The sequence below is a fragment of the Oreochromis niloticus genome, linkage group LG13 (assembly GCF_001858045.2).
Source record: "Oreochromis niloticus isolate F11D_XX linkage group LG13, O_niloticus_UMD_NMBU, whole genome shotgun sequence".
Classification (NCBI taxonomy): Eukaryota; Metazoa; Chordata; class Actinopteri; order Cichliformes; family Cichlidae; genus Oreochromis; species Oreochromis niloticus.
In genome coordinates this window covers 3,311,863-3,383,951 of record NC_031978.2, presented here as the reverse complement: position 1 = coordinate 3,383,951, position 72,089 = coordinate 3,311,863, and the positions used below count along the sequence as shown (strand labels likewise).

At 39.6% G+C, this 72,089-nt stretch overlaps 2 protein-coding genes across 4 annotated transcripts; both read right to left on the bottom strand.

Annotated features, from left to right (window-relative positions):
• Nucleotides 1-8,126: 8,126 nt before the first annotated feature.
• On the bottom strand, nucleotides 8,127-11,701 carry LOC109204730 (uncharacterized). Its single transcript, XM_019366292.2, has 3 exons — nucleotides 11,570-11,701; nucleotides 10,276-10,451; nucleotides 8,127-8,892 (listed from the first exon to the last, which is right to left on the bottom strand). Exons 1-3 carry the CDS (start codon nucleotides 11,657-11,659, stop codon nucleotides 8,325-8,327), a joined length of 834 nt encoding a protein of 277 aa, XP_019221837.1. The 5' UTR covers nucleotides 11,660-11,701; the 3' UTR covers nucleotides 8,127-8,324.
• Nucleotides 11,702-40,479: 28,778 nt separating this feature from the next.
• Nucleotides 40,480-47,741, bottom strand: LOC102077865 (uncharacterized). 3 transcript variants are annotated; one of them, XM_025897612.1, is made up of 4 exons: nucleotides 47,466-47,741; nucleotides 46,372-46,531; nucleotides 41,812-41,987; nucleotides 40,480-41,703 (listed from the first exon to the last, which is right to left on the bottom strand). In XM_025897612.1, the coding sequence occupies exons 2-4, from the start codon at nucleotides 46,504-46,506 to the stop codon at nucleotides 41,256-41,258; spliced, it is 759 nt and encodes a 252-aa protein (XP_025753397.1). In that variant the 5' UTR covers nucleotides 46,507-46,531; nucleotides 47,466-47,741; the 3' UTR covers nucleotides 40,480-41,255. The 3 variants fall into 3 exon arrangements, with proteins under 3 accessions (XP_025753397.1, XP_025753398.1, XP_005458280.3); XM_025897613.1 differs by lacking the exon at nucleotides 47,466-47,741 and having other exon boundaries at nucleotides 46,372-46,696; XM_005458223.4 differs by lacking the exons at nucleotides 46,372-46,531; nucleotides 47,466-47,741 and adding an exon at nucleotides 44,433-45,386.
• Between the last annotated feature and the right edge of the window lie 24,348 nt (nucleotides 47,742-72,089).

Sequence of the window (72,089 nt, the reverse complement as noted above, 5' to 3'; positions counted from 1 at the left end):
GTTGACTCCTTTGTCACGTGGTGCGAGCAGAATCATCTGCAGCTCAATGTGGCAAAAAACAAGAAATTGATTGTGGATTTTAGGAAGACCAGGAAACCCTTGACCCCTGTTTCAATCCACAGGGTCAATCTGGACATTGCGGAGGACTATAAATACCTTGGAGTACACATAGACAATAAACTGGACTGGGTTAAAGACACTACTGCACTTTACAGGAAGGGCCAGCCATATCTATTTTCTGAGGCGGCTGAGGTCCCTCAGCATCTGTCGGATGACCATTATGCAGATCTGGATTAGATTGGAGACCTGGAGCAGCAGGTTGAGGGTCGCAGATGCCAACAGACTAACTCCCTTAAGGTGGTGTCAGACCGGGGAATGATGTCGAAGATAAAGACAATGTTGGACAATACCTCCCCATCCACTCCAGGACATACTGGCTAGCCACAGGAGCACGTTCAGTGAGAGACTGAGATTACCAAAAAGCACCACTGAATGACACAGGAAATCATTCCTGCCTGTGGCCATCTCCCTGTACAACTCCTCTATCTGATATACTGATAACACTGCAATACCGTAACTGACATAATTTCCCTAGGGATTAATAAAGTATGCTGATTCTGATTCTTTGGGACATGGCCTCTACCTTGTGTTGTGATACCTGCTAGGGAGTCCGTTTTGCTGTCCATTCACACAAGGTATTTAGTGTCATAGTCAATACCTGGACTTACCTGCAATTTCCCTGTCTCAGTGGGTGGAATTGCAATCCACTGCAAAACTAGTGGGGAATTCCACATCAACAGGATATCATCCAAATCAGTGATGAAGGAACCCACAGTCCCAAAAGTGACCTGTGCAGCCCCACCAGATTCCTTAAATGTAACATCGTGGATGTGGGAATAGCTTGCAACACAAGACTATAGAGCAAGTGACTGAGAAGCGGCTAGACATCATTGGGTATGAGTCAGTCTCCTCAACATCACTGGCAAGTACTCTAACAAGGGACGAGTTGTTGGTTTTGAACCAGTGGGAGCTAAAGTTAACCCTGTCTCCGGGTGCACCTGAACCATCTCCAGTGATTTAGGCAGAAAAAGATCTTGATCCTTAAAACCGAGAGAGACGGAGATCTGTTTGTGTGTGTTATATTAAAACATTCAGAAGTGGAAGGAACTTAATTCAAATTTTAGAGGTGAAAGACCCACTGCCAAATAAATAAGAACTTTTTTGTTAGGGGCAGTGCTGATGACAACAGTGTCTTTCTTAAGGTAACAGCTTTAAAAAAAGCATATGTATAAGCTCAATAAAGAAGATCTGTAGTCGCAGATCTATCTGCTTCCCAGTTGTTGGCAGCTAATCTAGGCTTTGTGTCACTTCCACTATCCCATGCTATCAAGCTGATTGCAAGCCTGCAAGCCTACAGCAGGCCATCGCCGAAGTAAACATCGTGGTGGCAGGGAGTTGGAGCGAGAGCTAACCTTAGCTGTGCTTTTCTTTAAGACCCACCACCGTTTCCAATTGGATTAGGCTGTGTTTGGCCGTTAAGTGAACGTTTGGGGCGGGGCAGCACAGATAGCCATCTAGCTGGGAGCTAACGAGTCTCTGGGAGGGCATTAGCGACCTCACTTAATGTTGCCCGTTGCTGGCCTGAGTTTGGGCGCATTCTACAGACCCGACATCGAGAACAAAGTGAGTCAGCGGTAAATGGGTTACCCTGCCATCCAGACGATGTCCTGGTTGTTCATCCTGAATTTTCGGCAGTATGAGAAAGCGTCGCCTTTTCGTAGCCCGGTGCTTTTCCCACGCACTGTCTCCCAGAGACAACGATACGGTTTCTATTTTCTTTGCTTTTGTGAACCCAAGACTTGATTGTCCAATCTCCCTGCTGTACCTTTGATCAGCTTAACGGACTGGGACCCTGCAGTCATCTCCTGTTCCGTACAGTTACACCTTCAAAGAAGCAACTGTATGTGGTTTCATATCCAAAGGACATTTTTTTGGGACTGATTAATAGAAACTGGGACTATTTCCTTGTGAACATTGTAAATTGTGTTATGTTTCTGATACAGTGTTAATTGTTCTAGAGAGGAGAGTGAATTGATGTAATCTGGAGACCCTTGGACAGTAAAAGACAGTTTCATAAAGTTCTGTCGTCATTCTGTAAGCGCTCTGAGGAGAGTTTCTTCGTATTATTTCTATTATTTTGTTTGTGTTGTGATTTTTGGACCCCTTCTGTGGCTAGTGTAAACCAAGGGTTTTACAACAGTGGGGTCACCATTGCCGGTTTCATTTATTCAACTTGTCATTTAACCTGAACCTGACCTTTTTTTATTTCTTTTGTATTTTTGTTTCTTACCATCCATGATTTTCAGGGCCCATCGTAACTAATGGATGGTTAAGGTTTAAAGGGGCCGTCTGAACAAATTAAAGTTTCACGTTGTTTTAGAAGAGGCTAGTCTGTGTTATTGTCTGACAATATAGTGCACTCCAGGCAGTCGTAGTTTTCTCAAGTTTGAATTCTGGAGTCCGTCTTCTGTGCCTGCAGCAGCTAGACAGGTAAAAACTTTGATACGCTTGTAAGTACCAGGGTCAGTTGCACTAGGGAGGAGGTCACAGACCCAGATCCTATCACCTCTCAGTCATTCAGGGCAACTTGTACACTCCCACACCCCTACATAGCGGGGAGTGATAGCCCCTATACTTAGATCCCTGAATTAGTCCTAGACAGGGTACATTCATGTAGATTTTATCGTAATTATATAGTAATTGATTACGGTTAACAGAGCTGCTTTAGACATTGCTTGTAGTCAACAGTTTGACTCTTGTGAGATTGTCTGAGGGGTGAACAGGACATTAGAGGTGTACATTTGACAAGACAGCAAATTCAATTCAATTTCTTTCATTTCACTCCAAATCACACTCACTTCAACTCACTGTACATTATAAGGCATAGACCCTAAAACAACACCAAAGCTGAATAGTTGAAATGAGCTCCAGATCTTTTATTTATTTGTTTTCATCATGGAATAAGGAAATGAACAGGCCTCCCCTGGCCATGAAAATACCACACTGTGTATACACAATGTTGGCAAGGTTACTTGAATGTATACACAGAAGTATAAATGCCCCGTTATAAAGTGAGAAAACTTACTAAACATTATGTAGATGAGATTAACTAAGGCAACTACGAGTAGACTAACAAGTCTACATATTCTCTCAGAGAAAGTAAAACAGTTTCATAGTGAGAGTCTTACTCGTGATGTGGAGAATCTTGGGCATAAAGAGGTTGAAGTGCAATCCTGGCACTCTCCTGATTTCACTCTACACGATTTCTATCATTATGTTATCAACAACCCATCAAATGATCCTGGATGAGATCAGAGGGCTTTTTGTTGACAATACCTGTAATTTTCCATCATTAAGTGTTCCTGTTTTTGTTATTTGCCACAGTTAATAAAACTTTTTTGAAAGTCGATCTAAATGTGGGCAGACTCACACTAAGTAAAACTCTTATGATGTAAAAATGCAAACAAATTTTTGCATTCTAAAACTCTTTAAGTACTTTTCCTCTGATAGAGTCTAATATTAGCTGGCATGATTTTAGCTTATAATGTTATATTATTGTTTAGCTGACTCCAGTCAGCTGTCCAGACATGGCAGGGTCCGATATCTGCTGATGATAACCAGCTGCGACAATATCGAGAATAAATGAACATGTTCCTGTGGGATTTCTTATGTTCGAACACTTCAGGTGAGGAAGAACAGGACGAGATGGAGATGAGGAGAAGAGAGTAGTGGTGGAGGAGAGGAGGCAAGAGAAAACAAAAATACTACTTGAAACAGATATTGATTAAAACTTCATATAACTGATGCTACTGTTTATTTCATGCAGCGATGTGCACATGATATCACATGCAAGACCTCAGCAGATACCCCTGTTTTTTAATTGTCTGGCCGGTTATATTAATAGCACATTGAAAAAACATGCTTCTCATATTTAGATACAAAGCAGAACCATTTATTTCTATTGCCATGGTCCTGGGTGTGACCCAGTGTTTTGTGATATTTGTAATCATTTCCAGTACTTAGTATTCTCTGTGCCTCCCTTATGTTTGGTCTCTGTGCTTCTCAGTTGCTCTGTTTCCCCTGTCAGTTGTATCCCCTAGTCAAGTTCGGATGTCAGTGTTACATTTCCTGTTTTACTTTGAAGGTCTGTGTCCTACGTGAATCTGTTGAGTTTCACTTCCCTTGGGTCTCGTCATGTCTGATTTTTCCCACCTGTGCTCCCCTTCTGTGTCTCATTCCCCTCGTTATTCCCCAGTGTATTTAAGCCCCGCGTTTCTCTGTGTCATTGGCATGTTGTCCCTCCTTCAATTTAATTCAATTCAATTCAATTCAGTGTTATTTTATTTTATTTATATAGCGCCAAATCACAACAACAGTCACCTCAAGGCGCTTTATATTGTACAGTAGATCGTACAATAATAGATTAAGAGAAAACGCAACAATCATATGACCCCCTATGAGCAAGCACTTTGGCGACAGTGGGAAGGAAAAACTCCCTTTAAACAGGAAGAAACCTCCGGCAGAACCAGGCTCAGGGAGGGGCGGGGCCATCTGCTGCGACCGGTTGGGGTGAAAGAAGGAAAACAGGATGAAAGACATGCTGTGGAAGAGAGACAGAGATTAATAACCAGTGTTGGGTAAGTTACTTTAAATTAGTAACTTAGATACATTACTAGTTACTTCTATCAAAACTAACTCAGTTACTTCAAGTTACTCGTTACTTTCAGAGTAACTAGTTACTAGGGAAAGTAACTTTGGTTTTACTCAGACTTCTCTTGTTAATGTGTTGCTTCTGTAACTGGATACCCAGCCAGACTGCCAGTCTTCTAGCTTGCTTGCCTGCCACAAGTGCACTGTGCCACCTACCAATAGAAAGGAAAAAATAATGTGCACATTTCCACGAGAGAAATCCCACGCCTGGACCGTCGTTGACCGCCGCCATGATTCTAGCCTGCTTTTTACATCCAACACAAAAACTGCAGTCGTGGTGCTTTTGATTGTACTCAGAACTTGGAAATTCTGCCTTCTGAATAGGAAGATGTAGGTAACACCAGACTGCAGATGAACTGCATACAGAGCTGGACTGGGACAAAAAAATCGTCCCGGGCATTTTGACTAGAGACCGGCCCGCCATTATAGGAAAAATCATAAAGCCTTTGAATGAAAATAAACACTGTTGTGACAGTGATGTACACTGTTCTGATGGTATATATGTATCAATCTATCAATTGTTTGTTGTAAGACTCAGATAATTATTTTTTTTTAAAGCGAGACATTTTAAATGAGAATAATAAAGAAAAGTATTTCTTTGTGCCCCCCTTTCCCTGTTAATGCCCTACCTGGCCCCCTGGCAACACTTTGCTAGACCCGCCCCTGCACAGTTACCAGCTGTCAGCTACTTAGAAAAGGATCCTGGTGTTATTTGTCTCTCAGAAACAGTTCATAACTTCTCTTCAACTCATTCATGTCACCTAAAAGGTAAACCTGTTTCTCCATCACCTGTTCAGCTCTGATGATTCAGTAAGGACATCTCCTGGTTTCATCTTCATGTTTCCCTCTCACCAGATAACCAAACCGATATCATGACCAGCAGCTTTACAGCTGTGGCTCCAGCAAACATCAGCTGATACTAGAAATTAATATTAAATACATTCTAACAAGCTTAAATCAAGCTTAAATGTGCTGCTGTTGTTTAGCGCGATAAACAAACAAGAGCGAAAAGCCGATCAGCTGATCATTGATCAGTTTCATGACTGAAGTAGAAACAGGAGAGAATGAGAGAAGAAGAGGCAGCTGTGCAGCTTCAGCTTTGTGTCTTTTTCATTGTAGCTGAATTACGGGACAAACTGTGTTCCTTTTCACCTCAATTCGAAACGCGTAATATTTTCTCTGAATACGAGACGATTCTGTTTTTTACAGGACGGTTGGCAACTCTAATAATTAACCGTATGAATAAAATAAAGTTCAACATCAGTAACATAGCACCCACCCAGCTGTATAGAAACCCCGTCATGCTACGAAAAAGTCAGCATAACGAAAATAAACTCCACCTAAACTTGGTTTATATCTGATCCAGATAGACTGCAGGTCATAACTTCAATTCACCTGATACTCGGAGCGGCGGCCGCCTCGGGTCTCTCCTCTTGCCTCCCCTTTGTCTCATCCACCTGCTGGCTTCCACCACTTGCTAATGTTACTGAATCTGTGGAAGCTCCGCGATATCCACCACACGAAGTAACGAATAACGAGCCTATCTAAATCCCAGTAACGAGTAACGTGTTCCTGGTTTTGGCATAATAACTAGTTACCGTGCTCGTTACCACAATAATAACGTAGTTACTGTAACGCATTAGTCCCAACACTGTTAATAACAGATATGATTCGATGCAGAGAGGTCTATTAACACATAGTGAGTGAGAAAGGTGACTGAAAAGGAAAAACTCAATGCATCATGGGAATCCCCGGCAGCCTACATCTATTGCAGCATAACTAAGGGAGGATTCAGGGTCACCTGGTCCAGCCCTAACTATATGCTTTAGCAAACAGGAAAGTTTGAAGCCTAATCTTGAAAGTAGAGATAGTGTCTGTCTCCCGAATCCAAACTGGAAGCTGGTTCCACAGAAGAGGGGCCTGAAAACTGAAGGCTCTGCCTCCCATTCTACTTTTAAATACTCTAGGAACAACAAGTAGGCCTGCAGTGTGAGAGCGAAGTGCTCTAATAGGGTGATATGGTACTACAAGGTCATTAAGATAAGATGGGGCCTGATTATTTAAGACCTTGTATGTGAGGAGCAGGATTTTGAATTCAATTCTGGATTTAACAGGAAGCCAATGAAGGGAAGCCAAAACAGGAGAAATCTGCTCTCTCTTTCTAGTCCCTGTCAGTACTCTTGCTGCAGCATTTTGGATTAACTGAAGGCTTTTCAGCGAGTTTTTAGGACATCCTGATAATAAAGAATTACAGTAGTCCAGCCTGGAAGTAATAAATGCATGAACTAGTTTTTCAGCGTCACTCTGAGACAGGATATTTCTAATTTTAGAGATGTTGTACAAATGGAAGAAAGCAGTCTTACATATTTGTTTAATATGTGCGTTGAAGGACATGTCCTGGTCAAAAATGACTCCAAGGTTTCTCACAGTGTTACTGGAGGCCAAGGTAATGCCATCCAGAGTAAGAATCTGCTTAGATACCATATTTCTAAGATTTTCAGGGCCGAGTACAATGACCTCAGTTTTATCTGAGTTAAGGCTGTGTTTCTTTGTGTGTTTTGTGTTCTATGCCTTTTCCTTTGCCTGCAATAAGGTGGTGGTTTTAGAGTTCATCCCTCGTGTCCGAGAGTCTGCATTTTGGGTCCAACTCCTGCGTGCACACATCTGAATCTTGACATCTATTGATATCTCAACACAATCTGTGTGAAAATACTGTGAATAAAAACATCTTATATTCAGTTCAACATTCTTTAAAAATAATGATAATGGTAATAAAAATAATAGTGAAGATAATAAGAAGAAATTAAATGCTAATTTAAATGCTCATAGAGGATCATAACTTCCAAGGACAATTTTTATTTATTTATTTATTTTTGATATCTCAAAGAAGAGGAGTTTAACAAATGAGGAAAAATATATTTACACATAAAAAACAGCAAACAAGAAAATGTCTTACAACAAAAACATTAATATTACATTACATTGTGTCATAACTCAACAGATCAGAGGAAATTAAAATGTTACTGTGAAAACAAAAATTATCCAGAAAATTAAACAACAGTGTAATTGAGTATAATATTTCGACAAAAAAAAGTCAACTGGATATGATAATTAAAAGACTTAAAAAATAAATATAAATGCAATAACAGAAAACTAAGATGTATCCAGAGCTCCTTCCATGATTAATATTTCAATATAAGAAGCCTTCGGAAGAAATTTCATCAGTCTCTTTTCATCCTCCTTGGAGGAGTTAAAAACAAAGCTAACACAGGAAACCCGTCACACCTACAGGAAGTTTGTTAAACTAACTCTAATGCATGTTTTGGACTGCAGCAATTAAAGTACCCGAGGAGGACGCTCACAGACCCGAGGAGAACATGCAAACTCCAAACAGAAAGGCCCCAGACTGGATATGAACCCGGGTCCTTCTGACTACCTCACCACCACGGGGCCTTTAGAAGAAATTATGAAACAATTTGTACTTTTAAACTGATACACAACTACTCAACAAAACAATTCTCACAGCCCGAGGCTTCAGCTGAAGAAATATTTGCTTATCTCCCATCATGTGACCCTGTTTCCTCTTTCCCTCCATCTCTGACTACATGATCTGACCTGTCTGTGCTAACATCAGTCACATCTCCTGTGTTGTTGCTCTCCATACTGCAGCAGCACAGACGTGCCAGCAGCCTGTCAATGGGCCCTTTACACATGAAGGCAAACAGAATGAAGTCCAACAATGAACTAAACAGAAATAAGATTATAATGATAAAATCAATAAGTGTTTCAGGGAAGTGTGGATATAAGTTCAAAGTTAATAGAATGACTGCAGGAAGGTTTATGAGAAAGTAATTAAGCAGCAACAGAACCAAGGTTCCTACAATTCTTCGTTTTTCTTCATTGGGCACTGAGGTGGCAGCAGGCAGAGCTTTAAGTGTCCCAGCGAGACAGAAGATGAACAGGGGGGCAGGGAGGGCGGCATAAATAATTAAACGTACAAATTCATATAAAAATACAGCAAGAGCACTAACACTACAAAAGACCCAGACCAGAACACAGACCAGTACAGAACCCTCAGTTTGTCTGAGGCAGTCCAACAGTGGGCAGGCGATGAAACAATACCTGCAACACAAACAGACAGATTATCAGAGTACAGACCATAACAATGCTTCAGTATAATGTTCAGATCAATTGGTCTCTGAATGCAATTGACACCCCTTTCTCAACGAGAAGTTTGGGCTTGGGTGAGCCTGAGTGCTGAAGATATCTACCTATTCGAAACCATCTCGGCAGATATCTACCTATTCGGAACCCTGGTAACAGGGTTCTGGCTGATCGGAGTTGGCTTGGCCCTGACTTACCGGAGAACTAAGGAAGCGGAACCGGCTGTTCAAACCCCCACAAGGCTGCCCGCTGGGATTGAAACGATGGGAAGAGGCGTGAGTTTCTCAAAATGGGCTCACTGAGTGCAGCACGGATAAGATCTTAGAAAGGCTTACGGCTACCGTGAATACTCAGAATAAGATCTCTGAGTGCAGACTGGATTACATCTCGGAAGGGCTCGCTCGGCATAACATCTCTGAGCGTAAATTCGATGACATCTCGGGGAGGCACACTGTCGTGAGTTCTCAGAGTCGGCTCTTTGGGCACAAGAATGACAACATCACAGAGCGCAAGTATGGCGAAGCTCGTGGCTCTCCAATGGGAGATTGAGAGACCAGTGTTGGACTGTAGAACTGCTTGGAAATTCATATGAGTTGTTTGCACTAAAGTAAAAAGCACCATCACACATGAGGATACCCCTTCGGCGCCAGCTGCGGTTGCAAGGCTGGAGCTGAACAACAACACCCTGATAATGGACTGTGTTTTGACTGTTCTTCCCTTTCTATCAAGGCCACCTGGGTTGGCTGGAAGACTGTTTACTTAGCCTGGCAGGGCGAAGGACACTGTCTCAGCTGAACTCTGGACACATACACACACACGCACACAGACATATATACACATGCAGACATACACTCATCCCCCCTCCAAAAGCCTTCGACGCTTATTCCCCTCCGATGCTGATGGTGGATCAAGGAGACCAGCGCATAGGCTGCAGGCCCGGATGTACTGTCTAGATCGGCTGTCTCTCACCCTTTACCCACCCCTGTTGCTTGTCATGTGTTTCTTTGGTGTATTAAGAGTTTTTTTCATGTGCTATGTGCAGAGGTGTTTTTTTTCTGTTCTCAAACTGATCTCCCTGTTGGAGCTCAGTCTGGGAGGAGTTATTTTTTTTTCTCCTTATCTTTCCTCATGTGGTGCATTTTCCATTGTTATACCTCTCTGACCTGTCTTCCCCATGTGATGTTTTTGTGTAATGTATGTATGGTCGGAGGGTAAGATGGCGCCGCCTTTGCTTGCAATAGGTCGGCAGCCTTATGAAATTTCCCCTTGTGGGACTAATAAAGGTATATCAAATCATATCATATCAGAGACATGCAAGTACACACACAAACACACTGGTACCTTTCCAAAGCAATGAACAACCTGAAGTAAAGACTGGCCGTCACAGCCAAATAGTAAAAGAAACACACAATGGAGTCATGCACCATCTCCCGCCAAAAGAACATCATGCTGTGATGGATCAGAATGGAGATGATGAGGTTTGTGTAATAGATGACAGGAACCTGATATCTTCGCCCCTGCAGGAAATATTAATTGAAACCATATTAATACAATATTTAAAATGATCGTACCTAAGTGTAAATTAATGTGTATGAATGAATATATTTATTTTACCTCTTATAAAGAGGTAAAATATAAAGCAAGTGAAATATTTTACTTGTATGTCAGAAAACATACAAGTAATTATTTATCTTATAATATATATTTTTTGAATTAATTATTCATACACCTCAAAATAAACACAAATGTCAAACTATTATAGTGAAATGGATTCCCAACAGAAACAAAAACAATATTTGAGCACAGCACCTTCTTGCTTCATCACAATACAACCAACATACAAGACATACACTAAATATTTTTTATTTAACTTCTAACTCAACAAATAAAATTAATTCTGTAATATTTAGAAAAGTCAGTTGCAGAACAGACAAAAAAACCTGTTATGACCCCAAAACACTGTATATAGAATTATATATTACTGTTACTAAGAATATTACAGAGAATTATCACACTTATCTTAAGATATATCTATATTGTTGACTGTTTTGCTGTAGAATAAAAACATAGTCGGGTGCAGAGGTCACTGAATGGTCTAAAAATGAGAGGCTAAAATTTACACACTTTATGGGTTTTTCTTCTTTAGTCAAACTGCAAACATATTGAACGTCTACAGGAGATTTTGTCAAACGATACTCTTACATATTATCAAAGCACCAAAGGACTAATATTAATCCCATTAATGACAGAAATTTAGAGAATAATTTCTGATTAGTAGTGAAGCTGTCAGCACATGATTGGTTTTAATGAGTCTCATATATTCACTCATCTGGGATGAGCTAATTTTATGACATGACTGTATCTGGTTCAGTGAACTTCACATTATTACACTTTACTTTTGCTGCACCAATAAAATACAATATGTTAAGAATTTAATTTTATTCTACTATTCCTACACTGTCGACTATCAACTGACATTCAAGTTTATGTCATCTGTCAACAGTTGGTTATAGTCCAGGCAGGTCGGCAGTCTATTGCTGGGTTAAGTTTTATTTCATTTTATTTTTGCTTTCTGCTGAGTTTTTTAATTGTTCACACACTCACAGAGATAAAAAGATGTTACATACTTACGTACCGCACAACACACACAGCAGAAGAACAGTATGGTCACAGGAAGGAAGAAGCAGATATTGATCCATGTCACGACTACCCACATCACCCACATGACTTTCTGTGTGGTGGAGTTGCTGTAGAAGAATTTTCTACTCTCTTTTAAACTGAAAGAAAAAAATATGTAAAGCAGCAGTTGGTGAAAATGATTTACTGGTTTGCTCTAAATGCTGGAAAAGACACTTAGTTCCTCCAAATGACCAGGTGAAAGGACAGTCTCTCTCAAGTTGAAGAGGATACACACACGCACTCAGAGTAAACCTGCTTTCATCTGTGATGTATAACATATGATTTTTAGCTAAATTTTTTATCAAAGTCATTGCCCAGTTGTGTTTGTCCCATGTTAATTTTTTTTTAAAATATTGTCACTTTTTAACTTTCAGCAACTGTTAAATTTGAAATTCTATTTAACCAAGAACTTAAAACCAGTCTAATTTAAAGTAATCTTCTGGGTGGCAAGTTTAACTTTAGAATTATTTTATTAGAGTAGTAATGTGTACCCAATAAACTGGTTCTTTTGGCTCTCGGCGGTCACACTTTTCTCCTCTGCTCCTTTCCCTTATCTTCCCTGCTTAGCCTCTTGTGTCCTTGTCTAGTCTCATGTTTTTTTGTATTACTTTTCCCTGGAACACTCTCTCACAGTCTGTTCTCTAAAACCTAAAAGAGAATTATGGATTTGATCAACTGGTCTCTGAATGCTATTGACACCCTTTTCTCAACGAGAAGTCTGGGCTTGGGAGAGCCCGAGTGCCCTGGAGGTACTTTCCCTGCCGGATACACGATGGACGGTGTTGAGAATAGATTCCTTGATATAGATCAGAGTTAAAGAGAATATAGTTTGTGATTGCTTGCAACATTATAATATTGCGTTAATGGGTGTAAGAATACAAAATAGAAAAAAAGGCCTGGGATGGGAACAAAGAACTGAGGTACAGGGCAGGAGGACAATCAACCCCCACCCCCAGGACAGTAGCAAGAGTTACTGAGGGTGAGGAGCAGACAAAGGGCAAACGGACACTACCATAAAAGGAGATGGGGGTCAGGGTGTCAGCACCCTTGGCCACTGTACAGGGAGTGCAGAATTATTAGGCAAATGAGTATTTTGTCCACATCGTCCTCTTCATGCATGTTGTCTTACTCCAAGCTGTATAGGCTCGAAAGCCTACTACCAATTAAGCATATTAGGTGATGTGCATCTCTGTAATGAGAAGGGGTGTGGTCTAATGACATCAACACCCTATATCAGGTGTGCATAATTATTAGGCAACTTCCTTTCCTTTGGCAAAATGGGTCAAAAGAAGGACTTGACAGGCTCAGAAAAGTCAAAAATAGTGAGATATCTTGCAGAGGGATGCAGCAGTCTTAAAATTGCAAAGCTTCTGAAGCGTGATCATCGAACAATCAAGCGTTTCATTCAAAATAGTCAACAGGGTCGCAAGAAGCGTGTGGAAAAACCAAGGCGCAAAATAACTGCCCATGAACTGAGAAAAGTCAAGCGTGCAGCTGCCAAGATGCCACTTGCCACCAGTTTGGCCATATTTCAGAGCTGCAACATCACTGGAGTGCCCAAAAGCACAAGGTGTGCAATACTCAGAGACATGGCCAAGGTAAGAAAGGCTGAAAGACGACCACCACTGAACAAGACACACAAGCTGAAACGTCAAGACTGGGCCAAGAAATATCTCAAGACTGATTTTTCTAAGGTTTTATGGACTGATGAAATGAGAGTGAGTCTTGATGGGCCAGATGGATGGGCCCGTGGCTGGATTGGTAAAGGGCAGAGAGCTCCAGTCCGACTCAGACGCCAGCAAGGTGGAGGTGGAGTACTGGTTTGGGCTGGTATCATCAAAGATGAGCTTGTGGGGCCTTTTCGGGTTGAGAATGGAGTCAAGCTCAACTCCCAGTCCTACTGCCAGTTTCTGGAAGACACCTTCTTCAAGCAGTGGTACAGGAAGAAGTCTGCATCCTTCAAGAAAAACATGATTTTCATGCAGGACAATGCTCCATCACACGCGTCCAAGTACTCCACAGCGTGGCTGGCAAGAAAGGGTATAAAAGAAGAAAAACTAATGACATGGCCTCCTTGTTCACCTGATCTGAACCCCATTGAGAACCTGTGGTCCATCATCAAATGTGAGATTTACAAGGAGGGAAAACAGTACACCTCTCTGAACAGTGTCTGGGAGGCTGTGGTTGCTGCTGCACGCAATGTTGATAGTGAACAGATCAAAACACTGACAGAATCCATGGATGGCAGGCTTTTGAGTGTCCTTGCAAAGAAAGGTGGCTATATTGGTCGCTGATTTGTTTTTGTTTTGTTTTTGAATGTCAGAAATGTATATTTGTGAATGTGGAGATGTTATATTGGTTTCACTGGTAAAAATAAATAATTGAAATGGGTATATATTTGTTTTTTGTTAAGTTGCCTAATAATTATGCACAGTAATTGTCACCTGCACACACAGATATCCCCCTAAAATAGCTAAAACTAAACACAAACTAAAAACTACTTCCAAAAACATTCAGCTTTGATATTAATGAGTTTTTTGGGTTCATTGAGAACATGGTTGTTGTTCAATAATAAAATTATTCCTCAAAAATACAACTTGCCTAATAATTCTGCACTCCCTGTACTAGTGTATTTACATTGTGGGGGTGTTTACTGTAGAGGGGAGGAGACCAGAGGTTATAACTGTAACTGTTGTGTGGAGTTCTTTAGATCAGCCTTTAGCATAGGACTAAAAGCTCCAGATGCATCTGTAAGAATAATGGGTAATAAAAGGATTGACCAAAAGAATTGCAGAGACCGGCCTTGTCTCAACAACGGGTGGCAGAAATGGAGGATCGTGTGCCTGGCGGGACTGTCGATCAAGGACGCTGAAGATATCTACCTATTTGGAACCATGATAACAGGGTTCTTGCTGATCGGAGCTGGCTTGGCCCTGGCTTATCGAAGAATTAATAAAAGCAGAACCGGCTGTTCAAACCCCCCCAAGGCTGCCCGCTGGGATTGAAACGATGGGACGAGGCGCGACTTCTCAGAATGGGCTCACTGAGTGCAGCATGGATAAGATCTTGGAGAAGCTCACGGCTGCCGTGAATACTCAGAATAAGACCTCTGAGTGCAAATTGGATCACATCTTGGAGAAGCTCACTGCGGTCGTGAGTTCTCAGAATCGGCTCTTTGAGCACAAGAATGACAACATCACGGAACGCAAGTTTGATAACATCATGGAGAAGCTCACGGCTCTCCAACGGGAGATTGAGAGACCAGTGTCAGAGTGTTAAGAACAGCTTTGAAATTCTCATGAGTTGTTCGCACAAAAGAAAAACCACCATCATAATGGGGCTATCCCTTCGTCGCCAGCTGTGGGCTCAAGGCTGGAGCTGAACAAAACCTCCCTGATAACGACTGTGTTTAGACTGTTCTTCCCATTCTATGCAAAGGGTTGGCTGGAAGACTGTTTACTTAGCCTGGCAGGGCGAAGGACACTGTCTCAGCTGAACTATGGACACGCATACACATGCACTTACATTGATGAACACTCACTCATCCCCCCTCCCCTTCCAACGCCTTCGATGCTTGTTCCCTCCTGGGAAACACGGCGGGTCTGAGCCCGCGCTGGAGAGACGGCGCAGTGGCAGGATGGCTGCTGTGTTGCCTAGGATTACTCCTCACCCCCTACCCAACCCTGTTGCTGGTCACATGCTCCATAATGTTGTACTGTGGACATTTATGTGCTCTCTGTGCAGAGGAGTTTTTTTTGGTTTTGTTTTTGTTTTTTGTCGAGGTCTCTTTTTTTCCTCTTGTACTTTCCCATTGTAGTGTACATTTCAGTGGTTTTCTGTAATGCAACCGTTCTCTGACTTGTATCCCCATGTGATGTCTGTGTTATGTGTGTAAGGTCAGGGGGTTCATTCCACTGCAGGGCAACCTGCATGTGGTGAATAAAATTTGAACTTGAACTTGGTAACTGATCATGTCAGACGCTAAATACAGCAGTTATACTTGCTCTTGGCAAGGGTGATGACTTGCTCTTGGCCAACACCCTTAACGACTTTTACTGCCGTTTTGACGAGCCATCAAGCAGCCTTCACACCTCCAACGGCCCCAACAATAGAGACACTTTGGACACTCATTCCCCCACCTCTCTCCCCTCCATAGAGCCATCACCACCATCAAACACTTCACCTACAATACCTCCCTCTACACCCCACACCAAGGAGGATTTCACATCACCTTCTCCCTCTACAACTCTTCATATTCATGAAGCAGATGTGAGGAAGCAGTTTAAGAGTCTGAATGCTCGAAAAGCTCCTGGCCCAGACGGTGTGTCTCCTGCCACCCTCAGACACTGTGCAAATGAGCTGGCCCCAGTGTTTTCCGGCATTTTCAACTCCTCACTGCAGACATGTCATGTGCCTGCCTGCTTCATGTCCTCTACCATAATCCCTGTCCCCAAGAAACCAAGGATCACTGGACTAAATGACTACAGACCTGTGGCTCTGACATCTGTGGTCATGAAGTCATTTGAGCGCCTGGTTCTCTCCTACCTCAAGACACTCACGGCACCCCTCCTGGACCCCCTGCAGTTTGCATACACAGTCAAAAGGTCTCTAGATGGTGCTATCAACATGGCTCTACACTTCACCCTGCAGCATCTGGACTCCCCAGGAACCTACGCCAGGATCCTGTTTGTGGACTTCAGCTCTGCCTTCAACACCATCCTTCCAGACCATCTCCAAGGCAAGCTTTCCCACATGAATGTGCCTGATCCCATCTGCCGGTGGATCACTGACTTCCTGACGGACAGGAAGCAGCATGTGAGGCTGGGAAAGAATGTCTCTGACTCCCGGACCATCAGCACCGGCTCCCCTCAGGGCTGTGTTCTTTCTCCTCTGCTCTTCTCCCTGTACACTAACTGCTGCACCTCCACCCACCAGTCTGTCAAGTTAATCAAGTTTGCAGATGACACCACTGTTATTGGACTCATTTCGGACGGGGATGAGTCTGCCTACAGGAGGGTGGTTGAACGTCTGGTGTCCTGGTGCAGCCACAACAACCTGGTGCTGAATCCCCAGAAGACAGTGGAGATTATTGTGGACTTCAGGAAGCACACAGCCCCACTCCCCCCCATCATCCTGACTGACACCCCCATCACCTTTGTGGACTCCGCTTCCTGGGTACCACCATCACCCACCATGAAGTGGGAGCCCACCATCACCTCCGTCATAAAGAAAGCCCAGCAGAGGATGTACTTCGTGAGGCAGCTGAAGAAATTCAACCTGCCAACATGGACGATGATGCAATTCTACACCGCAATCATCGAGTCCATCCTCACCTCCTCCATCACCGTGTGGTACGCTGGAGCCACTATCAGGGACAAACAGAGACTGCAGCGTGTTGTGCGCTCTGCTGAGAAGGTGATTGGCTGCAGACTCCCATCTCTGCAGGACCTGTACACCTCCAGGACACTGGGGCGTGCAGCTCGGATCACAGCTGATCCTTCTCACCCTGGACACAGTCTGTTTGACCTGCTCCCCTCAGGCAGGAGGCTCCGGTCCATTCGCACCAGAACCTCTCGCCATAAGAACAGTTTCTTCCCCTCTGCTGTTGGACTCATGAACAATAACAACATGACTGTTCCCACCACTAACACATGACCCTACACTGTGTTCACTGCATCATTCCATGTTTGGCACTGATCACCACCTGCACTCATGTATATATCTATCTACTTAGCACTTTTAATTTTATTTTATGTTTATTTAAGCGTTATATGACAGTATGTTTGCACTAAGTACCGCAGCAATTTCCTAATGTTGTAAACCTGCTCAACATTTGGCAATAAAACGCTTTCTGATTCTGATTCTGATTCTATACTGCATTCAACAGGATCAGACATTATTTATTTATTTTATTTATTTAACATTGTTTGTTGCTCTATAAATGTAAATGTAAATTTCATCTGATTAATACAATGTCTCCTCTTCCCTACAGTGAACATCCCCACAATGGAAATATACTAGTACAGTGGCCAAGGGTGCTGACACCCTGACCCCCATCTCCTTTTAAGGTAGTGTCCGTTTGCCCTTTGTCTGCCCCTCACTCTCAGTAACTCTTGCTTCCTGCCCTGGGGGTGGGGGTTGATTGTCCTCCTGCCCTGCACCCCAGTTCTTTGTTCCCATTCAAGGCCTGTTTTCTATTTTGTATTCTTACACCCATTAACCCTAATATTATAGTGTTGCAAGCAATCACAAACTATATTTTCTTTAACTCTGATGTATATTAAGGAATATATTCTCAACAGTCACAAAATAAACTTTTAACATATTTTCAGGTGAGAAAGAAGCTGTGTAAACTTCAAATACATTCTTGGTTTATCAAGACATCGCATATTTGCAAAAGTGCTCCGACGTTTTCAGAGACGTCTGTTACCCACCCGCTCGATAGCTAGCCGGGGGGTTCAATAGTCACTCGAGCCGGCGAAAGCAGCGGACTCCCGGTTTCATCGTTTTCAGACCCCGCTGTCTTTCGCTACTCAGGTTAAACATGATATATAAGTAACTTGGATAACTTAAAAATGTTATTGTTTGGCTTTTTTCTGTGTTTCATTTGTTCCGGAGTAAATCCTGGCTACGCTAGGATTAACAGATGTGAACCTAATAAGAAATTAATTAGACATAAAACGCAAGAAGCAATTTGCTGCCTTAAGAAAGAGCTCAACAACCAAGGCTGGAGTAACATCTATGTTCAAAATGTTGACGTGGCATATGAAAACTTCTTATCAACAATATTAACTATTTACAATAAACACTGTCCCCTGGTGAATAAAACAAAGAAAACTGAAAACTCAGAAAAAAAAACATGGCTAACAAAGGGGATACTGAACGCATGCAAGAAAAAGAATCTGTTGTGTAAGACATTTTTTTTTTTTAAAGAAAAGAACAATAGAAGCTGAACAAACTTATAAGAGGTAGAAGAATAAATTGATATGGCTCATGAGAAGCAGCAAAAGAAATTAAATAACTGACAATAAATAACACTGAATTAGACAGAGTATCTGAAATAAAATTCCTTGGTGTGATAAAACATCACAAACTATCCTGGATTCCCCACATTACTCATATCAAAGGCAAAATATCAAAGTCTCTGACAATTCTCTACAAGGTTCAGGATCTCATAAATCAAACATCATTATATACTCTCTATTGTTCTATTATACTGCTGTACATGACATGCTGGGTGGAAGTGTGGGGAAACACGAATAAAACACACACCCATCCAACATACATTCTGCAAAAAAGAGCAATAAGGATAATAAATAAAACTACTTTAAGAGAACCATCAAATCCACTTTTTATCAAATTAAATATTCTCAAATTTAAAGATTTGGTTGACCTCAGAACTGCACAAACAATGTACAAAAAAGCAAATAAATCTTTGCCCCACAACATTCAGAAATTGTTCCAAATAAGACCAAATACTCCTGACCTGAGAGGAATCCTTATGTTCAGCAAGCCAGTAGTAAAGACAAATTTAAAATATCACAGCAGTCAGAGGAGTTAGTGTGTGGCACACCTGTATGGATGAAATCAAGAAAAGTACACTGATAAAAAGGGATTGGCCATCTCTTGGATTTATGTAAGCATCTTGTGTGTATTCAACACAATTGCCTCATGCTTCAAGGTTAAGTGTAACTGTAATAGTGTAGAAACTACATGATGTGTGGAGAGGGTAGATTAAATTGTTCATATCATGTTTGACTGAAGTAAGTCAATAATATAGCAATGTTAAATCTTGCGACACCGCACGGGATTTCAGTCTCGCGCACTTTGGATTGTGGTTTGAGGAAGGCATCCATCTCAGTCAAGTCGAGCACCCGCCTCTACTTTTTTCGGTATATCGAACAAAGTAAATTGGGTGGTTGTTACATTTAAAAAGTCTAACTTTTAATTTGAACACAAAAATTTCATGTTTCTATCTTGAACGTAATTAAATCATGTACGAAATTCAATAACTTAATTTGTTCTTTTTGAGATGACATGATACAATCTAGTAAGAGTGGTTAGTTGCTGGACGCATGAAATTAACAAACTGCAGGAAAATCACTGGAGTTATAAGAGGCAGACAATTACACACATACACCACGTGTATGCTTTTGCTATTTATTGTGGTTTAACCTGTCAAGGACAAAAATGTACAGAAAATTCTGCATCAAGCCTTGAAATCATAGCTTTCCTACTTTTGTTAACCCTGGATTGGTGGCGTGGTGATTAGTGCTGTTGTCTCACAGCAAAATAGTCCTGGGTTTAAATTCACTGTCTGGCTAGTTTACAGTTGTTTCTCTCTGGGTGTTCTGGTTTCCTTCCACAGTTAAAAGTCATGCAGTGTTTGTCTCCATGTGATTGACTGGTGACCCTATCACTTCAGGTTTATCCCCTACAACCTGGATAAAAAAAGGAGGATGATAGTTGTAGATCCATTCACTTTCTATGTTAACCGGACTCTTAGACTTTGTTGAACATTATGTAATATGAAGACAACATGTAGTATTTAAGTGAATAAGTGAAGTGAATAAGGGGGCAGGAACAGGAAAAGTGTAAATCTCATTCTACTCCTTTTCGAGCACACACATTCTGTAGACATAGATATATACAAGAAAAGTTGATGATTTTTTGTTTTTCTCTTGTCATTTCAATTATATTGGCATGTTCGAAATAAAATTCTGTCTATCTAGCTCCAAATATAAATAATAACAATAATTGTAAACATTGTCTTTACTTACTTGAGGTCTGCTTTCAGTTGAAACTGTGGAATGTGTCATATGTTGAGTCTGTCTTGAACGTGGAAGTTGTGGTGGCCTAATTTACACCCCACCCCCACTGACATGTGGTCACACTCAAACTGCAGATGGTTTATTTTCAGCATAGAAACAACTTTTTTTCTCCAAGATGTAGCCCACATTCAAGTTTCGTCGATACTAATCAGTTGATCTGTGCTGTTTTATAAACCTAACACAGTGGCTACATGAAACTAATAATGCAAAGTATAGGAAAAGTAAACTTTTTATTTATGATACTTTTTCATTTTTTGCTTTTAAAAAAATCTAGTTATCAGTTATTTATTGATATCTGTCGTTGTTAAACCACCTAAAATATTAATTTCCAATCCACTTTTTCATATGATCTGTGTTCCCATGTGTACTTTTAACCCTTTGTGATTGCTTTAGCTTGTTTATAAACCCAGTGATCAGCAGTTTGTGGTGTTGCCAGGCAGAAATAGAAATATTTCTACATGAACAGGGTCCTGCATAGATGACTGACATATTGAGATACTTTTATATGGTAGCCCTGTTTAAGTTTTAAACTATCAACTGACAACTTAAATGTATCTGAGAGGAGTTTACTGTGGTCAGAGATGACAGCAACAACAAGTAATTTCCTCATAGACATTTAACTAATTTTACATCTTTATGAAACCAGAGAACTGCCTCCTGCTGATGTTTTGATTAAATGTAGGACCCATAATGGATGAACAATTTCTAACTGCAAAAAGTTAGACAAAGCTATTTTTTCCAAGCTAGATTGTATTTTATTTCACAAATACAGCTCTGAAGAAAAATACAGTGTCTCATATCACCAGTGCAGCAAACTGAACTAAATAAATATTATTTACAGGAATGTAAATCTCTTTCGTTACATCTTTAAAAACATTGAACATTCAAAGACTCTTTTATGTGTTTGAACATTTGTACAAAACTCTTTTCCATGTCACACATCACAAGTATTCTTGCTGTTTGTTCAGTCCAGTTATTAACAACAAAGGAGAGATGATGACAGAGATGAAGTCGCTGCCTCCTGCTGCAATATTTCAACCTGCGGTGAAGCAGCTTCATTATTGAAATCACTGTCATCAGCTAAGGATTGTCTTGGCTGCATATGCATATCATACACATAATAAACAGTACAATATTATTTCTAAAACTCATTAGACCAGAGGAAATGAAAATGTTAATGTGAAGGAACAAAATATATTATACATTGATAGTTAAATAGAACTATATGTTAATATGTGTGGGGAAACACATATAAAAATACAACTAATCCATTAGTTACGGTACAGAAACGAGCACTGCGTATTATTCACAAGGCTGGTTATCTAGATCATACTCACAAACTCTTTCTTCAGGCAAAGTTACTTAAATTCCAGGATCTGGTTAATTACAATACATCCATAATCTTATACAAAGCCTTTAATAAACTTCTACCTGCAAATTTACAAACTATATTTGAAATTCGAGAAAGAGGTTATAATGTGAGAGGCTTCGGAAAATTCAAATTACCCAGAATTCGAACAACCCGTAAAGGTTTTTGTGTGTCTGTATGTGGTGTGAAAATCTGGAACAGTCTGAGTTTACAACTGAAACAATGCAAAAATATTCATAGATTTAAATTCCTCTACAAACAGTTGGTCTGGTCACAGTATAATCAATGATGGTTTTAGTGTGCTCTGTAATGTCTGTTCTCTTACCATTGCTGGTATGGATTCAAAAAAAAAAAAAAAAAAAGTGTGTGCGTATGTATGTATATATATGTACATGTGTGTGTAGATATATATGTATGTATGTATGTGTGTTTGTTACTATGTAATTATTATTGCCTGTTACCTGTGGTAATGCAATTTATAATTAATATATTCTGTATCCAGTTATGAAGGTTCTATTTGTTGTTTGCGAGCTGCCGTTGAGATGCTTGCATGTGCCCGGGGCTGTTGATGGGTTTGTTTGGTTTGCAACGATGGGCGTAGCTGCGGGAAGTTTATTGTTTTTTGTTGATGAGTGAGTATAGGGGTGGGATTTAATAAGTTTTCTTCGTCCCACTCCTTTTCAGGCAAATTTTGCTTTTTGTTTTGTGCACTTTATGTATTTTTTTGTTATGCCTGAAATGAACAAATAAATAAAATAAATAAAATAAAATAAATAAAATAACCATAAATGATTTCATAAATGATAACATCAATTAAAAAATTCAATTCAATTCTTAAAACATTACAGAGAACTGAATACATTTTTGGAAATGTTGTAGAAACAAAGAAAGATGATGTGACAAACAAAATTACAAGCAAGAAATTAGTAAGCTACTAAAACCTAATGTGGGAAAGGAAAGAAAAAAAGGTGAATGTTTAATCCTGGGATATAAAAAGTGTCCAAAGCAGTTTATAAAATCAGTTTTAAAATTATTTAGACAGACACTTCAGCAGCCTGTAGATGCATCCATTCCACATAAAAAAAAGAATCAAGTCCACATCAGCCCACCTGTCTGTGCTGTCAGTCACACTGATGATCTGCTCTTCCATCAGCTGAGCACAGACATGTCAGCAGCTTGTCAATGTGTCCTTTTCGCATGAAAAGAAACAGAATCAGGTCCACAAAAGGACTGAGCAAAGAAAAGATGATAAAGATGAAACGAGAGATGATTGTGGGAATGATTAATAGAAAGTAGTAAAAGAACAACAGAATCAAAATTCCTAGACTTCGATGTTTCTCCTCAGTGGGCACTGAGGTGGCAGCAGGCAGGGCTCTGAAGGTCCGAGTAGACTTGTAGTCAAGACCGCCTAATCCAAGACCAAGACAAGACCAAGACCAAGTTGAGACGAGACCAAGACCGAGACCGAGACAAAAAAAGTCTTTAAACTGCAGCCAGATGCTGCTTTGTTTACGGGTGTCAGGCATATTTATGTGTTTTTGCTTTTGCACAGCCCTCCTCACCGCTGTCTGTCTCACTCACTTACTGACAGGACAGACGCACGCTCCACTTGACTGTCGCGTCTCTCACCCTCTCTGTTTTTCACATAATGATATTATCCTATATCCTCGCATGTGATTGGCCACAATATGGAGGGATTGGAGCATAACTGAGCCACTGTGTGAGAGCTGAGCAGCGAAAGGAAATTAAGTGAGGGTAGAAATGACTGAAAGATTATTAGGCTCTGTTTTGAGTTTTGTTAAAAAAAGAATGACTTCATATAGGAAAAAAATAAATATCACATATGCAGGACACCTTAAACTAGTTTTTAATTAAGCAGCAAGACAGAACAAAGTCAGGGCTGTATCAAGACTAAACCCCAATTCAACCAGACCCAGAACTGATCCGGAATTAAAACAGGACTACAACAGTTCAAAATCAGGACTACTTAGGACTTAACCAAGACAGAACCAGAATCAGAACTAGATGATAGTAGCACTAAAAATCATCATAGACCTGCACTACACTTATTTTTTAATTCTACCAAAGTACACTATTTAGATTCAGAAAAGTTTATATAATTATTTAGCCTTCATAAGCCTGCATAACTTAATAAATATAGAATTTGAAAAGTAACAAATGGTATCTAAAAAGTTACACTATGTACTAGATACATGTTCTGATGAGTTTTGGCAAACAACCATTTGACTAACATGTGTGTCCCACCTGCTCTTGTTCCATCTCTGTTCTGCCCTCATTCTCCTCTCTCTCTCTCTCTCTCTGTTCCTCTCTCTCTCTCTCTGTTCCTCTCTCTCCCTCTCTGTTCCTCTCTCTCCCTCTCTGTTCCTCTCTCCCTCTTTGTGCTGACAATCAAGCCAAACACCAACATCATCAAATATACAGTTGAAACCAGATATTTACATACTCTTCAGATAAAAACACAAACACTTTTTTAATTGTAACATCAAATCAGACTAAATGTTTATTTTTTTTAGATTGATAAATATAAAAAACATATTTGTTAACTTTTGTATTTTGTATTCAAAATTGAGCCACACTTATGGAGCTCCACAATTCTTTTCCTGGTGTTTTGGTTGACATCTCTTGATTTTCCCATGTCAAAGAAACAGGCTCTGTGTTTTGCCTTATATGCATCCACAGGTGTGCCACCAATTTACTCACATGGACTCTACTAACCTATCAGAAGCTTCTTAAGCTCAGAATGGAATCGTCTGGAGTTTTCTTATATTTTAACACTAAACTTAGTGTATATGTACTCCTAAATTGGATGAAAGTGATTAAAATAGACAGCTCCCTCTTTTTATTCTGACATTTAACTAATTCAAAAGATATTTCAACATTTATTTATCTAAAACAAAACAAGTTTACTCTAAATTGATGTTTAACAGTAAAAAAAAAAAGTTTGTTTTCTCCCTAAAGTGTAAACATCTGGTTTCATCTGTGAATATACTGCTGTGTATTGAAATTCCTCTTGTTTTGCATAGAAATATACTGAACAACATACAAAGCATAATACATAAAATAACATCTACCTGAGTTTTTTCTTTAAAAGAAGCTCCTTATGTCCATTGTTGTGTTCATCAGTACACAATTGAAACCGATTCAGAGAGTTTGTTTAGCCGTGGAGGGTAACAACTGAAAATATGAAATGTAAGCTAAGACTTTCTAAAAAATCAGCATTGTCGTTCGGCTTTTTATTTATCCATTTGTTGATTCACTCGAAGAGCAAGTAACGCAACCAACTGATCAGTTTGATATCAATCTTTTGTGATACACCGTCATATTTACATTATTTGTACAGTACGAATGATTTGCTTTGGTACCTGGTCAAACTTAAGCTCTCCTCTGTCTGCAGCAAACTCGCAGGCAGCAGCTTCTCCCCCCTCGCTCACATGCGTGCTGTGCTCAGTCGCCTAGTGCCTGAGCTCGGATCATACCAAAATTAGGGGGAATTTACGGCGTTGCGCTCTGTGCTTCGTGTGTTGTTTTTGTTTTATACAGTTGTCAGTCAGGCATCTAACTAACAAATTACACTCCAAAAGACCCCATGCTTCTGAAAAAATGACCCGGGCTTAAGCCCAGTATGCCCCCCGCCCTCCCCGCTCCGCTGATGGTTGACTCCAAATCTCCCGAACACTATGTCGATTTGAGAACGCAAGACCGAGACCAAGACCGAGACCAAAGTCAGTCGAGACCAAGACGAGACCAAGACAAAAGTCCGTCGAGACCAAGACGAGACCAAGACCACATAAAAGTCCGGTCTCGAGACATCCAACTCTAGGTCCGAGCTAAGCACAAGATGAACAGGGGACCAGGGAGGACGGCATAAATAAATAAACGTATTAATTCATCTAAGACTAAGGCAAGAGGGACACTGACTATACAAAAAGCCCAGACCAGGACACAGACCAGCACAGAACTCCTTGTTTCTTTGAGACAGTCCAACAGTGGATATGTGATGTAAAAACACCTGCAACACAAGAAAGACACAAATTTGTATCATCACAGTGCAAAATAATATGATTCTGACTGTAAAGATGCTTCACAGTACAATATAATGTTCAGAGACATGCAGGTACACACACTAAAAGACAGACAGGTACCTTTCCAGAGCAATGTACATCCTGAAGTACAGACTGACCATCACACACGAGATGTGAATAACAGCAGCTATGCTACTGCTTATTCTTAATATCCAAACAATCATTATGCAGATCTGGATTAGATTAGAGGTGAGGAGGTTTGTGTAATAGATGACAGGGACGGGACTCCTTCGCATCTGCAGGAAATATAAATGAATGTTTAAAATAAAAATAAATAAATGCAGGAATAAACATGACATGCTGTTTATGATGTTTTTATGCTCTCAGGCACCACAAGGAGACTAATTTACAAAACAACAATCAACTTTTCCTTTAGGTTGTTGAAAACTTTTTAAAATCAAAGTGTCTCTTGACTTCCTTTATTTTCAGACTTTTATCTGATGTCAAAACTTCTCCTTTTTAAAAGTTCTTAATGGTTGAAAATGCTGGTGCATGTAAAGCAACAGAGAACAAAATACTCAGTCGGGTGACTTCACAACACTACATATAATATAAGTGTCAATCATTTAGAAGTGGTATGAACTTAAATTACATTTTAGGAATGATTGACCCACTGCTAAAGGAATAAGTCCTGTTTTGTGAGAGGCAACGCTGCCTTAATGACAACAGTGACTTTAAGGTAACAGCTTTATGGTGTTTTTGGTATGCGCTTTTAAATTCTGATTAACTCAGTAATATTGGTGAACTGGTAAATGGAAAAAGTGCATTTTGTTTAACCCATACCATACATGTGGTGTGTGTGAATGCCGGCATGTGTGTACACTTCCATGTTTGCTGCCCACAGGGTTTCTCTGTAACACTAACACTCTGAAAAAGTAATAGAAGACACCTAGCAAAGGGCCTTGGGTCAGAAACAAACTCTGCTGCTCATTTAGCTTATTTGTGGGATGTGGGCTTTTGCTCAACCTAAATCGCACTAGTAAGCTTGAACTCAGGTGTGAGGAACTAATTATTTAATTTTAATGATCCTGAATAAACGTCATTGCAGCCCTTCCTTGTTATTTATGCATTTATTTCTAAATATACAATTTATCCTATCCATCTTTTTCTGCTTATCCGAGGCTGGGTTGCGGGGTCAACACCTCACCTGGGAGGTGCCCAGGAGGCATCCTCGTCAGATGCTCAAACCACCTCAATTGGCTCCTTTCCATGTGGAGGAGCAGCGGCTCTACTCTGAGCCCCTCCCGGATGGCCGAATTTCACCCTATCTCTAAGAGAGAGGAAGCCCATTTCTGCTGCTTGTAATTGCGATCTCGTTTTTTCAGTCACTACCCACAGCTCGTGAGGTGAGGGTAGGGACGTAGATTGACCGGTAAACTGAGAGCTTCGCTTTTACCGTCTGCTCTCTCTTCACAACAGCCCGCTGCACACCAATCCGTCTGTCAATCTCCCGCTCCCCGTCACTCGTGAACAAGACCCCGAGATACTTAAACTCTTCCACTTGGGGCAAGAACTCATCCCTGACCCGGAGTGGGCACTCCAGCCTTTTCCGGCTGAGGACCATGGCCTCAGATTTGGTGGTGCTGATTCTCATTCCCACTGCTTCACACTCGGCTGCGAACCATTTCAAACCGAGCTGGAGGCCATTGCCTGATGAAGCCAACAGAACCACATAATCCACGAAATCTGCTTTCATCTCTGCTTCAAATTTTTCAGAAAGAAAAAAAGTTATTATTTACTTACCACATAACACACACAGTAGATCATCAGTATGGTCAAAGGAAGGCAGATACAAGTGTCGATCCACATCATCACTTCAAGGACTTTCCGAACCTCGAGAAAAGTTACTGTAATAGGGTTGTGTTGGAATCTATACCAATACACTTTGTTGGTGTGGCAAAAAAAAAAAAAAAAAAGCAGTATGTTGACATCGTTCAGCAGCAACGCCAACTGATAATAATAACATGGAATGGCCTGAATTGTGCTGGACGATCTGAAAGTAATGCGATTTCTCTTAAAAAATAAAGTTAAAAATGAAAACAGATCTAAAGTTGGCACAGAATAACAAACAGTGATGGTGAAGGGAAGGATTATGACAACATAAAAGCACAATTTAAAGTCTATTGCTAACACTTGATTAAAACTCAAGTGGATTCAACTTTTTTTGTTCAGAGAAGTTTACAATTATTTGATTAAGCATAAACTTCAATCAAAGTAACTCTAATGTAAAATCTTCTTTGCATTACTGATCTTGATAACTTTACATGCCAATGTTTAAAAATGACTTAGAAATTGCTCATAAAATATCACAGCACCAGTAATTCCAAAAACTCCTCAGTGCAGCTTTAAATTATTCTTATAACCTTCATGTTGGCAAGTTATGATTGTAGACTCCATGACAGGGCTATTCAATTACAGCTTATTGGGTCAGAGTTTCAGAGCAAGGAATTTAACTGGACCAGGAATTTTCAGATTTTTCAGTAAGAGCATGTCGTGATGAACCAACACAAATGTATTGAAAAAAAGATAATTCAGTTCTATCAAAGCTATCAGTGCACTAACCATAGCAGTAATACATATGAACAGAGATGGGCGTTACTGCCCAAAGTAATCAGATTACTTTTTTCAAGTAATGAGTAAAGCAAGGGATTACTATTGCAAAAACGGTAATTAGATTACCGTTACTTTCCCGTAGGAACGCTGCGTTACTGCGTTACTAAAACCGTGATTTTTTTGCCAGAATGTCTCATGATAGTGACGTAAGCGAGTGCGACGTTCCTAACAACAGCTGTGTGCAGATCAACAACGGATAATATATGGAGTGCGGGAGAGAGTATGAGCATGCAGCATTTAAAGCGTGGAAGTACTGACCTTACTTTGAGTTTGATTCCATAAAAAGTGACAAAAACATTAGCGTCCATTGTGCGTGGGAAGAAAACTTCTTTTTACAGCGAAAAAACCCCTAAACTTCCAAGCAAGCACGACTGTAATGGGAAATTCACAGAGAAACTCGTGGATTCTTCAACTGACCGCTGCGGCACACCTGCACCAGGGTAAACCTCCGCCTACCCCAGTCCTGCTTTACAGGTGAAAATAGAGCAACAGGACTGCTGAGTCTTTGATTTTATTTATTTTCTGCTGTGTTTTACTTGCATCTATTTGAAAGAGTGAGTGTAAACACAAAAAAATATTTTGTTTTATGTGCTGGAATGTGCAGAAAATAGGTTTAAATGTTAAACAAATTTCTTCCAGTCAGAGAATGTTGCATATAATTAAGTTTTTGCTTGATGCATAAAGTTAAAAGATTAAAACTAATAAAACAAGTTTTAAAAAGAGACTTTTCCATTTGATTACATTTTGTATGATGGATTATGCAGAAAAAGTAGAATTGGGCTGAAAGATCTATCGCTTTATCACCTATTCAGGTTGTAAATCGTGTTTTTAAAAAGAAACTGAGTAATTAAGTAAGTAATTACTTTTGAAAATAAGTAATCAGTAAAATAACAGGATTACTTTTGGGGGGAAGTAATCAGTAATTAGTTACTGATTACTTTTTTTTTTAATATATATATTTTTATTAAATTTTCTGCATCCATTTTTGAAAAAGAGAAATTGAACAATATGCCGTTTTCCTTTTGAAAAACATAAAACAATATGAAACATACACTCCCACCTCATAATTATAGGAGTACCAGTGGGTATACAAAATGAAAAAAGAAAGGGTCCAGTCTAATAATACGAATAGTAAACCCTGAAGTACAAGATAACAGTTCCTGAGTGTACAGAGAGATGTGGAGAGTTTCAGAGCCCACACCCTCACACAGACACAAAAAAAAGATGGAACATTTACATATGTCATTTGAATGGAGATGGGCACAAAAAAACAAAACAAACGAAAACAAAACAAAAACAAAACAAAACAAAACAAAAACAAAAAACAAAACAAAACAAAACAAAAACATAGTGAGTGGTCAGCTTAGTTGTAAAGATAGGTCAAATCTGTAAGAGAAAAGAAATATGTATAAAGTAGGTAAGTAGATACCATCATAAGGCGCAGGCACAATAGAGTCCATATACTTAAACATAAGATGAAATAAAATAGAGTAAAGTCTGAGCTGGCTAATTGGGAGCGTTGCGAGACCGCAAAGTCTGAACATGGTCAAAAAAGGGTTGCCAGATCTTAAAAAATTTGGCCATAGACCCACGCAGGGTGAATTTAATCTTTTCGAGTTTGCTAAAATGCAAAGCGTCTCTGATCCAGATTTCCCAGGATGGGGGAGAAGGGGATTTCCAACATAACAATAATCTGCATCTTGCCAATACGGTGAGAAATGCTACCAAATCCGCTTGGGGCGTCGGCAAGACAACTGTATCGGGAAGAACCCCAAACAAAGCAGTTAAGGGCACAGGTTGGAGGGTTAGCTGGATGATCTTTGATAGTCAGAAAAATATTAATCCAGTATTGTTTGAGGGATGGACATGACCAAAACATATGTATTAGAGAGGCAGGTGTTTGATGACAACGGTCGCAATCAGGGCTAAGGTTGGGGTATATTTGAGCTAATCTGGCTTTAGTCCAGTGTACGCGGTGCAAAATCTTACATTGAATCAACCCGTGTTTGGCACATAGTGAGGAGCCATGGACCCGGTAAAGAATTTTATCCCAAGAGTCATCCTGAATCACACACCCCAAATCCTGCTCCCATGCCTTTTTAATAGCTGAGGTTGAGAAGTTGCCAAAGGAACATATTCTCCCATACAGACAGGAAATTAGGCCCTGTGATGGAGGGGGAGGTGATAGAAGGTTATCAAAGTCATGACAAGGAGATCTAGATGGGAACTGAGAGGATTTCTCTTTAACAAAACTCCGGATTTGTAAGTAGCGAAAAAAGTGACTTTTTGGAAGGCCAAATTTCAATGAGAGCTATTCAAAGGAGGCAAATGTATTCTGAATATACAGATCAGAAAAAGACCTGATACCCAACGAGGCCCACAAATAAAAAGCACCATCAACTAACGAAGGCTGAAAAGAGGGATTTTTCAAAATAGGTGACTGAAGGGAAAAAAAGGTCAACTTAAAATAACGACGAAATTGATACCATATTTTCAAGGTAACTTTGACAATAGAGTTATTATAAAAACCTGCACTCGGAGGCTGCTTTTGGGCATAAATCAGGGCTGGTAAAGAGGATAAGGCACAAGAGGAAATCTCCAAGCTCAGCCACGCCGGGGCATTATTCATGCCTTCCCCCTGTAGCCAGTACCTGAGAATACGAATATTACATGCCCAATAATACAACATAAGGTTTGGTAAAGCCATCCCTCCCATCTTTTTCGGTCTTTGAAGATATGTCTTGCGTATTCTAGGGTTTTTTTTGTTCCAAATGAACCCAGAGAGAATCTTGTCTAATTTAACAAAAAAGGAAATTGGGATAAATACAGAGACACACTGAAAAAGAAAAGAAAATCTTGGGAGGATGTTCATTTTAATTGTATTTATGCGCCCTGCTACAGACAGATGGAGTAGAGACCATCTGTCCAAATCCTGCCTAACTTTCTTCACAAGTGGGTCAAAATTAAGCTTGAAAAGAGCATGAAATTGATTTGTAATTTTAACCCCTAAATATGTAAAGTTGTCCGATACAGCTCGAAAAGGCAGTGTTGTACACTGATATTTCTGTGCAGCAGCATTCAGGGGGAACAGTTCACTCTTGGTGAGATTCAGCTTATAGCCAGAATTGCCTGATTACTTTTTTCAAGTAACTTGACCAACACTGCATATGAATACATCTACTGCTGCAGGCTCTGTTTTAAATCAACACATGTGATTAGGCTGCATGGTTCACATTGCACATTGTGTTACTATGCAGGCTACAGTTACCCTGACATTCTGTGGGAGAACTTATTTATATTAATTAGTCAAATAGATCGACGAGGTACAGTTAGTGCATTACCAACACACACATTCACAAAAAGCTGATCACTCCAAGCACAAAAGAAAAGAAGGTAGTGTCATGAGTTTAGTAAATCTCCAGATGTTCTAATTCAGTCAGTTTCTATGTTTTTTTATAACTATTTCTCTCTTCAGGTAGAAATAATATGAACATGAATAAAATAAGTGTCGCCCTTACTTGTCTCAGGACTGTTTGCAGCTGAACCGTTGGGTAAAATCTGCAATATGACAAGTTTGTCTTGAACGAGGAAGTTGTGGTAACAAACTTTATAATCTCCACCCCGTACTCACTGATGTTCAAACTCACAGAAGCCCAAACATGAAGCCAGCGAGAGTCAAGATATATTTTAACTCAAATGATCTGTACAACTACTAAGCTGCATCGTTTCTGTTCTGCTGATGGTTTTATTTTGCTTCACAGTCACAAGAGCACATGCATTTTAATCAAGATTATTTCTCATTCCAACTGTTGCCTGAACCACAACTGAGATACAGCAAATTTAAAATATCAAGGATTAAAAATGTTGTGTCAGCAAACGTGACGTCAGCTCCTGTGACTGTTAGTAAAAGTTTTTATTCAGGTAGAAATCTGGTCTCAAATGTGTTTCCACGGCACATTATCAGCAGTGGCAGTTTAAAACCACGGGGCAGCTGATGGCCTGATCCCCATGAAGTAGACAACCAAAAAGCTCTAATGACTCATAATACATGTGACAGTATTTGTACACAAGCCAGTACACATTGTCAAATAGTATCTTTGTAACAGGTTATAGAGGGAGGCAAAAGTAGTCGTATCATCAGTCGTAACAGTAAACCGATTAAAGAAGAACAGAATCTGCTGCTCTTTTAAAAATAAATAAATTCTGGCAGTATTCATTTCAATAACCATATAAATGAATTACAGCTAAAATTAAATCTGTATTTCAGTTTCAAACTCTGAAACTCTGAGCTTCTTTTTAATAAAAAATAAGATACTTTCCTTCTCATAGGAATAATTATTAGAACATCACTTGTGAATTACAGCTGGAAATAATCCCAAACAAATGCAGTATAATATACATATGTTTGGCTTACTTTTTTAAAACCTGCAGTTGGCAGCTGTTTTATGAAACCGTATTTGTGACTTTATGAACTTCTAACAAGCTTAATCTTCCTGTTTGCACCATATTAAAACCCACAGTCCCACCAGATGAGAGTAGCTGAAGTGGCAACAAACCCCTTGTTGATAACATGATTTTTAAAGATCGCTATCTACAGTCAGAAAATGTGATTTCAGAGGGATGAACAGAGACAGGGTGTGAAAGTTTTGACACGTTTGTAGAGATTATGAAGCTTTTAATGGCAACATTTTGTTTATTTATTTTAATGAAAGGAGTTTCAGCTTTGTTAAAAGAGACCAGCTCTTACAGCTCCGTGCTTCCATATCAGGAAAGAAAACACAGAATCACACATAATCATTTTTACTATTTACTGTGTGATAGTGCTTTATTTAATTTCTCTTGTACTAGTGTAAGTAAAATTCATCAAATCAGTTTTATGCTTGTCTTTCACTCGAGTTCAAATTCTTGTTAATAACAAACCTGGAAATTGCTTCAAAAAAATCAATTAAACAATTAAATTAAACAAATGTTTTTGGTTTTCACGTTATATGACAGAAATTTCAGCTTTTTTCTTGACTACAGTTTTAAAAAAAGAAAAAAAAAACTCAAAAAAACTGGACAGTCTGGACAATGAGCTATAAGAACTTTTATTCTGCAGTTGTGTACACATTTATTTTTTACAGTTTAATTTCAAAGAATCGTGTTGACAGATTTTCTTTGCCACAGCAGAGTTTCTTTATTAGACAGACAGTGTTGGGGAGTAACGCCGTTACGTATTTAAAATACAAAATATGAGTAACTGTGTTCCATTACAGTTACCGCTTAAAAAGGTAGTATTCAGAATACAGTTACTTTGTTGAAATAAAGGGATTACACGGAGGTCTTTTCCTGTTTCATATGTTAGGCTATGCCCTCTCTATTCTTGGTAATTCCACGCCTGTGGAAACCCAAACAAACAACGCAATAAGAGGCTCTAATACCTGTCTCAATCTCGCATCTCATGATGACGTGAAGAAATATTTTTTAGAATAATTTAATAAGAAGGTAACTGACAGAGTGTTACAGGCGTCGCCCTAAAGAATGTAGCCTCATGGGCAGTGTAGTCCGTGCTGCAGGGAGAATGGACTGCCATACCTGTTATGTCTGTGAGCGAGGGAGGGAGAGAAAGGAAAAATACGAGTTGTCACTGAGCAGAAACAGGAGCTGGAAGCATGTAAATATAATAATAACCACTGCAGCCAAGAAGAGTGCCTGACGAGCCCAGCTGTAAGTAAGCTATTAAGACTCGACTGTACACTGTGTTCGTGTTTTCCTCCGAAACAATAAGTTCTGTTGGAGCAGCCTTTCAACGCCTCTCTCTGTCTCTCGCAAAGTTGACCCAAACAACAAAGTAAAGCTATTTTTCGGCTACGAGCCCGACACGAACCCGACGTATTAGTCAGAGGTCCCTTTACTACGGTTCGGAGCCGCGGACCTGTTTTATATACGCGCGGAATAGTTTTCTATACGAGATCGCTGCAAAAAGTGCAGCCTTACCTAATGTTCACCTACTGTTACTCATTTTATATTAAGGTTTAAAAATCTAGTTGGTATTGGTATGGGGAGTAACCTTCAGTAATAGTAATAAATCTCTAATAATAGATCCAAGTGGGCTGTAAGTGGCCCGTGATGTAAAATGAGTTTTACACCCCTGGTGTAGACTAAGACACAGAGATGCAACAAAGACACAAAAGGAAGATAACAATATCAAACAAAAAACAATGAACCAGAAATACAAATAAACTCACAATAAAAAGAACTGAACTCAAGACAAACTTGTACAAAGCTTGAAGTTAGATCAGCTTTAATGCAAAGGAAAGAATCATGAATCTACAACTAAACTTTCCACGGCACATTATCAGCAGTGGCACTTCAAAGCCATGGTGTAGGTCATGACCTGGTCCACATCAGACAGATAATAAAGAAGCACTAATGGAAGTAGTAGAAGCAGTATGTGTGCACACGCTCATAAACATTGTTGAATAGTTTTTTTTTCTATACCAGAGTTATTAAGGGGGGCATATAATCCCAAACAAATGCAATATAGACATGATTGTCTTGCCTTTATTCAATCTTGCTGCACCATTTTACTGACTTAGAGAGCCACGTTGTAAGTCAGGAAATTGTTGTGCAAGCGGGGTCCAAACAGATGTTAAGCAGGCTGCTTAATGATATGCAATGACTGTTATTGTCTGAAAAAATGGAAAAACTCTGGAAAAAAAATATAGGGGGATGCAACGTATAGGACAAATCCATAGTACTGAACAAGCCAATCACATTAGTTTTGAAGGGTAAACAAACAGGTGCATGTCAGGTTAGGACCAAATGATACGTCACAGCATTTCAGAGAGATTTGCAGTTATGGCATACTCATATAGATTTAGCACAGGAGTATAAATGTTCTCTTATTAAGCAGCTAAACCAATAACAAAACTATCCTGTGCTCACACGAGTTTTCTTGTTTCCCTTCATTGGCTTCAAGTTTAATTTAGAGATTAGAAGTCAAATCTACATGATAGGTCTAGACACAAACACTGTATGTTGTAACAGGTTGATAGTTTAAAGTCTTAGGATACAGTCAGCCTATCAACTGACACCATAAATGCATCAATGTAGGTTTTACTGCAGTCACTGATCACACCAACAGATTTATCATCTTCTTGTTGATTTTTATGCTGTCTGACATCTTTATGAAACTAGCCAAATGATGGCCTGTTGGTCTTTAGATAAACTTCTTGTATTTGCAAAAAGTTGAAAGTTGCTTTCTTTTCAAGATATTTTTTTTATGTCCCCAATACAGCTTCAAAGAAATTTAACCAGGTTACAAAACACAAAAACTTTGTTGCACCTTTAAAAAACACAACCACATTAACATATAAGAACAATATTATTAATAATACTTTATACACTGTCATAACTGAATAGATCAGAGGAAATTCAAATGCTACTCTGACTGAAAACTAAAGTTATTTTAGGTTTTTCTCTACCTCCCCTTCTCTTAACTTTCTCCCAATCATTACTTTCTTTCTTTCTTTTTTTCTTTTCTGTCCCCACGCCCTTGTCTGCTCTGGTTATAATAACCCAAAATAAAAAATCCTGATAAAGTTCTAATAAAATTTGACTATTAAGTGGCCCACTATAGCAAAGGCTGTAATGCTCCACTTGTGAATGCAAATCTGTTTGGTTCTTTTTGACCTTCAGGCAACAATTCTGATTGCTACATTGTTGGACAGGACAGAAAAAAATGTAATAAAAGGCCCCATACTGCTGTGAGGTGACATAATCACTGCACCATCATGCTGCCATTTAGAAGAAATTCTGAAGTAATTTGTACATTTTCATTTCCAACATTTAACTACTCAACAAAACAATGTTTCCTGTTACTCTCAGCAGGTGCAAAGAACAGGATTTTTTGGTGATTGACAGTCTGAGGGGACAGCTGACAAATATTAGGAAAGGATGGTGTTTACTTATCTCACACTTGCTAATTCCTCAGCATCTTCACTGTCATGTGACCCTGTTTCCTCTTTCCCTTCATCTCTGACTACATGATCTGACCTGTCTGTGCTAACATCAGTCACATCTCCTGTGTTGTTGCTCTCCATACTGCAGCAGCACAGATGTACCAGCAGCCTGTCAATGGGCCCTTTACGCATGAAAGCAAACAGAATGAAGTCCAACAATGAACTTAACAGAAATAAGATTATAATGATGCCAGGGGGACCTGGATATAAGTTCAAAGTTAACAGAATGACTGCAGGAAGGTTTATAAGAATGTAATTAAGCAGCAACAGAACCAAGGTTCCTACAGTTCTTCGTTTTTCTTCAGTGGGCACTGAGGTGGCTGAGGGGGTTCCTCCACTGAGGGGGGCAGGGAGGGTGGTATAAATAATTAAACGTACAAATTCATATAAAAACACAGCAAGAGCAACACTAACACTACAAAGGACCCAGACCAGAACACAGACCAGTACAGAACCCTCAGTTTGTCTGAGGCAGTCCAACAGTGGGCAGGCGATGAAACAATACCTGCAACACAAAAGAGAAACAAATGATGCTTCAGAGTAAAAGATAATGTTCAGAGACATGAAAGTACAAACACAGTGAAAGACAGAGAGGTACCTTTCCAGAGCAATGCAGGATTTGAAGTAAAGACTGGCCGTCACAGCAAAATAGCAAAAGAAAAATGCAATGAGGTCATACATCATCTCTCACCTAAAGAACATTGTGCTGTGATGGATTAGAATGGCGATGATGAGGTTTGTGTAATAGATGACAGGAACCTGATATCTGTGACCCTGCAGGAAATATTAATAATTGAAACCACATTAATGCAGTAAGAAATTTGACATATTGCAATGAAGAATAAAAAACTAAAAACTAGTTTATGCATTTATTACTTCCAGGCTGGACTACTGTAATTCATTATTATCAGGATGTCCTAAAAACTCGCTGAAAAGCCTTCAGCTAATCCAAAATGCTGCAGCAAGAGTCCTGACAGGGACTAGAAAGACAGAGCAGATTTCTCCTGTTTTGGCTTCCCTTCATTGGCTTCCTGTTAAATCCAGAATTGAATTCAAAATCCTGCTCCTCACATACAAGGTCTTAAATAATCAGGCCCCATCTTATCTTAATGACCTTGTAGTACCATATCACCCTATTAGAGCACTTCACTCTTGCACTGCAGGCCTACTTGTTGTTCCTAGAGTATTTAAAAGTAGAATGGGAGGCAGAGCCTTCAGTTTTCAGGCCCCTCTTCTGTGGAACCAGCTTTTAGTTTGGATTCGGGAGACAGACACTATCTCTACTTTCAAGATTAGGCTTAAAACTTTCATAATGTTATAAAGGTGACCCTGAATTTTTAATGCTCCCACATGCTTGTTTGCATGCCTGACAATAGGATGATGGCTCGTGTCCTGGGGGATCTCCTCCAGGATGATGTGAGTACAAGGGCATCACTGAGCTCCTGGACAGTGACCCAGAGGTTTTCCATTGGCTTTAGGTGAGTTTGGGGTCCAGTCAGTGGTATTAATTCCTTCATCTTCCAGGAGCTGCCTGCTCTCACTACATGAGGCTGAGGATTGTCTTAATTGCAATGCCTCTCCAGACCATCACTGACCCACCACCAAAACGGTCATGCCGAATGATGTTACAGGCAGCATCATGTTATCCATGGCTTTCAACCCTTTCACTCCTGTGTGCTCAAAGTAAACCTGCTTTCACTGTGAAAAGCACAGGATGACAGTGGTGGCTCTACCATAATTCCCACTTAGGCTCCACAGTTTCAGGCAGTGACCACAGGGCCCATTACTGGATGTCAGACCCTCATGAAGTTTGTTTTGATTGTTTGTTCAGAGACATTCACACGAAATTCTAATTTTTTTTATTTGTGAAATGCTTGTGTCTGAGCTGTGGACAGGCTGCAGAAGTAGCTCCACCAATATTCAAGTTAGTTTCTTTGATGATATATTCTGATTCATTTTTTTAAGTGTCCTTTTAATTTTTTATAGCATATCTAGTAAAGACTTGCAAAGTTTTACTTTGTGTGAAACTTCTCAGAGTTATAGACCCCGACTGTACATTTGAGACTTTTTATAAACTGCAATTTCTTTCTTTTTTTTTATGATATTTTGGATCCCTGATAACTTCTTAGGTAGAGGAACTAGCTATATAATTATCAGAGCTAAAATTTAAACTGTGTTAAAAAGCCATCAGTTTTACATGAACTCTAAGTGTCACAGTCAGAAACCAAAATGTGTTTTTCATAATGTTTTTTTTTCCTCTAATCAACTAAGCATCAAGCGTTAATAACAAAAGAAAATAGCAACACATTAAATTTGACATTATTTACCCAAGAAATTAAAACCAGTGAAGTTTAACTTTAGAATTATTTCTAAGCTCCTATCAGCTACGTCAAATTTCTAAAGCTAAGCCTTTCCTTTCCCCGAAGGACCTTGAAAAGCTTATTCATGCATTCATTACCTCTAGACTGGACTATTGTAACTCCCTCTATTTAGGCCTCCCTCACTCCTCTCTTCACCGGTTGCAGTTAGTACAGAACGCTGCTGCACGCCTTTTATCGGGTGCGAGAATGCATGATCATATGACTCCAGTTTTAGCCAAGTTACACTGGCTTCCTGTGAAATTTCGCATTGATTTTAAAATTCTTTTACTCACTTATAAAATCTTAAATAACACTGCCCCTAGCTATTTAACAGAACTTCTTCATTTGTATAATCCTATAAAAGCACTAAGATCTTCTAACCAGATGCTTTTAATGCAACCTAAGTCTAGGTTGAAAACCAGAGGCGATTGTGCCTTTGCTATTGTAGCTCCTAGACTATGGAACAACCTCCCTATTGCCATTCGCTCTTCTGAGACTGTTCAGTCTTTTAAATCTCGTTTAAAGACCCATCTGTTTACTCTGGCTTTGATGTAAGATAGTTTGATATCATTTGGTTGATTTCTATGTTTGTCTCGTCTTGCGTTGTATTTGTCTTATTTTATTTATTTATTTTCATCATTTGTGAAGCACTTTGATCAAAACTGTTGTTTTTAAATGTGCTATATAAATAAATTTTGATTTGATTTGATTTGATTTGACTAGGAATGTGTACCTAATAAACTGGTAACTGATCATGTCAGCAGCTAAATACTTACATTATATTCACCGGGATCAGTCAGCTATGTTAAGAAACATCTATCTAAAATAAATTGAATTATGCTCCTCTATAACAACAATAACTGTAAACATTGTCTTTACTTACTTGAGGACTGCTTTCAGTTGAAACTGTGGGTAAAATCTTTAATATGTTGAGTTTGTCTTGAACGTGGAAGTTGTGGTGGCCTAATTTACACCCCACCCCCACTCACATGTGGTCACACTCAAAGTGCAGATGGTTTATTTTCTGCATAGAAACCTTTTTTTTCAAGAGGCCGTATACACTAGTTTCTTATACACTAATCAGTTCATCTGTGCTGTTTTCTATAACTAACAAAGTTAGGTATACTAATAATACAAAGTGAAGGAAAAGTGAACCTTTTATTTATGATACATTTTCTTTTTTTGCTTCAAAATAGTTAACAGTTATTTATTGATAACTGTCATTGTTATATATTATATTATAATTTTCAATCCACTTTTTCATATGATCTGTGTTCCCATGTGTGCTTTGTACAAGTACTTTTAACCCTTTGTGATTGCTTTAGGTTGTTTATAAACCCAGTGATCAGCAGTTTGTGGTGATGCCAGACAGAAATAGAAATATTTCTACATAAACAGGGTCCTGCATTGATGACTGACATATTGAGATACTTTTAAATGGTAGGCCTGTTTAAGATTCAAACTGACAACATAAATGTATCTGTGAGGAGTTTACTGTGGTCAGAGATGACAGCAACAACAAGTAATTTTCTTATAGACTTTAATTTAATTTTACATCTTTCTGAAACCAGAGAAGTAAATGTAGGCTCCATACTGGATTAACAATTTGTAATTGCAAAAGTTTTGATTTTTTTTTTCAAGCTAGATTTATTTTATTTCACCAATACAGCTCTGAAAATTAAACAGACAGAAAAAAATAGTCCTATATTTAAACATAATACAGTGTCTCATATCACCAGTGCAGTAAACTGAACTACATAAATATTATTTACAGGAAGTTTAAGTTTCTGCATCTTGCTGCAATATTTGAACTTGTGGTGAAGCAGCTTCATTATTGAAGTCACTGTAATCAGCTACACTTGCAGAATTGTCTTGGTGGCATATACATATATGATCTAAATAACAAATAGTACAATATTATTTGAAAAACTCAGTAGATCAGTGAAAATTGGAATGTTAATGTGAAAAAACACTAATATAATCGAGAAAAACTATATGTTTCCCTTAAAGGAATCCCCCCCCCCCCCCAAAAAAGTAATTTAAAAAAATCCAAAAAATTCCATTTAAGTCTTACAAAGTTACAGAGAACTGAAAACATTATTTGGACATGTTGTAGTAATAAAGAAAGATTATGTTACAAACAAAATTACTAGCAAGAAAAAAAACACCAAAACCTAATGTGGGAAACTAATAATTAACAAAAGATGTGAACATGTTTAATACTGGGATATAAAAAGTGTCCAAAGCTGTTTATTAAATCATTTTTTAAATGATTTAGACAGACACTCCAGCAGCCTGTCAATGCGCCCATTGCACGTAAGAGAAACTGAATCAAGTCCACATCAGCCCACCTGTCTGTGCTGTCAGTCACACTGATGATCTGCTCTTCCATCAGCTGAGCACAGACATGTCAGCAGCTTGTCAATGCGTCCTTTTCGCATGAAAAGAAACAGAATCAGGTCCACAAAAGGACTGAGCAAAGAAAATATGATAAAGATGTAATAGAAAAGGATTGTGGGAACGATTAATAGAAAGTAGTAAAAGAACAACAGAATCAAAATTCCTAGACTTCGACGTTTCTCCTCAGTGGGCACTGAGGTGGCAGCAGGCAGGGCTCTGAAGGTCCGAGCTAAGCAGAACATGAACAGGGGGCCAGGGAGGGCGGCATAAATAATTAAACGTCCTAATTCATCTAAGACTAAGGCAAGAGGGACACTGACTATACAAAAAGCCCAGACCAGAACACAGACCAGCACAGAACTCCTCGTTTGTCTGAGGCAGTCCAACAGTGGATATGTGATGTAAAAACACCTGCAACACAAGAGAGACACAAATTTGTATCATCACAGTGCAGAATAATATGATTCTGACTGTAAGATGCTTCACAGTTCAATATAATGTTCAGAGACATGCAGGTACCTTTCCAGAGCAATGCACACCCTGAAGTACAGACTGGCCATCGCACACGAGAGGTGAATAAGAGCAGCTATGTTACTTTTTATTCTTAATATCCAAACAATCATTATGCAGATCTGGATTAGATTGGAGGTGAGGAGGTTTGTGTAACAGATGACAGGGACTGGACTCCTTCGCACCTGCAGGAAATATAAATTAATAATAAATGAATGCAGCAATAAACATGGCATGATGTTTTTCTGCTCTCAGGCAGCACAAGGAGACTAATTTACAAAACAACAATCAACATTTAGCAACCATTTTAAACTCAAAGTGTCTCTTGACTTCCTTTTTCAGACTTTTATCTGATGTCAGAACTTCTCCTTTTTAAAAAAAAAAGTTCTTAATGGTTTAAACTGCTGATGCATGTAAAGCAACGGAAGAAAATGCTCACTCAGGTTACTTCACAACACTACATATAATATAAGTGTCAATCATTGTGGGGTATGTGGTATGAACTTAATTCAAATTTTAGGAGTGAAAGACCCATCGCTAAAGAAATAAGTCCTGTTTTGTGAGAAGCAACGCTGCCTTGATGAGAACAGTGGCTTTCTTAATGTAACTGCTTTAAGGTGTTTGTAGTGTGTGCTTTTAAATTCTGAATGACTCAGTAATATTGGTGAACTGGTAAATGGAAAAAGTGCATTTTGTTTAACTCAATTCAATTCAATTTCTTTATTGTCCCACAAGGGGAAATTAGTTTAACAGCAGGATAAAAATAAACAGAACAATATTATAAAATAACAATGACAATAATAGTCTTTTGGTCTTCCTCACAGGTACTCTAAAACGGTGGCCGGAAGGCAACAACTCAAACTCACTGTGAAGAAGATGGTTCAAATAATTAATAATAGAATGAGCCTTTCTAAGCACATTTCTATTGTAGATGGCCAAAAGTCCATCCTGCCAGTGCCCTGAAATTTTTCAAGCAGTTTTTACCAGAAGTCCCAACCAATTCTTATTCTTCACCGTCAGGTTACCAAACCAGGCAGCGATACAAAAGGACATCACAGATTCGATAAAACTTCTATAAAACAAAGACAACATCTCAGATGAGACATTAAAGGATCTAATTTTCCTTAAAAAGAACAGTCTTTGTTGAACTTTTTTAGTAGTGGCATCAGCATGAGATTCAAAACACAGTTTGTGGTCAAGTACCACACCGAAATATTTATAACTCTCAACGATCCCAATATCGGCAGCTTTAATAATAGTAGGTGATGAGCTATAAGAGGACTTCCTAAAATCAATTATCATGTCTTTAGTTTTTGACACATTTAGTGAAAGGAAGGACTCATCACACCAATTCACAAAATCATCTACAACCTGCCCGTGGCCTGACTCGTCCCCCACAAGAAGACTGACGATCACTGTGTCATCAGCAAACTTCAGGATGTGTCTGTTTGTGAAATTGCTGCAACACTCATTTGTGTACAGAATGAACAGAAGGGGAGAGAGGCAGTAACCCTGGGGAGATCCAGTAGAGCACATCAGAAAATACATGATTCACCCTCACGCATTGTGACCTATTAGTCCGACCAGACTAGTGTCAAGCTTGAAATGATTGTAAAGCCTGTCAGCAAGTAAGAGGGGTTGAATTGTATTGAATGCCAATGAAAAATCAGCAAATAATAATCTTGCATGGGTGTGAGGAGCCTTAAGATGCTTATACAAGAAATGCAGGAGTGTGACAACAGCATCCTCCACACCTCTCCCTGCTCTATAGGTGAATTGGAAGGGGTCAAGATGATGTTCAACATGCATTAAAATCTCCTTCTTAATTATCTTCTCAAATGACTTCATCACTAAAGACGTCAAAGCCACAGGCCTAAAATCATTCAGTGCCTTAGGAGAACTGCCCTTAGCAACAGGAACAATGACAGCATGTTTCCAAATCTTAGGTACTGTCTGTAGCTCTAAAGAGAGAAAATATGGTGAAAATCCCACTCAGCTGATCAGCACAAGTTGTCAGTACCTGTCCACAGATGTTGTCAGGTCCAGGACTCTTGCTTTTAGTGTGTCTTTTAGTGTGTCTTATTTCTATACCTCATCTTGGCAATCTTTATTGCAGCCCTCACCTCTTTCCTCAATATTCTCACAGTGGGAACGTCTCCCTCGTTAAAAGCAATTTTCCTTTTAAGAATCAGATCCTTAATATCTTTAGAGAGCCACGGTTTGTTATTAGGGAAAGTCTTAAATTCTCTGACTGGAATCACATTCGGATCACCCTTAATTGGTCCATAACACAAATCCAGCGTTTTGTTATGCCTTGTAGGACAAGTGACATTTTGAAAGAAATTGTTCAGTGATTTCTTAAGATTACAATTGTTAAAATCACCAAGAATAAAATTAGGAGCATCCGGTGAGAGAGTCTGCAGATTGTGTACCACTTTAAAAATGGCGTCGGCAGCAGCTTTAACGTCAGCTTTAGGATGAATGTAAACAACAGTGACAAAAATTTGAGGGAATTCCCTCGGTAAGTAAAATGGCCTGACAGATACTGAAAGGAGCTCGATGTCAGGAAGACACAACCGCTCCCGCACAGTAAAGTTATTACACCAGCCCTGGCTGATATACAAGCATACCCCTCCTCCGTGAGATTTGCGTGTTACTCCACAGTTCCGATCCAATCTCACAGGGGTCCCAAAGCCGCGGATTCGCAGTGAAGTGTCACTGTCCATATCGGTCAGCCACGTCTCGGTAAGCGCCATCAGACAAGCCTCCCTGTATTCCCGTAGATGAAGCACATTCCCTTGTAATTCATCCGTTTTGTTCCTAAGAGATTGGACATTGGCCAGAATCATAGAAGGCAGAAGAACACGATTCTTCCTCCGAAGTTTTCTTACACGCTGACGCACGCCGCCTTTCTTTCCGCGTTTTCTCAAGCGGCGGGGCTTTCCAAAATTAGTCTTCGACCGGGCAAATAAATCCTCACCAAGAATTACATCTGTCCGAACATTAGAAGAGTCGTACATAGACAAACAGGACCACCGTAATCCAAGTAATTCCTCGCGTGTATAAGTGATTGTCAGTGAGAGTGAATGACTCCAGGTGAATATCGCCAACAACAATAAAACTAAGGTGTAGAAAATCTCCATCTCGGCAAAAAAAAACTCATAAAAAGTTAAAACCACAGTTAAGAACAGAGTTAAAACAAAGTTAAAAAGAAAAAGAGAAAGAAAAAGAGAAAGAAAACGCCAGTAAACACCTTCTGCAGGTCGCCACGAGAGCAGCGCCCCTGCTGAGAGCTGCTCAGAATTATTGTCCCACCGTACATGTGATGTGTGAATGCCTGCATGTGTGTACACTTCCATGTTTGTTGCCCACAGGGTTTCTCTGTAGCACTAACACTGTGAAAAAATATAAATTACTGCACATTTAGAGGAACAGTTTGTCACTAGGATGGTATCTGTACTGCCAAGGTGCAGCTGATGGAGGTTCTTATGGCTCGTTCACTAAAAAGGAGAAAGTTCTTTCTGCTCCCAAGCGGCTCTTCAGAGTTTTTGTTTCTTAAATTAATTTAATTGAATTCAAATTATTTGAAAAGTGCTTAATATAATAAGATAATATATAAGATATACATTATATTAAATGAATATTATTATATGGCTTTCCTTAGTCTTTATATGATCAATGTAATTGACGTGCATTTAAATTTTACTGTTTCCTAATGTCACTCATTTTCTCACCTTTCCAGTGTTTTTAGTATTGAATCTCTTTCTCTCTTACACGCGTCTCCCTCTCTCCTGTGCTGAGTCTGTAACACCCACCCCTCCCCTTTATAATCAATGTTTTGTGTGGATACTCATACATCCACACAAACCATGTACTTCACCAATCATGCAAAAAAGAAAGAAAAGTAAAGCATCTCCATCTCCGAGGCAGGAACCAGCTCCATGTTGTTCCTGACCGACATGTCAAGGTACCGCTGATACGGCCCTAAGCCCTTGATGTTTGTATCTTACATGAACTTGAGTTGAACCTCTGTCATTTCTTTTTTTCCACAAAAATTCTTCAAATATATATATATATATGTCCATTTGGACCATGAAAATGTACACATAGTTAGAACTAAGAATTAATCCTCAGCAGTGGACATTCATGTAAATGTTATCACCATTTCTGAGAGTCAAGTTTTTTCTGTCTAGTAATTAATCCACACAGTTTCACAGTTAAACTATTTGTTTGAAACACTTTTTGAAGTGGATGGCTTTACTGTTGTTAAAGTCTAATTAACCATTTTTTATACAAATAGGCTACTTCTACAGAGTCATTCAGTAAGTTATTATTATTATTATAATCGAGAGGAGACAGGCTGGTGAGGAGAAAGAGGGGAAGACACAGCAAAGGGCTTTGGGTCAGAGTCAAAGCTGACTACAGATTTAGTTTATTTGTGGGATGTGGGCATTATTTAATTTTAATGATCATTAATTAAGGTCATTGCTACCCTTTCTTGTTATTTATGTATTTATTTTGCTAAATCTTCAAATTATTCACATATTTAAAAAATTATTAGTTACTTACCACACAACACATAAAGTAGATCATCAGTATGGTCAAAGGAAGGCAGATACAAGTGTCGATCCACATCATCACTTCAAGGACTTTCCGAAACTCTGGAAAAGTTTCTGTGATAGGGTTTTGTAGGAAGGTGTACATATCTCCTCTCTAATTATGATTTTGTCTGGCATAGCAAATGGTTAAAAAAAAAATGCAGCAGGTTAACATTGTTCTTATGTAGTCATTAAATTACTGACTATATTGGTAAACAAGCAGCAAAGCCAGCTTATAATAATAACATGGAATAGCCTCAAATGTGCTGGAGAATTAACTTTTAACTTCGTGGTGGTGAAGGGAGGGATTATGAAAATATAAAAAAACACAATTTAAAGTCGATTGCTAACACGTGATTAAAACTCAAGTGGATTCAACTTTTTTGTGAGTTCACAGAGAAGTCTACAATTATTTGATTAACCATAAATTTCAATTAAAACAACCCTAATGTAAAATCGACTTTGCATTACTGATCTTGAAAACTTTACATGCCAATGTTTAAAAATGATTCACAAATTGCTCATAAAATATCACAGCAACAACAATAAAAACAAAAACACCTCGATGCAGATTTTCAGAACGATGAAATTGGCTGAACCAGGAATTTTCAGCACCCAGTAAGAGCATGTCGTGATGAACCAACACAAATGTACTGGAAAAAAGATCATTCAGTTCTGTCAAAGCTATCAGTGCACTAACCATAGCAGTAATACATATGAATACATCTACTGCTACAGGCTCTGTTTTAAATCAACACATGTGATTAGGCTGCATGGTTCACATTGCACATTGTGTTACTATGCAGGCTACAGTTACCCTGACATTCTGTGTGAGAACTTATTTATATTAATTAGTCAAATAGATCGACGAGGTACAGTTAGTGCATTACCAACACACACATTCACAAAGAGCTGCTCACTCCAAGCACAAAAGAAAAGAAGGTAGTGACTTTAGTAAACTATCTCCAGATGTTCTAATTCAGTCAGTTTCTATGTTTTTTTATAACTATTTCTCTCTTCAGGTAGAAATAATATGAACATGAATAAAATAAGTGTCGCCCTTACTTGTCTCAGGACTGTTTGCAGCTGAACCGTTGGGTAAAATCTGCAATATGACAAGTTTGTCTTGAACGAGGAAGTTGTGGTAACAAACTTTATAATCTCCACCCCGTACTCACTGATGTTCAAACTCACAGAAGCCCAAACATGAAGCCAGCGAGAGTCAAGATATATTTTAACTCAAATGATCTGTACAACTACTAAGCTGCATCGTTTCTGTTCTGCTGATGGTTTTATTTTGCTTCACAGTCACAAGAGCACATGCATTTTAATCAAGATTGTTTCTCAGTCCAGCTGTTGCCTGAACCAAAACTCAGATACAGCAAATTTAAAATATCAAGAATTAAAAATGTTGTGACAGCAAACATGACGTCAGCTCCTGTGACTGTTAGTACTTGATGGCCTGATCCCCATGAAGTAGACAATCAAAAAGCTCTAATGACTCATAATACAACTGACAGTATTCGTACACAAGCCAGTACACATTGTCGAATAGTATCTTTATAACAATTTATAGAGGGAGGCAAAAGTAGACGTATCATTACTACAATCATTGAGTGGATAACAGTAAACTGATTAAAGAAGAACAGAATCCGCTGCTCTTTGAAAAGTAAAAAAATTTAAAAAAAAATCCAATAAAATCAAAGAAATCAAATCCTTGTCAATTCTGGCAGTATGTATTTAAATAACCATACAAATGAATTATGGCTAAAATTAAATCTGTATTCCAGTTTCAAACTGTATTTCAGTTTTGGTGACTCGGCCATCTTTCATGTAACACCAAAAAATTATGTCTAACAATTATATTTTCTGGTATAATGAGCACAGAGCTTCTTTTTAATAAAAAATAAGAGACTTTCCTTTTTATAGGAATAATTATTAGAACATCACTTGTGAATTAAAGCTGGAAATAATCCCAAACAAATGCAGCATATACGTATGTTTGGCTTTCCTTTATTAAAAACTGCAGTTGGCAGCTGCTTTATGAAACCGTATTTGTGACTTTATGAACTTCTAACAAGCTTAATCTTCCTGTTTGCACCATTTTAAAACCCACAGACCCACCAGATGAGAGTAGCTGAAGTGGGAGAAAACACCTTGTTGATAAAATGATTTTTAAAGATCGCTATCTTCAGTCAGAACCTGTGACCTCAGAGGGATGAACAGAGACAGGTGTGACAGTTTTGACACGACTGTAGAAGTTGTAAAGCTTTTAATGCAGATTGACTTACTGGCAATAGTTTATTTAGTTTAATGAAAGGAGTTTCAGCGTTGTTAAAAGAGACCAGCTCTTACAGCTCCGTGCTTCTTTATCAGAAAAGAAAACACAGAATCACGCATAATCATTTTTACTATTTACTGTGTGATACTGGTTTATTTAATTATCTTTGTACTAGTCTAACTAAAAACCATCAAATCACTTTTATGCTTGTTTCTTTTTTCATTATAATTTCACTGAAGTTCAAATTCTTGTAAATATTAAACTTGGAACTTGCTAAAATATCCGTTTAATGTTTATAATCAAATTGAATAGAACTGAACATAATAATGTGCTTTCGACAGTTTGTTGCATCTGCTCAAAGTAACCACAGTGTGCACTCTGTAACCATTGATTTCTTTAATTTTACTATTAAATACATCACTGTGACACACTATTATGACACATACACAAATATTTCTATATATTTCTATAAATCTATTGTTTAGAAAGTCCATTCTGTTTACTATTTACTTTAATTCTTCAATTCTAAACACTGTGTAATTAAACACAGTCACAGACACACTGTGGCAGAAAGCCTCTAAACAATTGCACCATTTGCAGCTCCATAACACAATCTAGTGGCCAAATATTGAACGTATTCTGTTAAAGCTCGTTCAAATGGAATACTTGCCAAATAAAGATTTAAATATCATTTACATCCAAAGTAACACTCTGATCAGTGTGAGTTGTGATTATTCACTCCAGAGTTTTGTCATATCCCATATGATATCATATCCTGCCGTGACGTTAGAATGAGCTACCTGGAAAATAATTTCCCGGCTTTTCTACACCAATAACTGGGTGAGTTCCTCTTCCGTCTGAGTGTCACGACTCATCGATACAGCCTATCAGTAATCAATACAAAATGTGGCTAAGGTCAGCACTGCTTCAGGGCGTAGGGTGTCATTACAAGATTGCTGTAGTGGGAAATCTTCTGTGGAGGGAACTACTGCAGGCGGCAGGTCTCACAAGAAGGCCTGGCCTTCTCCTCCTCCTCACAGTATCAGGGTTGGATGACCCCGCGTCACCGCTGAGTGCAGCAAGGACACAACGTGGCTTTATAGGTCATGAACACATCCCCCCACACTGCCCCAACAGGTTATCGAACCCTGGCCAATCTCTCCACAGAGTTGAGGGATGTGTCAGGTACAAGCTAACCACAGCCTTCACACTGTGCATTTTGCCCTACATTTAAAATGTGTGGTCTTGCACACTGCAAAAATCAAAATCTTACCAAGTATATTTTTCTTATTTCTAGTCAAAATTATCTCATTAAACTTAAAATAATAATAATTTCCCAGATTATACTTTATGGTTGTAAAAACAACCATAAAGTATAACAGACAGTAACAGACAGACTGTTACTGTCTGTTACTGTCTGGCATAAAAGTATAGGATGAAGCCATGGTACTCAACAGGCCAATCACAATAGTTTTGATGGGTAAACAAACACGTGCACATCAGGTAAGGACCAAAGGATTCGTCACAGCATTTCAGAGTGGTTTGTGGTTATAACATGATGTAGATTAAGCATGGGAGTTTAAATGTGCTGCATAGAGATCAGCGGCTGCAGAGGGGCGTAACTTGACCAAATGAGGACGACAGTGTTTTTGTGTCTGTCTTTCTGATTCCAGAAAGGAGCAGATACGAGGTGAAGTCAGGCGTAAACTGAGAGGATTCGTAAGGAGACAGCAGGACTGCCATGTTGCTTCTGGAAGAAGATAGCCATAATAATCATTTGTTATGTTTGCAGTATAAAAACTGTACGGCTCGATGAGGGTCAACTTTTGTGTGAAGACAGAAGCTTGATTTCACACAGAGGTCCAGAGCTGTAACTTCTAATTTCAACTGTTGAAGCAAATTAAATCTTTTTAAACAAAAGATATTTCTCCTGACTTCCTTCTGAAAAAATGGAACATGACAGCTGTCTGATATCTTTATCAAACCACACTATCAAACTTCTTTTCAAGATTTTTTTTTATTTCACCAATATAGCTTCAAAAAATAGTTAATCAACTTACAAAACACAAAAAACAGTTTTGCACCTCTAAAAAAAAAAAAAAAACTAAGCTAAACCACGTCAACATATAACAACAATATTATTAATAATAGATTATACACTGTCATATCTAAATAGCTAAATAGATCAGAGGAAATTTAAATGCTACTGTGACTAAAAATTAAAGTTGTTCAACACCTAAAGTGTCCTTTCAAAAAATGTAAAAGATAAAATAAAAACTGAATATGATATTTATATAAATAAATGACCGTAATGATACAAAATAAAAATGTTTCAAAAGCTCTTTAGATGATTAATATTTGAGTTTAAGATGTATACAGATTAAATTCCATCAATCTCTTTTCCTCCTTCTTGGTGGTGACTGGAGTTTATCCCAGCTGTCACATGACATCCTGGACAGTCTTCACACCTACAGGCAATTTAGCATCACAAATATATCGAACTGCATGTTTTGGTCTGCAGGAGGAAGTCAAAGTACCCGAGGAGAACAGTTACAGACTCATGGAGATCATGCTCTGGTCTCTCTGCTTTCCTCTTCTTCTTTTTTTAGTTATCAGTTTTTTTCTCCCTCTGTTCCTCTTCTTCTCCTCTTTTTCTCTCTCCCTCCCTTTCTGTTAACTTTTTCACAATCATTTCTTTCTTTCTTTCTTTTTCTTTTCTGTCCCCACGCCCTTGTCTGCTCTGGTTATAATAACCCAAAATAAAAAAATCGTGATAAAGTTCTAATAAAATTTGACTATCAAGTGGACCACTATAGCAAAGGCTGTAATGCTCCACTTGTGAATGTAAATTTGTTTGGTTCTTTTTGTCCTTCAGACAACAATTCTGATTGCTACACTGTCGGAAGGGATAGGAAAAAAAAATGTAATAAAAGGCCTCATACATCTTTCTGTGAGGTGACAGTGCAAATCACTGCACCACCTTCATGCTATTTCGAAGAAATTACAAAATAATTTGTACGTTTTCATTTCCAACATTAAACTACTCAACAAAACAATGTTTCCTGTTACTCCCAGTAGGTGCAAAGAACAGGACTTTAGGTGATTGACAGTCTGAGGGGACAGCTAAAAATATTTGGAAAGGATGGTGTTTACTTATCTCACACTTTCTACTTCCTCACCATCTCTCCCATCATGTGACCCTGTTTCCTCTTTCCCTTCATCTCTGACTACATGATCTGACCTGTCTGTGCTAACATCAGTCACATCTCCTGTGTTGTTGCTCTCCATACTGCAGCAGCACAGACGTGCCAGCAGCCTGTCAATGGGCCCTTTACGCATGAAGGCAAACAGAATGAAGTCCAACAATGAACTAAAAAGAAACAAGATCATAATGATAAAATCAATAGTTGTGACAGGGAAGCGTGGCTCTAAGTTGAAAGTTAATAAACGTACAAATTAATTTAAAAAAAAATAGCAAGAGCAACACTAACACTACAAAGGACCCAGACCAGAACACAGACCAGCACAGAACCCTTAGTTTGTCTGAAGCAGTCCAACAGTGGGCAGGCGATGAAACACTACCTGTAAAGTATGGCCGTCACAGCAAAATAGTAAAAGAAGCATGCAATGATGCCACACATTATTATCTCCCAACAGAACGTCATGCTGTGATGGATTAGAATGGCGACGATGAGGTTTATGTAATAGATGACAGGAACCTGATATCTTTGACCCTGCAGGAAATATTAATAATTGAAACCATATTAAGTAAGAAATTTGACATATTGCAACCAAAGGTGTAGATTAAAGTGTTTCACATATATATATATATATATATATATATATATATATGTATATATTGTATATATTGTTATATATAGTATTCACAAGAACAAGCTCTGAGTACAAGATCCATAGAGGCTGGGCTCTATCACACCAGGCAAGACCCCAGGTGCAGGCTGTGTAAAGATGGCCCTGAGACAATCCAGCACATAACAGCAGGGTGCAAGATGCTAGCAGGCAAGACATGCATGGAACTCCATAACCAAGTGGCCGGTATAGTGTACAGGAACATCTGTGCCGAGTATAACCTGGAAGTCGAGAGGAGAGAAGCTGGAGAAATACCAAGGGCTCAGAGAAGAGCTCGAGAGGATGTGGAAGGTGAAGGTAACGGTGGTCGCCGTGGTAATCGGAGCACAAGGTGCGGTGACTCCCAAGCTAGGCGAGTGGCTCCAGCAGATCCCGGGAACAACATCGGAGATCTCTGTCCAGAAGAGCGCAGTCCTGGGAACAGCTAAGATACTGCGCAGGACCCTCAAGCTCCCAGGCCTCTGGTAGAGGACCCGAGCTTGAAGGATAAACCGCCCGTAGGGGCGTGCTGGGTGTTTTTATATATATATATATATATATATATACATATATATATATATATATATATATATATATACATATATATATATATATACATATACACATATATATATACATATATATATATACTGGTAGACAGAACAGTCAGCCGAGACTGCAAGACCAGACTGACCAACCTGTGCACTGCCTGGATTGATTACAAGAAGGCCTATGACTCAGTGCCCCACAGCTGGATACTGGAATGCCTAGAATTGTACAAGATCAACAGGACCCTAAGAGCCTTCATCAGGAACTCAATGGGGATGTGGCGTACAACACTAGAGGCCAACTCCAAGCCCATAGCACAAGTCACAATCACGTGCGGGATCTACCAAGGAGATGCTCTGTCCCCACTGCTGTTCTGCATAGGCCTGAACCCCCTCAGTGAGATCATTTACAAGACTGGCTACGGATACCGACTACGGAACGGAGCGGTTGTCAGCCACCTCCTGTACATGGATGACATCAAGCTGTATGCCAAGAGTGAATGAGACATCGATTCACTGATCCACACTACCAGGATATACAGCAATGACATTGGAATGTCATTTGGACTGGAGAAGTGTAGTCGGATGATAACAAAGAGAGGGAAGGTAGTTAGAACTGAGGGGATTGAACTACCAGAAGGCAACATTGCAGACATAGAGGACAGTTACAAGTACCTGGGGATCCCGCAGGCGAATGGGAACCATGAAGAGGCCGCTAGAAAAGCTGCAACCACCAAGTACCTGCAGAGGGTCAGGCAAGTCCTGAGGAGTCAGCTGAACAGTAAGAACAAGATCCGGGCCATCAACACCTACGCCCTGCCTGTGATCAGGTGCCCTGCTGGGATAATAAGGTGGCCAAAGGAGGAGATAGAAGCCACTGACATAAAGACAAGAAAGCTCCTTACCATGCATGGAGGGTTTCACCCCAAGTCCAGCACCCTGAGGCTGTACGCTAAGCGGAAGGAAGGGGGCCGGGGACTGGTGAGTGTCAGCACCACAGTCCAGGATGAGACAACGAACATCCATGAATACATCACGAAGATGGCCCCAACTGACCGAGTGCTCAGTGAATACCTCAGGCAGCAGAAACCCAAGAAAGAGGAGGAAGGCGAGGAACCATCATGGAAGGACAGGCCCCTGCACGGTATGTACCACCGGCAGATAGAGGAGGTGGCTGATATCCAGAAATCCTACCAGTGGCTGGACAAAGCTGGACTGAAAGACAGCACAGAGGCGCTAATCATGGCAGCACAAGAACAAGCTCTGAGTACAAGATCCATAGAGGCTGGGGTCTATCACACCAGGCAAGACCCCAGGTGCAGGCTGTGTAAAGATGCCCCAGAGACAATCCAGCACATAACAGCAGGGTGCAAGATGCTAGCAGGCAAGGCATACATGGAACGCCATAACCAAGTGGCCGGCATAGTGTACAGGAACATCTGTGCCGAGTATAACCTGGAAGTCCCGAGGTCAAAATGGGAGATGCCCCCAAGGGTGATGGAGAATGACCGAGCTAAGATCCTGTGGGACTTCCAGATACAGACGGACAAAATGGTGGTGGCTAACCAACCGGACATAGTGGTGGTAGACAAACAGGAGAAGACGGCTGTAGTGATCGATGTAGCGGTTCCCAATGACAGCAACATCAGGAAGAAGGAACACGAGAAGCTGGAGAAATACCAAGGGCTCAGAGAAGAGCTTGAAGATGTGTATGTGTGCGTGTGTGTGTGTGTGTATAGTCATGTCTTTTTTTTTTAAACTATCATCACAGGGACACAGTCAATATTTTTATTTCAACCACAATAAGTAAGTAAAATTCGTTCTCCAGTGTTTAGAAGGTCAGAGACAGGATAGACTAGAAAATTACCAGAAGCAGTTACAAAAAGTGAACAGCAGGTGTCAGTGTCTTCCTTTTTCTGCAGGAGCAACACAGATGAGTGACAAATTAAAGAAAAAAGACCTGTTACCCTGTACACAGGATACAGACATGTTGACTCTGCCATGCTGTAGAGATGCACATAGTTGTTACGAGAGTGATCACATTTATCTTGTGTTAAATCTAAAGTGAACCTCTCACTAGATTAGGCAGCCATCCCATCCTGTCTACAGTCTACAAAGAGGAAGTCTTGAAGTTGGTAGCATGTCGTTCAGAGAACAACCTGGCAGTGAACACCAAGAAAACCAAAGAGGTCACAGTCGACTTCAGGAGGCAGAGCGTCGGCTGCCCTCTCCCCTCCCTGATGGACATTTATTCCTCCCGCTGCCTCAACAGAGAGACAAACATCATCAAGGACAGCTCCCACCCTGGTTTCAACATGTTCAGCCAGCTTCCCTCAGGGAAGCACTACAGATGCATCAGCACAAAGACCCACAGACTTGAGAACAGTTTCTTCCCAAAAGCCATAACCACCCTGAACTCACACATGCACCAATGAACACAGTGCCACACCCCATTCCAAGGATTCCCTCTATAAACCACTGTGCAATAACCCGAACCGTATATGCTAAATATTGTATTTCCTTTTTTTTACCCGACTGTATATTTTTTCACATTTTATATATATTTCCTGTAAATACTGTCCAAATAATCCCCCCCCCCGTCAAACACACACACACACCTATTTGCACTGAGTAGGAGATGCTCTGTGTTTCATTGTACATCTGTATATTGACAATGAAGGCATTCTATTCTATTCTATTCTATAAAGAGATGTGACATATTTATGTACCGCACATCATACGCACCAGAAGTACTATAAGATCATTAAGATAAGATGGGGCCTGTTTGTTTCTGTTATTTCATTGAACTACCTAAATCATGGTGGAAGCAGCATAATTCCTGTCATGTTTGGGTCAAATCTGACTTATTTATAACTTAAAACACTCATAAATATTGTGTTTTACATGTGATTGCCTCAAGGCCTTATGACATCCTCCACACTATGCACTTGAACATATAAAAGTGATGATCACCTCTTTCATTAAATTTTGAGTGCTTTAATTAATCTTGTTACATCTGTGGTGCTCCTGGTCAAAAGTGACTGCCATAGGAAATGAATGGGAATGCACTCAACACCTCCCCACATTGACTGAACGACCCAGTGAAAGACTCATTGAACAACCCACTAAAACTAAGAAAGCTAAGCGGGGTGGGGGGTAAACGAAACTGGAGGGTTAAAGGGTAAATAATTTCTCAGTCTTAAGTAAGTGAAGACGCTCCCCAGAGCTTAAATGGGGCAGCAACAAGTTTGAATAAAATAAGTGTTCATAGCAGATTATAAAACAATGTTAAAATTATTTACACAGAAGCACTTCAGTTTCAGCACAGCTGACAGTCTGAGGTCCTCATCCAACAGTATTTGTAAAGGATGTTTTTTGCCTCATTTCTCAGAAACTCTTCAATCATTTGCATCCTTGTTTCTCTCTCTTGACTCTGTTTTGATCAACACTCCTGTTTGTGCTACAATAAACCACACTCATCATCATCTTCTTCATCTGATGCAGTGCTGGCCACACACCTCACACATGCATAGAGGATGAAAAAAAACAATAATACCAAAGGAACAAACAGAAAGAAGATCCAGCTGATGTAGCTTTGAATAACTAGAATATCCAAGAGCATTGTGGGAAGGGTTCCTAAAAAGTAGTTTAAGAACAACAGAATCAAAATGTCTAGACTTCTCTGTTTCTCCTCAGTGGACATTGAGGTGGCAGCAGGGAGGGCGCTGAAGGTCCGAGCTAAGCAGAACACGAACAGGGGGTCAGGGAGGGCGGCATAAATAATTAAACGTTCTAATTCATGTAAGACTATGGCAAGAGGGACACTGACACAAGAAAAAGCCCAGACCAGAACACAGACCAGCACAGAACTCTTCGGTTGTCTGACACAGTCCAGCAGTGGGTGCGTGATGGAAAAATACCTGTAACACAAGAGAAACACAAATTCTTATTATGACAGCACACAATAGTATATTTCTGAAAGTCAGGATGCTTCACAGTACAAAGATCATGTTTAGAGACATGCAAGGATGCACACACACTGAACAGGTACCTTTCCAGAGCAATGCACATCCTGAAGTAAAGGTTGGCCATCATAACACAGTAATAAATAATGACGGTGATGATGCTTTCCACTCTTGTCAGCCAAGTGGTCATTATGCAGATCTGGATTAGATTGGTGATGAGGAGATTTGTGTAATAGATGATAGAGACCTGACTCTTCTGCACCTGCAGGAAATTTAAATGTCATTAATTAATAATTAATTAGATTTATTTAATCTAATTAATTTAATCTAACTTAATGCAGTAATAAATACGACATGAGCAGCACAAGAAGACATAAAACAGCAATCAGTGTCTTCATTAGACTGTAGCAATCCCCCTAACATACACTGTCCCCTGACTTGCTTGTTTTTAAGTCTTTTCTACAACATCAGACCTCCTATTTTTTTTTTTTTATTAATTTTTAATTTAGAGCTATGACTGAATTCAAGTATTGAGACGGAGATGTTGAGGTGCAGAAGGGGTTGTAAACATGCTTAAACATGATAAGTAGAGCTAAAGTCAGCGTAATATTTTTCTCGGCCACGGGAATCTGAACAGAATGTCCCAGACTTAGATAATAAGTGGAACCAGGAGGCTGAGTATTGTTAGATTATATTAATGGAGCAAGGTTAGGTTAGGGAGGTGTTTTTCTTTCTCTGTCTTATCCCTGAAAGAGGACAAGATACGAGACGAGGTCAGACGTGAATGTAGTGGAGGAGAAGATCTGCAGGGGAGACGGCAGGACTGCCACGTCGATTCCTAGAAGAAGATAGTCATAATGATACTTGTTTTTGTTGTGGTATAAATCACCAAACAAGACGTTTTATGTAATTACTTAATACTGTTCATTGTAAGAGACTTTGGGCCAGGTTAAGTAAATGAGGCAAAATAGTATGAGAGCAGTCAATCCCAGATTAGCACTGATGTGGTTAGTTTTGTGGGTGATTTGCAAAAGTTACTCTGTTTTTTAAACACAGGTGCTGTTATTTATTTCAGTCTTAGATCTTAGAGTAAATATTATTCATTAATACAATTCAGACTTCTGTCTTACACAATGTCAGTCTTACAATTTCAGTTTTTTAACTAACTTCATTTTTCTAATTTTTCTATGCTGGATTTAATTTCACGTGGGAGAGCTGCTCAGAATAGAAACCAGTAGCTTTCAAACCAATTCAAAGTCCATCCAAGGCCTGGTTATATTCAGGATGGGCTTTGTTCTCTCCATTCTTCCACTAAACCTTAAGCACTGTATGATCACACTGCCAATGTATTCAAAAGAATGTAACTTATAAAATATTTTACATACAGTAATAGAAAAGCACTGGGAGTAATCCTCAGAGTAACGGAGGACTCGTATAGAGAGCTCAGGCTGTCTTTCCCAGCAGAGTGTAGATATCATAACAATACTTTTAACTTATCAAAGAAGCTTATGTAGGGCAGAGCAGTGTGTCATGACTATGAGTTTCCACAATAATTAGTTAATATAACAAAACAAAACTCCAATTCATTCATTTAAACAGCCTGAGAAGATATCATCCAGAAATGAAATATGCAACTAATGATTCGTTTCTAACGGTGATTGATTCAAATCATTGAATCCACATGTTTTTTATTGATAAATCTTATTATTATTCACTTAAAAAATAAACGTAACCTTTAATTATTTAGGTAATCTTATTGAGACCCAAAGTCTCATTTGCAAGAGAGACCTGTTTCAGACAACATATTAAAATTACATATTAAAATTAAATAATTAGTCTTTTAAAAAACAAACAAAAACCCCTACATTGTCAAGTTTGCAGAGATGATTTCACAAAAACATCTGTACATCTTTTGAAGTCTAAAATCAGTTACGAGATCTTCAAATCCTTCTGCAATGTATGAGAATGTCTTCTTCCCTTTAAGAACTGATTGAAGGATGAATGTAATGATGACCTGAATCCGCAGTCTATGACTAGTGTTTGCCCAGCGTGTACTCCGATAAATAAGAGGGCAATAAACTAGAAAACGATTTATAATTTAAATCATAACAATTAACCATCCTGTACAGTGGTGTGTTAAAGGTTTACAGCCAGTTATAAATCTTAATGCCCCATGATAGACAGAATCCAACAGATGAAGAGAGTGAGGCAGAGGCATCCATATAAATTATGGCAGCGTAATCCAGGACGGGTAAAAAAGTGGCAGCAACAAGCCGCCTTTTCATTGCTGTGAAAAACATGATCTGTTCCTGAAAAAGAACCCCAACTTCAGCCTCGGTTTCTTTAATAGATGTTCAATGTGTGGCTTAAAGCAAAGATTTTCATCATTCACAATACTTCGGTATCTGTATGAGGCCACGCTTTCAATATAAATACAAGAGAAAGAAGTACTGAAGGCACCCTCTTTCTGTTTGAGATAAACATGACTTTGTTTTTTCTGCATTTAAAACTGAGCTGACCCAGCTGACACTGAATGCTATCAAAAGCTTTTGCTGTAATTGGTTGAAAACCATGTCGATGGTATCAGCACAACAATAATAATTGTGTCATCTGCATAAAAATGAACAGATGCATCTACATTTTGTCCCACACTGTTGTCATATTTGCAGACTCACAAAAAGAGATGTAAAAGTCATTATATACTTACCACATAAGACACACAGTAGATGATCAGTATGGTCAAAGGAAAGCTGACATATAAGTTGATCCCCATCATTGCTTCAACAACATGACCCTCCTGTCCATGACTTTCTGTGATGGGGTTCTTTTCTGTGTAAACCACTTTATTGTGTGGGATAGCAAGTGGTGGAAAAAGAATTAGGTTAGCATTATTCTTCATTTTTATCTATCCAGATAAAAATTTCATTGAGATTAATAAACTCATTTCCAAGACAGACCTGGCATATCTGAATTTAAATATGTGAAAAAAACTTAAGGTGAAGACTAATTAGGTCACAGTGAGAGAGGCACAAATTTCACCTGAAACTCATTTCAGTATCATTTGGTGATTGGTTAGAATTTCCTCTCTGTCTTTTTATGACACACCACCAGAGATGGGCAGTAACGCGTTACTTGTAACGCGTTACTGTAATCTGATTACTTTTTTCAAGTAATGAGTAATGTAAGGGATTACTATTGCAAAAACGGTAATTAGATTACCGTTACTTTCACGTAGGAACGCTGCGTTACTGCGTTACTAAAACCGTGATTTTTTGCGAGAACGTCTCATGACAGTGACGTAAGCGAGTGCGACGTTCGTGACAACAGCTGTGTGCAGATCATAATATATCGAGTGCGGGACAGAGTGTAGCATGCAGCGTTTAAAGCGTGGAAGTACTGACCTTATTTTGAGTTTGATTCCATAAAAAGTGACAAAAACATTAGTGTCCGCTGTGCGTGGGAAGAAAACTTCTTTTTACAGCGAAAAAACCCCCTAAACGTCCAAGCAAGCACCGAGTGTACTACGACGTAATGTGAAATTCACAGAGAAACTCGCGGATTCTTCCACTGACCGCTGCGGCACACCTGCACCAGGGTAAACCTCCTCCGCCTACCCCAGTCCTGCTTTACAGGTGAAAATAGAGCAACAGGACCGCTAGTCTTTGATTTTATTTATTTTCTGCTGTGTTTTACTTGCATCTATTTGAAAGAGTGAGTGTAAACACAAAAAAATATTTTATTTTATGTGCTGGAATGTGCAGAAAATAGGTTTAAATGTTAAACAAATTTCTTCCAGTCAGAGAATGTTGCATATAATTTAATTTTTGCTTGATGCATAAAGTTAAAAGATTAAAACTAATAAAACAAGTTTTAAAAAGAGACTTTTCCATTTGATTACATTTTGTATGATGGATTATGCAGAAAAAGTAGAATTGGGCTGAAAGATCTATCGCTTTATCACCTATTCAGGTTGTAAATCGTGTTTTTAAAAAGTAACTAAGTAACTAAGTAACTAAGTAATTGATTACTTTTGAAAATAAGTAATCAGTAAAGTAACGGGATTACTTTTTGGGGGAAGTAATCAGTAATTAGTAACTGATTACTTTTTTCAAGTAACTTGACCAACACTGCACACCACAGTCCCCTCCCCTGTCTCTGCCATTTTATTAGGTACGCCTGGTTTCAGTCTACAACAAACTATTTACCTACAACTTTTTAGTCCCACTGACTGCAAGCCAAACACAGAGACCAGCAGTAGCAACGATTCCATTTCTCCAGAAACTGCAGTTTAGTTGAGTTTTTTATGTTCCTTCTTTCAGTTTACCCTGCATCCCCAGGATCAAACACTATTCATCTCTATAGTATTGAAAAAAGTTAACACAAATTAGCAATACCATTCGATTTCTGTTAAATACATAGACCAAGTACAGTTATTATATTACCAACAGACACATTAACAGCACTGCATTTACACAGAGGCTCACTGCAAGCACAAAAGAAAAGCAGGTGGTGTCATGACTATAATATGCTGTCTGAAAATATGGACTTGTCCTTATTATGAGTCAGTTTCTTCATAACTATGCTGCTCTTCATGTAGAGATAATGTAAATAAGTGTAAACCTGCCCTTACTTGTCTCAGGACTGCTTCCAGCTGAACCAGTGTGTAAAGTCTGCAATATGACAAGTTTGTTTTCAACGGGGAAGTTGTGCTAGCTTACTTTACTAACCCCACCCTGTACTCACACTTTCTGCACAGCTACTAACCATCATCCCTCCAGCTCTGTTGACTGTGAAATTTTGCTTCTTACTTATAATAACAAACATTTTAAACACCTACTTCAGACTGAGAGGTCAGTGTCTGTCCTTCTCAAAGGGACATGCAACATTGTTTCAACAGAGAACGTGTTTTTTTTCTTCCTCGGTACAGCTGTTGCCGAAATCACAACACAACTACAACACAACTTGGAATACAAGACAATACATACACTAGCTGGGAGCTCGAGGGTCACCTGACCCATCGAGAACAGCAAACTCCCGGCACATCATTTTCAGATCACCACGGTCTTTTGCTACTCAGGTTAAATATAATATATAAGTCACTTAGACAACCTAAAAATGTTATTGTTTGGCTTTTTTTCAGTGTTTTATTTGTTCGTGAGTAAATCGGTTCAGATGAGATTAAAGTTATTAGATTAGATTAGATAAAATAAAACTTTATTAATCCCCCGGGTGGGTTCCTCCTTGGTTTTCACACAGCTGAATAAACAGAAGTGTGAGATGGTCGAGAATTTACGTTAGTGTCCTGTTATATTTTAGACAGCAAGGAGCAGACAGCCGAGTTTATTAAACTCCACCGAGACAGCGCTGACGCAAATCTGAAGGTTAAACCGTCCAATTTCACAGCCGCTCACTTCTGGCCTACCCGACCTTCTGAGGACCCGGCCCATGTAGACCGCGAAGGACGGGTCCTCAGGAGGATGCAGCCCATGAATTTGGACACAGCTTCTGTGTACTTAAGTCCTCTGTCCTCCTCTGTTCAGTGTCAGGTCGTCTGTTTTCCTTTGTGCTATGGTTCCATGTTTCAGGTATCTTTGTATCCACTCCAAGTTTCATGTTTTGGGTTTTTATGTTTATCTTTATTTTCCCCAGTTTAGGTTATTGTTTATTCTCGTCTTGGTTTGCCTTATGCATTACTTTGTATTTCTTCATCAGCCACATTAAACAGCTCACTTTTTGTTAATACCCAAGTTTTGGTTCCACGTTCCTTTGTGTCTGTATTTTGGATCCACTCTTCACAAATTCATACAGTCTGCTTCGGCACACTGTGACAATAGAGGAGGCAGGAATAACACAGTGTGCTCATTAATAAAATCATGGCTGGGACAACAGTAGATCACAACAGTCACTAAAGAAGAACAGAATCTGCTGCTCTTTGCACCAGTGAATAAATACAAAAACATCAAACGCTGGTCACGTTATAGCAGTATTCATTCACATGTCCATTCAAATGAATGATAGCTAGATTAGATTTCAGTTTTGAAGTCATGAATGATTGATGAGGTTTTCTGAAAAAACAAAGTAATACAGATATACACAGTATATACATGTTTATTATCAAGTGTAGTTGGCAGCGGCTTCATGATTTTTTTTTAAACTTTGCAAGCTTCTCACAGACTGAATCTTCCTGTTTCCACCACATTAAAACCCACAAACACAGCAGATGTGAGTAGTTGAAGTGGCAGCAAAGACACTGTTGACACTGTGGTTTTAAATAAGTCACAAACAGTGGGGTTAAGTATCTTGGGTACTTTGACGTGTAAACTGGCGGAGCTGGGGAAAAATCACGTGCCTTCGAACTATGGCCTGCTCTACTAGTGCAGCCTAAATCATGAGTTTCGTCACTGGAGTGTAACAGCAGTCAGTTCAGTATCTTAAAGATGGTTATCGTGTCACTCAGGATAAAGGGCTGCTGCCTTCCTGTCACCAGCAGCTGGAAATCTCTAAATTAATAAATACGTGTTAAAACAATGCAATTTTATATTTTTTCTTATACATTGTAGCAAACCAATAGTTAAAACTGATACCATGGTGCCCAGTGAACACAGACATAGAGAAACCAGTTACACTTATAGTCAATGACCAGTTACAATCCCATGAGTGTTTTTAGGTTGTGGGAGGAAGTCAGGGTACCTGGAGAGAACCCCCACAGACTCAAGGACAACAGAAAAAGTAGCTGCCCAACTAAAGCATATTTCCAATAACACCCAGTGGGTGCAAAATTTACTAAGAACTGGGTTTTAAGTAGTGCACAGGTGACACTTTAGTGGAACAGCTACTCTTTCAAAAAGTTTTTAAATAAAAGGAAGTTTGGAGATTGGCCTATAATTAGCTAAGACAGCTGGGTCTAGAGATGGTTTTTAAGTAACGGTTTAACTACAGCCAGCTTGAAGGCCTGTGGTACATGGCTGATTATTAGAGATAGGCTGATCATATTTAAGACTGAAGCATTAATTAATGGCAGGACTTCTTTGAGCAGTTTTGTAGGAATGGGGTCTAAAAGACATGTTGATGGTTTGGAGGAAGTAATTATTGAAGTTAACTCAGAAAGGTCAATTAGAGAAAAAGACTTAGACGTAGCGACGTTTATAAACTCCACATGTACTAACTGGTTTTCCCACTCATGACAGGCCAAACATCAAGCCAGCAACAGCAGGACACATTTTCACTGAGACTTTGTGCCGTACTACGAAGCTGCTTCCTTCCCATTCTGTTTTTTTTTTTTTTTTTAATTTTGCGTCATATCATACAAGTAGAAATATTTTAAACAACTATTTTGGACTGAGTGGCTGCCCTTCACACAGTGATCACAACACAGCTACAGCAAACTGAAAATATCAGTGAAAACTTTGTGACAGCAAACATGAAGTAAGTTGTTGTTATTTAAGACTCTAAGTAGAAAGTTATTATTGATGTAGAAACCTGGTATCAAGGGTGCAGCTGGACTTTTCCATGGCACAATATGAGCAGTGAACATTTCAAAGCCATGGGGTAGGTGATGGCTTATTCCACATTAGGCAGACAATCGAGAAGCTCTGATGTCTCTTAATGTAAGCACTAGTATGTGCATACATGCTAGTGCAAATAGTTGAACAGAATCTTTATAACAGGGTCATAGAGGAAAGCCAGAATAATACACTGTGCTCATTAGTGAAATGATGTAATGGACAACAGTATACCACAAAAATGTACAGAATCTGCTGTTTTTGTTTTGTTTTTTTCAAAAAAACCCCATCAAATTTCAAAGTCCTGAATGACTGATTAGGTTTTGGTGACTCACCCATCTTTCATGTAGCACCAAAAGATTTTTGTCCCACAGTTTTTATTTTCAGGTATAATGAAAACAAAGTTTGCAGCAAAGGTTTAAGAAATTTGCAAACATTAAGTAAATAACAGACTGTCCTTATACAGAAACACTCACCAGAATATCACTTGTGAATTACAGCTTCAAATAATCCCAAACAAATGCGATATATATACACATGTAAAATTCACCAGACCTCACAGCTTTGTTTCCTTATCTGCAAAGAACATAAGAAAATATGGAATCTCGGAAAATCATTTTTTCTACCGCAGTTGTACATTTTTAATATGTGTAATGGTGTTTTATTTGATTTTCTTTGTACTAGTGTCTTTGTATTCCTGTCTGTTTTTTCTTCCTTCATGTTCATCTCTCTGTCTTTTACCCATTTGTCTTCCCAGTCTGTCATATCTCCATGTTTGTTTATCCCCAGTCTGAGTATCAAGTTCAAATTCAGTGTTGTAGTCTAATTTTCACTGTATGTGTTACTTCCTGTTTTATTTTGATAGTCTCCTGTTGTATTGTCAGTTTTGTTTGCCCTGTCTCCTCTGATTGTGTTCAGCTGTGTCCTCCAGGTGTGTCCACTCTGCCTTAATTAACCTCCTGTGTCTATACTGTCTGCGTCTCTGTCAAAAGATTTCAGGATTTTGGGATTTTTCTTATGTTATGCTTAAAAGTACGTTTCTTTATCTAAATGTGTTTGCTCTTTTCAGTATTAAGCTTAAATACGGAAGTCACATTTTGTGCAGACTCCTAAATGGGGAAGTTACATACACTCTGTACTCCACAGGAAGCCTGCACGCAGCACGGGTCTATTTTATCTCTTCCTGTATCTCTTCCTGTATGTGCTCTGTGAATAAAGACTGTTTTTTTTTTACTGCAGGGTGTGAGTCTCTCCCTGAGTCTCACCCGTGTACACGTTAAACCTGTCTGAGCGTTTTTATTCCGACCTGAGTTGCAATACAGGAAAACTCCTGACATTTCTTGGTCCTTCGAGCCGGATGGGACACAGCACTTTTGTGTGACCCCACAGGAAAGCCTCATCGAGTCCTGATGTCGTGAGAAGCCCACGCTGAAGTCTGTCGACAGCTCCTGTCCAGGTACAGGATAAAGTCCAGAGACGTGAATTCGGGTTCTGGCCAGCGTTCTTATAAGTGGTCCACGGCGGTGGGGGTCGATGAGGCAGACCTGAGAGACCGGCAGTGAATCAGCAACCAGGTGAATATTAACACTCAGACACCTTGCGTAAAACGTTTAGGCTTGCCCAGAGGGGCTGGTAGCATTTTAAAATAAAATAGAGCTCGTCTGGGACTGGTAGCTCCCCCGTAGTGGGTAAAGGTAGCGCGAGTATAAAAGTACTGTTTTGTTTTTGTATTGTTTTATTTTTGTTGGTGGAATAAGTTGATTTTACAGCACAATAAGGAGGCTGAACTATTCCACTATTTTGTTTGCTGTTGGCCACCCAAGTACTGGTGAAAAGAGAGAAACAGGTCGTGTTTCATCACATAAAGATGACACCGCTTTCAAGAATAGCTTGAAAGTAGAAGGCCAAGTCAACTACCTCTCTCGATTCTCGTGCCAGAGAAGGTGCCGCAGTTGTGTAGTTGTAAAGAGTTAAAATTAAGAGGATTAAAATGGGTAACTCACTGCTGACGAGCAGTGGTTAGAAAAGAAATGTCCAGGTGCCGGACAAATTAGTGCATATAGATGGAGAAATCCAAAGAAAACCTAAATGTCCCACGTGGGAGGGAAAATGCATTGACTAAGTTATAAGAAACCCTCCAAGCAGAAATAAATCCTGAAAAGGAAGCTAAAAAGAAAACAAAGAGTACACAAGAGTTGTAATATTTCAAAGCATGGACAGAGGAATGAAGTGGAATAAAAAAAAGGTTAAATTAAGGTTGACTTAATTTAAAGTAGAGCTTATCTAGTGTATTCAACATGATAATAGGAGATAATAGGAAGGTTAACAACCTGTAAACTGGTATTAACAATGAAACATAGTTGGCATGACGACCGTGCCTAGAATGAATAGAATGCATGAAACCAGATAATTCACACGAAAATATATCAAATAAAAAAGAGAGATGCATAAGGTATATTAAGGCTGTGTCATTGTTCAGCCAAGGAAAAGCAAATGTCTCCAGCTTGGGAAGGTGTGAAGCTGCAGATTCGCACAGACCCATGATGGATACATAATAAAATATAAACTAATATACTATTGTATATTAGTAGTAAAGTAGTGAAGTAGTGTATTGTAATATACTCTTATATACTCTATTAATAAGAAGAGGCACCACAGTCAGTTATGATATGAGGTGAATGATTGTTAAAAGTAGTCTAAATCAAGCTTAAGGTTTGCTCAAACTCAGTACAATGATATATGAGATGAGAAATAAGGAAATAAGAAAATAAGGAAATAACTACACTAATCAGGTGCATAGAGACACTTGACCTGCTTGTAAACCTGTCATCTTAGATGAGACTTCGTTAGGATGAAGAGCAAACCTATACTAACAACTAATGAGAAGCTGAATTAAATATGTGGACACTACCAAGCTAATCAGGAGCGGTGACGCGCATGCTGGTTTTGCTCACTACAATTGTATAAATAGAGTTTGAATTCATTACTGTGGATGTACAGTGAGTGACCTCTATATATCTTGAAAAGCATGTCTGAAATACTTGTATGGAAGCATATTTTGAGTGATTTTGACTGTGTGAATGCTGTGAGTGGTAGGTTTTGAGTGATTGGGTGTGATTTGTACAAAAATAATAAAACATAAGTAAGTATAATACTACAAAGGTTCATAGTGGAGTGAGTGAACGAGTGGAAGTTTGAGAGAAAAGGCAGTGTGTGTGATGATGCCTGATGTCTGAAAGGGCTCTATTTAGAAGTGTCTGCAGAAACAGGAAATATGTGTGCCTGTGGTGTGTCAAGACAGCTCACAGACGAGTTAAACTCTAAGAAGAGGAAGCGAATGTTTTAGGAAAAGTAATGATAATGATAATGATGTTAATTGTATGCTTTAGTGTGTCAATACAGGTGGATTTCTCTCAACCTGGAACCTTGAGTACAGGGTCAAAAGCATAGATTAATTGGGAAAGTGCGAGTGCGAGAATACAGGGTATAATTGGGTTGAAATTGAAGGCTGAACTCATGATTGTTTAGAGATGTCCACCATGTCATAAACAAAAGAAGGCAAAATAATGACAGAAATAATTGACAACTATATTAATGAATAGACAACACATACTCAAGTTGTTATATGTGAAATTATTTTTGGAAAGGGTCAGAAGAGATAGTTTGAATTTAGAACTCAGTGATAAGATGCATGAATTAAACCTTATTGCAATAAACACTTGCAATGAAGAAAGCAGCTTACACTCAATTAATATGAACGCCAAGCCTTGATGCCATAGGCAATTTGTTTTGTTTTGGTTTGTTTGCTTAGTAAGTTTGGAAAACAAATTTGTGATCATACTTGTGGATCACAGTGACACATAATGATTTGGGCATATGATTTGCTGATGCCTAGTTTTAGAGCTGTGAGCTATGAGCTGTAAGCAAAGCAAGGTTTTTCCTACCTCAGAAGTTCGACACATGCCAGACAACTTTCCTATGTAGGCATTTTGCTCACACTGTCACACATCAGAATTGCTGTATGCTGTATCACGCGCTGACCTTCATAGCACCCCACAGGCTGGTGTCGTTGATATCTTTGTAGACGGTTCAGCGTCCAAAAGTAGCCTTGGGCGGAACTGTGTGGGTTATGCGGTAACCACAGTAGACACGATTTTAGAAGCAAAAGCACTAACTTCCTCACACTCTGCACAGAGTGCAGAACTCACGGCCGTCATACGTGCCTGTCAACTGCATGAAGACCGAGACATAAACATATACACTGACAGCCAGTATGTCTTTGCTGCTGTGCATCATTTTGCAAAAATCTGGCAGAATAGGGGGATGGTTACCTCTACTGGCAACCCAGTGCAACATGGAAATCTTTTGAAGGCACTGTTGGAAGTGTTGATATTGCCAAAACAGTTAGCATTAGGTAAATGTGCTGCACACCAGAAAGGCTACTCAGAGGTCACTGAAGGCAATAACTTTGTAGATCAAGCAGCAAAAGCAGCGGCACAACAAACTATAGACATATTAATGTCTGACTCCTCAATGCAAATACCACTTGATGTGCTTATGAATGAACGAAAAGCCGCACCAACTACAGAACAAAGGAAATGGTTAAACTGTGGAGCACAGCTAGAAAGTGGTTTGATGACTTGTAATGGCAAACCAATACTACCAAAGTCCCTACACAAATCAGCAGCATTATTGTCAACAGGAGGGGGGGTAGGAGTGGTAGATAAAATTTCGGAAATTTGTCGGAACATGCATGATTTGCCAAAAACTACACTAGCCGAATGGATGACTAAATTACTTGAAAATAAAGAGATTGTTCTAAACATCTCTCCAGTATCTTGCAGGTTGAAACCAGGTGATTGGATCCTGATCAAAGTACTCCAAAGGAAAAATTGGAGTTCACCAAGGTGGGAAGGTCCTTATCAAGTGCTAGTCACCACACCTACTGCCTGCAAAATAAGACCGTCCTGGATCCATCAAAGCCACTGCAAAAAAGTGAGTGACAACCTAAACGTTTAGACGCCGACACCCCTAACTCCTGTATGGTGATCTATTGGTGGAGGGAGGGCTGATCGGATATACCCCGCCTTCTTCTTCTTGCCAGTAGTCTACTCATCAGAGGTCACAGGTGTGTCTGGTCATCATGAAGACACTCGTCCTCCTAGTGGCTAATGTTGCACTCCTGGTGAGTTTATTAACACTCACCTGAAAGAAAGAAGATGAACAACACCACCTGCAGACAAGATGGACACATGACAACTCACATCTTTGTGACATGACACAAGACCACATTCATCCATGGATGAACAACGCATGGTATCGATATATACATGACAGCACACCCAGAAAAGACTGCTATGTTTGCTCCTATATGCCCCCAACGACACAGTACGCCACCTTAAAAAAATAACACTACGGCTTGTGTCTCAATTTGATTGATGACCCTAGCCTTGACCTTTTGACCCCTCCCCTCCCCCACAGGAAGTGTGTAATTTGATCCCTAAGCGTGACGAATTGCATCTATGGCTTGTGTCTCGATTTGATTGATGACCCTAGCCTTGACCTTTTGACCCCTCCCCTCCCCCACCGGAAGTGTTTAATTTGATCCCTAAGTGTGACGAATTGCATCAGCAGCTTGTGTCAAAATTTGATTGATGACCCTAGCCTTGACCTTGTCACCCCTCCCCTCCCCCACAGGAAGTGTGTAATATGATCCATAATCGCGCCACCTGTTGTGAGAAAAAAAATTAAAAAACGTTTTTAGAGGGAGGGGGGTCTGCGGAGGGAGGAGAATAAAAACAGAGAGGAGGGCGCGCACTATCCTATGCACAGACGCAAGATGGATCCTTTCATTCTGCAGCCCTGCGTTCCTCTGTACTTGGACGGGGAAGAGATCTGCTCTCCCGAGGCCGTAAGCATGGGAGGCAGCAGCGGCGAGTGGTCTTCGTCGATTATCAGCGACACCCCCGTCACCGTCTACAGTAACAGATCGAAAGCAGCCGATGCTCCGCGGAAAGAAGGGAGAAATAAGGAGGTCTTCATGTTCCGCAGCCAGATACCGGCTCCGAGGAGCTTGCGGGGAGAATGGACTCTGCCTATTGAGGGCTGTGGAAAGTGGGGCTACATCTTCAAATACGAGCTGGGAGAGCTTTGGCTCTATCAGCTTAATGAAGGAGAAAACTTGACGGAATCGAGCAACCTTGTGAAGCTGACTTCCTGTGACTGGGCCGTGTTGAAGCTGCTGATTGCGCTGGTTATCGGAGAGGCTAACGAGGATTTTCCTATTCCAGAAGAGGAAATTGTTACTCCTAAAAGACGCCGGAGAGAGGAGGATAATCCTCCTCCTCCCCCTCCTCCTCCTTCTCCTTCCGACTCCTCTGCAGAGGATGATGAAATAGAGGTTGATGATCCTCCTGCCACCATCGCTGCTGAGAATGATGGGGATGAAATAGAGGTTGATCCTCCTGCTACCATCGCTGCTGAGAATGATGAGGATGAAATAGAGGTTGATCCTCCTCGCCTCCCTGCTGAAAAAACTCCGGACAAACAGGACCCCCCTGTAGAGGATTCCTCCTCGGATGAGGAGGATGATTCTTCATCCGATGAGGATGATAATCCTCTCCACATCATTACCGAAGAAGAAGAAGAAGAAGATCAGCCCCTGGCTGAAAAACTTTCAGAAGATGTTCCCCCGGCTCCAGAAAAAAAAGAGGAGAAAGCAACCCCTGCTTCAGCGGATGAGAATAAAGAAAACATCCCCCCAGCTGCTGAAAAAAAAGCTTTGGAAGAAGAAGAAGAAGAAGAAGAAGAGGATATTCCTCCTCCTCCTCCCCGGAACGGGGGCATACGCTTCAAGGACGGAGAACTAAGCAAGACTAAAATAATCTTGTCAACCGTCTGGTCTTCAGGAGCCACAGCCACGGGCAGATGGAGACTGCGGGCCAGCCTGCGCTCAACGGATGAGTCTGATGCGCCCGACATTTTCGTCATGGAGAAATTCAACCCCGACTGCGGTTTATTTCGCAGCATGATGGTTTTACCCGCCAAAGAATGGATCGTAAGGATGCTGCAAGTGAGGAAGGATATTACAATTCTTTTTCAAAGTTGCCGCTGCTGGAGAGACGCCGTAGCGGTGAAAAAAACTCTGAGCTTCTGAAAATCCCCGCCCATCCCGGACCACGCCCCCTTCCTTTTGTTTTAAAAAGGAAGCCCGCGGTCGTTCAAAAACCTTTTTTAGCTCTGAGAGAGAGAGATGGACTCTGCACCCCTGCTTCGCGATGAGGAGGTCAGTTCCTCGGACGAGGGTGAGCTGGTACCCGACACTCCCGGCTACTGCGAACATCCGGAGCAGCAAGCCGACCAGCCGGACGGCTGGGCGTCTTCTTTATTCATCGACGCTGTGAAAACCGCCGTGTATCATCTGGTCAACTTGGTGATCAACAAGTACCGCGCCGATGAATGCAACGGCTTTAAGATCGATCATCCCAGCCAGAGACAACACGAGTGTCTGCAAATCTTGGAGGATGATTTTTACTCGGACAACT

Excerpts from the sequence above, each read along its gene's own strand:
- LOC109204730 (XM_019366292.2), bottom strand. The coding sequence starts at position 11,659 with ATGTGGGTGATGTGGGTAGTCGTGACATGGATCAATATCTGCTTCTTC. Across the intron at positions 10,452-11,569 it reads TCTGCTGTGTGTGTTGTGCG|GGGCGAAGATATCAGGTTCC; the intron begins GTACGTAAGTAT and ends TATTTCCTGCAG. Across the intron at positions 8,893-10,275 it reads TTGTTCATTGCTTTGGAAAG|GTATTGTTTCATCGCCTGCC; the intron begins GTACCAGTGTGT and ends TTTGTGTTGCAG.
- LOC102077865 (XM_005458223.4), bottom strand. The coding sequence starts at position 45,161 with ATGGAAGTGTACACACATGCAGGCATTCACACATCACATGTACGGTGG. Across the intron at positions 41,988-44,432 it reads GCAAATCTCACGGAGGAGGG|GTGCGAAGGAGTCCAGTCCC; the intron begins GTATGCTTGTAT and ends TATTTCCTGCAG. Across the intron at positions 41,704-41,811 it reads GTGTGCATTGCTCTGGAAAG|GTGTTTTTACATCACATATC; the intron begins GTACCTGCATGT and ends CTTGTGTTGCAG.